This window comes from Eumetopias jubatus, unplaced genomic scaffold, assembly GCF_037043125.1.
Source record: "Eumetopias jubatus isolate StellerSeaLion01/CBP00866 unplaced genomic scaffold, mEumJub1_p1.0 scaffold_7, whole genome shotgun sequence".
NCBI classification, from domain to species: Eukaryota; Metazoa; Chordata; class Mammalia; order Carnivora; family Otariidae; genus Eumetopias; species Eumetopias jubatus.
Genome location: NW_028274813.1, coordinates 53,345,248 through 53,417,336, shown reverse-complemented (window position 1 = coordinate 53,417,336; position 72,089 = coordinate 53,345,248). Strand labels below are relative to the sequence as shown.

The 72,089-nt window shown below is 36.0% G+C and overlaps 1 pseudogene; it reads right to left on the bottom strand.

The window, feature by feature from the left end:
- Positions 1 to 21,626: 21,626 nt before the first annotated feature.
- Positions 21,627 to 67,432, bottom strand: LOC114205885 (14-3-3 protein zeta/delta-like; annotated as a pseudogene).
- Positions 67,433 to 72,089: the final 4,657 nt, after the last annotated feature.

Below are 72,089 nucleotides of genomic sequence, written 5' to 3'. Positions count from 1 at the left end.
AATTGGTGTCATATTGAGAAAATCGCTTTATAGCTCATTTGCCAGGAGAAAAACTTTGAGGTTCAAAGACACCTTCTATCATCTTCCATTGTTTTGGAATATTGTGTGTTTTCCACCTCCATGCACATAATGTTTCCCCAATTTCATTCTAAAAGTGTTCAATCTATAGTGAAGCCGTTTTGCAAGGGGAAGAGGTTAAAAAAAGATCCAAGGAACCACAGAAATTTATTTAAACCCAGTCCTAATATCCATCTTTATTTTTTTTCAAAGATTTTATTTATTTATTTGACACAGAGAGACACAGTGAGAGAGGGAACACAAGCAGGGGGAGCTGGACAGGGAGAAGCAGGCTTCCTGCTGAGCAGGGAGCCCGATGCAGGGCTCGATCCCAGGACCCTGGGATCATGACCTGAGCCGAAGGCAGACACTTAATGACTGAGCCACCCAGGCGCCCCTAATATCCATCTTTAATCTTGGAGGTCTCAGTATGATTTTTTTATGGGTTTTAAAATACACAAGGATAAAAATAAAGACTCCATATTTCCAAATCTAGAAAATATCCTCACATATGCCTTAATTATTTTTTATTAATTGGGGTACAAGATATATTACTAAAAAGAATTCATCTACAGTCACCTGGATGGCTCAGTCAGTTAAGCGTCTATCTCTTGCTTTCATCTCAGTTCATGATCTTATGGGTTGTGAGATCCAGCCCCGTGTTGGGCTCTGCACTCAGTGGGGAGTCTGCTTGAAGATTCTCTCTCTTCCTTCTCCCAACTATCGTACTTTCTCGCTCTCTCCCAAATAAATAAATCTTCAAAAAAAAAAAAAAAAGAATTCATCTAAAGAGCTCATTTTAGCTATTAGCTATAATTGTGTCTACCATTAGCTCTTTTGTTAAAACTACTTGGCAACAGGATTCATCTTTCTCATTTTGGTACTTCATCTTAAGACAGGAATAAGTAGGAAAAGAAAGCACTGATGTAGAAGTTTCCTGGTCCATAAAATGATACTCTCTACAAAAATAAGGGTATTAATCTTTTATCTAAGGGTTTCAAGATGCCATCAGTAGAAGGTTTGCAAGACCTTCAGATGTCTGTAGTTATAAGGTCACTAAAAGGTTATAGGCATATAGATGATAGGTGGAACGGTAGGTAGGTAGGTAGATGGGTGGTAGGTGGGTGGGTGTATGGATGGACAGAGAATAGACAAATGGACAGACAGACAGGTAAGTAGGTAGATAAGTAGGTAGGTAGGTTTTAGAATTTTAAAATCCTTTTCAACCTCTCATCTTCTTTTAGATTTATGTACTCCCTGCCTCCTTGGTTTCACCTGGCTCTTTATTGTTGCTCTTGGCTCCTTTGCTGCCATCCTTTTTCTACAACTTTTCATCACACAAGAGACACTATCCAAAGAATGTTTTCCCTATCAGACTTCAAGACCATGGAAGTTATCTCCTATTATGTCCTCCCAGCCTTGCTAGCTATATATTTTTCTCTTTTCTCCATCACTGTTTCTCATCATCACCATCTCTCTCTAAGAAGAAACTCAAATTTTTCTTAGTTGATTATGCAAATCAATTTAGTCAACCTTTGACTTATAGCCTCTTTCATCCAGAATAGGAGCTGTAGTTGAGGTAGAAAAAGATCCATTAAGGTGCTTTCTTAAACAAAAAGAGCCATTGGGGACCTGGGGGGTTCAGTCAGTTAAACATCTGCCTTCAGTTCAGGTCGTGATCCTGGGGTCCCAGGATTGAGCCTCGTGTCTGGCCCCTTGCTCAGTGGGGGGTCTGCTTCTCCCTCTACACCCCCCCTTGTGTGCTCTAATAAAGAAATAAAATCTTTAAAAAAAAAAAACAAAAGAACCATCTAACTGTAATAATTATTTTAACACACATGTAGAAGGCATTCATATTTTGTTTTCAGTGGCTATTTATCTGTACTAATACCCAAGTGTTAAAAGTTGGCAGTATGATAGGGAAGGACAACTGTGTATAAATTTTTGGCAAGGAAAGTAAATGCTGCTGTTACAATGTGACAAAACTGCCTAAAGCTAATTTCAGATACTAAATGTATATAACGATTTGTGATTAGAGGTCCACTGCGTTAAAAGCAGAATGTTTATACACACATTCTAGGTCAACAAGTGCCCAAAACATCTGGATCAAAAGCAAAAAGAGCATATATGGCAAGCAACTAACGTTTTTTTCAGCTGCTTCAGAATGGTTTCTCTGCGTTAACTTCAATAATTTTCTTTCAATCTGGTCCACTTTGTCCTAGCCCTTCCACATCGTTCAAACCAAATCAACACTTCTTAACAGCAGGCACTTGAAAAAGAAAAATAAGCCTATTTAGAGAGCACATGGACAAAAGGGAAAAGTAGAAATAATGTCAAGTATTCGGCTTTTCAATAGGTCATGCCTGGCCCCTGAGTGAAAGACTTAACACAGGGCTCCCACTCAGAGTCAGAGCACTTGTATGTTTTCCATGGCTTCTCTGGACATACAACTTCACGTATCCCTGTTTTGCTGTCTCACTTAAAGCTCAAGGAAAATGTTTCAGGATCAGCAGAGCACCTCAACAAGGTGGATATAATGGCATCTCCAGCAGCACTCACTAGTACAGGGCCTGGGCTTGGGCCTTTCTAGAGTGCCTTAGCTCTCGGTTTCTCTCCATCAACGCTTAACTTACTGTTTCTCCTTTCGAAAGTGGGAGCAAATTCTCATTTACTTATACTCTCAAAACTGTTAGAAGGATAAGGATTTGGACGTCACCAGCTCAACTTCCTTTTTCCATCATACTGATTGTCTGATCCTATAACATGATACAACTTCAGCTTCCTCTTTCACCAGGGAGAAAAACCATACCAAAAGAAGAGTCAAATACTAGATATCAAGTTTAAATCATTTAAAGAAAACTTCTATATCTGCTATATCAACAACCATATGTTTTCCAGTGCTCAGGTTTCTTTGTACTCAGAACCACCACATCACTTAAAATGCAAATGTTTAATGTCATATAAGGGGAAATCACTAAGCAATGCCTTAATGATCAATATCATCTAGTATTCTTGAAACCTTGTTATAACAGCAATAGTGTGGGGTTTTTTTCAGTGATATATATATAGTCAAATTTTCTTTTACCATGTTAGCATTTGGGGTTTTTTAGGCACTAAAAATAATGCAACTTACTTTCTTTTTTAGTGCTGTTTTCTTTATAATAATAAGTGTAGCTCTCCAAATTCAAGAACTCCTAGATGACAGGTGTTGGAAGGGAATAAGAACTACCAGTACTGAAAAGACCAAGAACTACTAAACCTTAAAAATGCATTTTGAATGGACATTGCCCAATTCAGTATGAACTGCCACTCCACCTTTGAGCTCGCTTAGTCAAGCACTAATTTCAGCAATAATGCTAAGATATCAGCATTATTCACACACATACTCCCTAATAAGCCATACCCAGACTGGAACTAGTCCTTCAGAGTCCACATTATACAAGAACATTCATTTAAATTGAGGGAGCATAAGTAGAACTCATATGATAAAACAAGCTTTTCACCCCTTGGTGAAAATAAGCCTCCAGATTCTCATTATAAAACAAAGATATAAGACTATAAATCTCATAGGAGTTTTCTGAGAATCACATGAGCTATTCCAAGTAAAACACTGAATAAAGTAAAAAGGCAAATACTTTAAAATGCATAAATGGTAGCTATTAATATTATTTCTTTTTACCTTTTTACTAAACTGGAACTGGATAGAGAACAGTATATAATTAATATAGAAAAAGCAAGTGAAATTTGTATATTTGTGAGACCATTTAACATTTTCTCATTAATATCATTCCAAGACCAATGACTTACAGGAATCAGTGATATTTTCAGGCTATCCACATTTTCTTTTTTGGTATCTCTTCATGTGAAATCCTATATTCCTACAAAAGCAACTACCCACCCATTTTTTATAAACTCTGCTCTGACATGGGAGTATTCTTCTTGGTATATCCTCAGGCCAATAATTTATTGGACTAATCATTCAAGTGAATTTAATTTTAAAAAGAGAAATGACAAAAAGCTTGGGTATTTGCATGAGCAAAGAATTCTATGCGAATGAGAGGTTCTATTAGTCTCCAATATTTAAGCTCTAAAATTCAAATCAAATGTTTTGTATGATTTTCCAGAAAAAGTCAACATATTTGTGATTAATTCTCATAGGCATATTAAAGAAATAAAAAACAGAAAGAGTAAAAGCCTTTCATAACAACCAATCCCAAAGTTACAGATAATATGAACATGGTAGGAGGTGCCTGGGTAGCTCAATCAGTTGGACATTTGAGTCTTGATTCTGGCTCAGGTCATGATCTCAGGGTTGTGGGATTGAGCCTCATGTTGGCTCCCTGTTCAGCATGAAGTCACCTTGTCCCTCTCCCTCCATCTCTGCCTGCATGCATGCTCCTGCTCTAGAGCCTGCACTCTCTCTCTCAATCAAATAAATTAATTAATTAAATATTTTAAAAAAGTCCTTGAAGAGTAGAATGAACACCAAAGTGATGTGACTGCATAATTAACTCTTGGCAAGGGGCAAACAGATATTAATAAATTTCAAAAATTAAAAACATAATCACAGAAGAAATAATGTGAATGGCAAAGACATAAAGAAATGCTTAAACTCATTTTTAAAAGAGAATACCAAATTAAAACAATGTGATATAATTTCATGCCCATATTAGCAAAAATTAAAATGCTAGATAACATAAGTTCTTGGAGAGAACACCAGAATATAGACAGGTTCATGAAGTACAGATGGTAGTGTAAAATGTGCAGCTATTCTAGAGAGCAATGTGACTGTACTCAGGTTAAATATACAAATACTCTGAGAACCAGCAATCCTCTCCTCAACATATATCCTAGAGAAATTGCCCACAAGTCTGGCCATTACTGGAGAATGGGCATAAAAATATGGTGGACACAAACCATGGAATATTAGAAGGCCATGAGAAACAACAGACTAGATGTAAATGTAATTTAAATAGTTCACAGAAACATTGCCATGTTAAAATTATAAGATTAAAATGAGACCTATAACACAACAGCTTATAAAATAAAAATACACATATATAAGATAACATGAATTTTCCAAGAATATACACACATAATAAAGGGATAGAGAATAAATGGAATGATTACCTTTTCAGGATGGTGGTTGGGTAGGCAATATGATAAGAAATGGGGATATACGAGACTTCATAAATATATAAAAAAGGATGTTTTATATCTCCATTGCTACATAACAAATTACCAAAAAGTTAGCACTTTAAAACAATGCAAATTCATTGTCTCACAGTGTCTGTACATCAGAAGTCCCAACAGGGCTCAGCTAGACTCTCTGCTTAGGGTCTCACTGACATCCAGGAGACAAATGGGGCCTAGGTTTCATCTGAGGCTTGAGGTACTCTTCCAAGCTAATGTGGTTATTGGCAGAATTCATATCCTTGCAGTTTAAGAAGTCATGAACTGAACCTTCAAGACCATCAAAAGAGGTTCTCTCTAATGCTTCATTTTCATTTAAAGGACTCACCTGATTAGATCAGGCCCACATGGAACAATATCTTCTTTGAGTAATTAAAAATGAAGTAATAAGTAACCTAATCATAATAGTACTAGTCCATAACACTACTGGTCCTGTCCACATCAAGGGAATTGGATTAAAGAAGGAATGTATGTTCAAACTGGATAGTATAAAATTTTATAACTTTTCAAATAGATACTTTACTATATAAAGCAGATAAAAATGTTTAAAGATATAGAATAAACATTATCATTAATAGTTTGATTTAATGAACATACATAGAATTTTGCACTCCCCCCCCCAAAAAATGGAGTAGGAGAAAGGATTTTTAAAGACATGCAACGTAAACTGGAAACAAAAGAAAGAAAATAAAACTTGTATAGCTTTATTGATATTAGAAAAAATTGACATGTTAGATATCTACTAATACTATTTCACTTAAATCTAACTGAAGTATTACTTAGTACAAGGAAGTAAAAAAATTACACGGTTTTGAAAAGTACTTTAAGACACTGTCATTATTATGTATATATCTACATAAATATGAAGGAAATTATTAGAATAATATGTAATTTATTTTAACATTATTTAAAATAAATTATTTTGTGGGCGCCTGGGTGGCTCAGTCGGGTAAACATCTGCATTCGGCTCAGATCATGATCCCAGGGTCCTGGAATCAAGTCCCGCATCGGGGTCCCTGCTCAGCAGGGAGTCTGCTTCTCCCTCTCCCTCTACCTCTCCCTCTCCCCACTGCTCGTGCTCTCTCTCACTCAATTGCTTGCTCTCTCAAATAAATAAAATCTTTTAAAAAATAAAACAATTTATTTTGATATAAAAGTATAAATTATTTCTATTTTTATATGGCAACAACAAGAAGGTAGAAAAGAAAGTAATTTCAAAAAGTTGCCATTTGTAGGGCGCCTGGGTAGCTTAGTCAGCTGAGCATCCAACTTGTCACTTCGGCTCTGGTCATGATCTCAGGGTCGTGAGATCGAGCCCTGGGTAGGGCCCTCACTGAGCATAGAGTCGGCTTGAGATTCTCTCTCTCCCTCTCCCTCTGCCTTTTGCCCCACTCATACTCTCCCTCTCTCTAAAATAAATAAATAAATCTTTTCTAAAAAGTTGCCATTTGCAATAACAACTATAAAATATGAGGCACCAAAAAATAAGTTTTGAAAAGACATATATGAAAACCATTTGTATTGATATACATTAAAAAAATCTAAATAAACGGAGGGATATGCCAAGTAAGACATATTACTGGTTTAAATTGACTTTAGACATGAAGAAAATTCTAACAAAACATCCAAGCAAGGTTTCTTGTGTTTCCCTTCCTTCCTACCATCCTTATCTTCCTTCCTGCTTTCCTTTCCTTCCCTTTCCTTCCCTTCTTTGGTAGAACATGATAAGCTCATTCTTAGATACATGTGAAAGAGCGAAGGATAAAGAGAGGCCATGATACACATGAAGAGAAAGGATTACATGGTGGGGGAGACTGAAAATCATATGCTATCAGATATTGAGTCATTTTTATATTACTATGAATACTGTATTGGTACTGGCATATGAATAAACCAGACAGAGCAATAAAATAGAGCAGGTGCCCAATAGCAGATGAACACACACACACACACACAACCCCCAAAGCCCTTTGAATACTAGATCACAGGCCCAAAGTGGCAGGGGAATTTAGACCACAGGTGGTCTTGTTCTAATCCTCACTCTAGGCTAGGAGCTGTATGGTTTATCTATACAGATGGTCAGAGCAGCTCACCACAAGTTGTTATGTTTGGCCTCCCAAATCTTATGAGGCCTACCAAATATTGTGTCTTCTGTCTTTATGGTAGGCAGTGTAAAATGCAATTTTTTTTTCTCACTTTGGACAGGATATCTCAACATGTCCCAAATTAATGAACACTAGAAATATCACCCATGGGACAGACCCTTGAACTTTTACAAGATATATAATCTACTCCCTAGAATTCATATTTCTTATTAAGGCAAATAGGGTCCTTAGTTTTTTATACTCACTGGGTGTGTAATGGGATAAAGACAACTACAAATATTCTGACATTTTTTCCCACTGAGATGTGGTATCTAATTCCCTTCCCCTTGAATCTGGTTGGCCTTAGTAACTGACTGCAGAAGTAATGCTGTATGACTTCCAAGGCCAAGTCAGAAGACTTGGATCATCCTTCTTGAGCCCTTGGATTATTCATTCTTTGTCACCTCCTCTTAGGACATGTCTCAAAATCCAATCCCCATGCTCCAAGAAGTCCAAGTCACATGAAATAGCAATGTGAAGCTGTTTGGTCAGTAATTCCAGCTGAGTTCCCAGCATATAGCACATATCAACTGCCTGCCATTTTGGTTTCCAAAAGACTAAATCCACAACCAACATACAAATGTGACCACCTGAGAAATCTCAAGCCAAAATTATGCATTCTGAGCCATTCTCAAATTTGATTTTCAAAACTGTATACAAGGGGCGCCTGGGTGGCTCAGTCGTTAAGCATCTGCTTTCGGCTCAGGTCATGATCCCAGGGTCCTGGGATCGAGCCCCACATCAGGATCCCTGCTCGGCAGGAAGCCTGCTTCTCCCTTTCCCATTCCCCCTGCTTGTGTTCCTGCTCTTGCTGTGTCTCTCTCTGTCAAATAAATAAATAAAATCTTTAAAAAAGAAACAAAAAACAAACAAACAAAAAAACTGTGAACAAAATAAAAATGGTTGTTTCAAGCTGCTAAGTAATGGGTAATTTGTTACACAGTAAAAGATAACCAAAGAAAGGTCTGATTCACAAAACATCATCAGGGGTACCTGGGTGGCTCAGTCAGTTAAGCATCTGCCTTCGGCTCAGGTCATGATCCCAGGGCACTGGGACTGAGCCCCATGTTGGGTTCCCTGCTCAGCAGGGAGCCTGCTTCTCCCTCTTGCCCCTGCTTGTACTCTCTCTCTCTCTCGCTCGCTCTCTCCCTCTCTAAAATAAACAAGATATTAAAAAAAACATAACATCTTCAGATATTCTGTGATATCTTCATTATGAGACCCTGAGGCAAAAATCAATATATGCTTTTGTCACTGCCATGTGAGGGTAAAGTGATTCTGATATTCTTTAATTATATAGATGGATACAAAAGTATTGCTAGGGAAACAGCTCCATATGTGGTATTGTCAACGTCTAGTGCGTTGGGGTCCCTGGGTAAAGGGTTGCGAAAGAACCAGGACACAGGGGATGCAGAGCAAAGGCAGCACTTGCAACTGCATGCTGTCGTTTATTTTCAAACACAGCTATATACTTGCAGCAATCAGATAAACATAACAATGTGTACTTTCAGTACATAATGGGATTAAACTAACATCCTTGAAGAAAGATACATTAAAGAATTCCCTCAGCCACCCTTCCTCTGGAGACAGCATGTTCTTGTCTTAAGAAGGAACACCTCTAATCTAGGCAAGAGCCACTTCCTGCTGATCCAGGCATTCAGAACTTGCAACATGAGATAAGGGGAAGAGAACATTTTCTCTTCCTGGCCTAGGCCTGCCTGGCTGTCCTTAACCTCACTGCAGTCCTTAAATGATCCTGGCCTGCAAGGGGCCTACAAGCCTATACCATCTCATGGTATTAGTGGTTATGCTTCTTTGTACCAGTAAAGATACCACACCTGGAAATGGAGCTGTAATTATCAAAACCACCTGATTACATTTGCCATAATCTATAGCACTGGCTCTAAAAATGCGGCCCCTAGATGGCTTTGGATGTTAAAAGACTTCTTAAGTAATATACAAAAGCACAAATCATAAAAATATATATATCAGACATTATTAAAGTATAAAATCCAACATAAAATTATATCACTAAAAAACACAAAAAGAAGTCACCCAGGAGAAGATATAAGCACATTTCAAACTAGAATATAAAAATCTTTCAAAATAATAAGAAAAAGAGACAATCCAAATCACTCAACCACCCTCTGAAAATGGGCACAAAACATAAACAAGCATTTCACAGATTAAGATGTGTGAAGGACCAATAAACACTTCAAAAGATGCTCAATCTCATTAACAATTTAGGAAAATGAACATTAAAACCACAGATACCATTTTACATCCTCTAGAACAGCAAAAATTAAGTGTGGCAATACTAAGTATCAACAAAAATGCAGAGGTAAAAGTTAATAAACTGTCAGTAAAAGTAAAAGTTAATACAACTACTAATCTCATAAACTGTAATTACCTTGTAAAGTTAAATATGTGACCCCCATAACCCACTAATTCTACACTGACAAAGCAGAAAAGCACAAACACATGGACACCAAAGTCATGTATTAGAATCTAATGGCAACATTGCCTGAAAGAACAAAAAACTGAAAACAACTCAATGTCCATAGTCTTGAGACTAAATAAATAAATCCTCATATATTCATACAAAAGAATATCCTGTAGCCTTAAAAATGAGCAATTATAGCTACATACACAATGTGAATAAATTGTTAGGTATACAGTGTTGGTAAAAAAAGCAAATCTCATAAAAATATATACCATATCACATATTTTACATAAATTTTAAACATGAAAATCCAAACAGCATATAAAATTTAGGGACATAAAATGTTGAATCATTTGAAAATGCCCATTCTTATAGGTGAGTATTGGAAATTTCTTATGGTTTGACCTAATATAAATACATACAGCAAAATTATAAAGAAATGCAATGAAGTGCTTAATATAAAATTCAGGATTTTTTTATTCACATACTTGGTATGGTTGAGACAATGGAGCAGCCAACAAAATAGTTCTTTAAAAAAACTGTTCTAATGCAGCATTTTAGTGCAGAGAGAAACAATAAACAGTCACGTGGTAAATATGAAAAAAACAAACAAACAAACCCAGAAACAAAGCAGATAAGGCAGATCTGGTGGATTTAGAAGAAGTCTGCTGGCTATTTTAGACAGGAGACAGAAGATTAGGCATAATTTGAGAAGAAATTTGAAGGAAAAAAGAAGGGATCCAATGGCTCTCTGGAGGAATGCTATTATTGGCAGAGGCAAATGCCCTGAAAGAAAGTGTGCTTGGATCATTCCAAGAACAGCAAGGATACTTATGTATCTGGGGTGGAATAGATTAGTAGTGGGGTAGGGAGAGTGATAAAAATGAAGTCAAAGAAGAAGCTGGAAGCCGAATCATGTAAGGACCTAATCCCCCTTATAAAGACTTTGTCTTTTACTCTGAGTCAGATGTCAAGTTGCTGGAAAATTTTCAGCAGATAAATCATGCGATCATCTTTCTGTCTTACAAGGATCACTCTGGATACAACATGGAGAAGAGATTCTAAGGAAGGGAAAGATGGAAAATCAACTAGGAAGCAACTGTAATAATTCAGGCAAGAGGAAATGGTGGCATGGAACTAGGCTGGTAGCCGTGAAGGTCGTGAGAATTAATTCTGAATCCAATTTTGAAGGCAAAAATCAATTTCCTGATGCACTTAATGTGGGTTACAAGAAAAAGAGAAGTGTCAAAGAGGCTCCAAGATGTTTGGAGTAAGCATCTGGAAAGTGGAAATTGGGCAATTGTGGCTAAAAAATGAGGTTTGGATTTTGGATACATCAGATTTGAGATGGCTATTAATCATCTAAATGAAGAAGTTGAGTAGGGAATTAGATATAGACGTCTAGCGTTCAAAGGAAATTTCTTGACGGGCAATTAAAATATGGGAACCTTCAAGGTAATTATGACTTTATAAAACTAAGTCAGGATTAGATCTCTTAGAAACTAACTATAGAAAGAGGAGAACTAGACCTGGAACATTTCAGTGTTTAGTGGTCTGGAAGAGAAGAAGGAGCCAGCAAAGATTTAGAAGGAGTAGCACTTAGGTAAGAAAAGAATCAAGCAAAAGTGGTGTCCCTGAAACCAAGTGACAGAATATCTCAAGAAAGAGCGACTTTTCGCTGGTAGGAAAAGGAGTAATGAGATCACAGGATGGTGGGGAGTAGCTTTAGTAATATTGGTGACACTTGGTTTAATAATCTGGATGGTGTACAGTGGTAATATCTCACATGAAAAAATGAAAATAAGTTAAAAAATCATGCCAAGGAAAAATATCATGGCACAGGGGAAAATAATTATTTTGATAATCTGGTATGGAAGACAGTTAAACTGTGCAATGAAGGAGAGATATACATTAGCCATTCAACTCGCCCCCAGTTCTGGAAACTATGTAACAGATACACTACCCAAAAGGTATTACTTCTGCTTAACCCAGACAAATAGATAATTTGTGAACCATGTACATTTGGCACAAAATTAATGTATTCTTATCTGTTTGAAAAGGATGTTATGTTAAACCATATATAAACAACCAAATTTTCCAATTTTTTTATGAAATCTTTATAACAAAAGCAGCAATGTTAATAGAAAAACAATAAAAATGAAGCCTTTTGGGTTTATCCATTTATCTTATAAATACACTAAAGGACAAAAAAAAAAAAAACCCACATAATATCCCCTTAACAATGTAAGACTCATTTTGAAAATTTTTCTCCCTTAAGAAATAATAATTCATTAGAAATACATTTCTAAAGTTGTGGGGGTTTTTTTTAACATAAAAAACTCCATAATATTTTATCTTGTGTTTTGAAAACTGCTTCCCCAATGAGAAAATAGGATTCTAGACAGAATTTCTATACCTGAGTTCACATTAAAAAATGATAAAAGTAGGGATGCCTGGGTGGCTCAGTTGGTTAAGCATCTGCCTTCAGCTCAGGTCATGATCTCAGGGTCCTGGGATCGAGGGTCCTGGGATCAAGCCCCGTGTCAGGCTCGCTGCTCAGCAAGGAGTCTGCTTCTCCCTCTCCCTCTGCTACTCTTCCACTCATTTTCTCTCTCTCTCTCTCTCTCAAATAAATAAATAAATAAAATCTTTAAAAAATGATAAAAGCAGTTCTTATTCCTAACCCATAACTGGAGAAGGCTTGTGGCAAGGAGTGAGAGGAGGAGCACTAAAAGTAGACACCACCTGGCAAGCAGCTCGACAGTAAGACGGCTTACACATTTATTACCAAATATCAACAGCATAATACCAACCAGCAGCAAAATCAATCTTTCTCATTCACCCTCTCTCTCTCCCTCTCCCTCTCCCCCCACAGCTTCCTTCCCCCTTTCTGCTCCCTCTCTCCCTCTCCAACTCCCTCTCTCACACACACATACACACACTTATTTCAACTGCAGCTTCCTGTACCTTTCTTGAAGAATATGATGAAGCTGCCTTATTAGTGATTATATAGTTGACCTCCACTAATGTTAGAGATTATTTTCTCAAGTCCCATTTGAATGTATGTCAAAGGAATCATTTCAGAAGAAAAAATGAAGGTTTCCTGAAGTTCCTGAAGGAGGCATTGCTAGCCTCCAGGCACATGCTAAGGTAGAATTAGCCTCACTATGTGGAATAATTTTCTATATTAAAACTGCTAGAATGGAAGCTAATCCTGGAGATATATGGTTTGTATATACCTGAATCTGTAAGTGCAACTGATTGGATCCATTCAGTTAATTATCAAGTTGATAATTTGACATCATTCTGGGGGGAAAAAAGCATTAGTTGGGGTTTTGTGGGTTTTTGTAATTTTGGAGCCATATAAACAGCCCACGAATGGTGGTGACATTATGGAAATAAAATAATAAATTTAATGAATCAACTCTTTTTGCCCTTTGACCTACATGCTTACGAGTGGAAAACATTTTCTACTTACATTTCTCCAACACTTCTATTTTAAATTACTCATTTCCCATAGGTATTTAAAAGTATATGAGGCAAAACTATTTTTTTCTTAAAAATTAAAATTTTTCTATTTATACCTCCACTATGACTAATGATTCTTATCTCTTTTTAGTAATTTATTTGTACCATGTAGTCATCAATTTTCCAGCTAAAAAATCATCTTCTAAATTGATTATTTTCATTTTCAATCAGTGTTTTAAGATTTTACCTCTGATGAGGATGTGGAGAAGGGGAACCAAAGCCCTTGCATTGTTGGTGGGAAAGCAAATCTGGAAAACAATATGGAGGTTCCTCAAAAAGTTAAAAATAGAAATATCCTATGATCCAGCAATTGAACTAGTAGGTATTTACCCAAAGAATACACAAATACTAATTCAAAGGGATCCATGCACCCCAATGTTTATAGCAACATTATCTACAATAGCCAAAATATAGAAACCGCCTAAATGTCCATCAATTGATGAATGGATAAAGAAGAAGTGCTTTATATATATGCAATGGAATATTATTCAGCCATAAAAAATGAAGCAATCTTGCCATTTGCAACAGCATGCATGGAGGCAGAGAGTATTCCGCTAAGCAAAATAAATCAGAGGGTGATAAATAGCATATGATTTCACTCACATGTGGGTTTTAAGAAACAAAATAAATGAGCAAACAGAAAAAGAGAGAGAGAGGCAAGCAAAGAAACAGACTTGTAACTATAGAGAACAGATGGTTACCAGAGGGAAAGTTAAATAGATGATGGGGCTTAAGGTGTGCATTTGTTGGGATAAGCACCAGGTGTTCTATGGAAGTGTTGAATCACTATATAGTATACCTGAAACTAATATTACACTGTATGTTATCTAACTGGAATTTAAATAAAAACTTTAAAAGAATAGAATTAGCAGAAAATTTTTTAAAAGGCAAATAAAATTAAATTCAAGTAGAAAATGTGAAAAATAATTTTCCTCAGCACTGACAATTACTTGGAAAAATAAAACATTACTATTACCACTTTCATCTATGGTCATGCATTACACTAATTACTAAATACAGTTGTGAAGCATCACACACACCTAAACAGATAACCAGCTCGGAAGTTTAGTACAATTGTAAAAGTTTAGTACAAAGCTTATACTCAGCTGAGCAAAACTAAATGAGGAAATGGTTTTATCATTTAAGACACAGTATTAATACCCCAGAAGGAAATACTGATAAATGTATTAATTCAGGTTCTATTTACAATTCTATAATGAACAATTTATCATGTAATTGTCTTCTGAAGTATTAATATCTGTTAGTGAATTTCAACAAGCTTGAATTTCTATAAATATGCTAGGACAGATGTAATTAAATATGAAATTATCATTTGTTTAACGTCTGCCCACTTGACAATAAAACAAATGCTTGCCTTTATTACTCCTGAGCACTTAATGAATAGTATGGAACAAATGAGTAAATGATTGATTGGATTAATGTATATTACAATGCCTGATTTAAGTCAAATTTTCTACCTACTGATAATATAGCATTCTTTATCAAAAGTTTATTCTTCAGAACAGAATGATACACAGCTTCATCACAAATTTGTTCTACTGATTTTTTTTCCTGCTTCAGTCAGGTGATCCAGAATATGTTTATATAATTTGTAAGATTATCATAAAAATTAAAACACAAATATAAAATCACTTGGGAACACTTGAAATCCCCAAGAATAAACACCTAAGATTCAGCCAACTCCAGCATGGAGAATACAATAAAAGAAAGTTCAATGCTATAATAATTGAAATTGAAGACAATGACAAGCCAGGAAGAGAAATACTTAAAAGTCACTGTCCCCAAATCACACTGAATAGTAATCAACTGTTCAGCCATTTACAGTATCAGTTCTGCTCTACAAACTTCAAATACATGCTAGTGTACAAGGTATATAAATATACATAGTAAATACATATATTTAAAAGAAATGGTTTTGGATATTTAGTCTAGTCCTATTTCCTTAACCTCACCTACATGTAGGTGAGAGTAGAAGACACTCCTTTCTTTATAGTCTAGCAAGAGGTTGGATTAGGAAAAACACAGGGAGGAGGAGGAGAGGGTAGAAAATGTCTATTGAACGTCTACCGAACACAAAGTTCCATAATAGTTACTTTTAAGTAACTACAAGAGAAGCAAGTTCTCATTCAAGCTCCCTCCATAAGTAGGCTATTAGTAGCTTTTTCTATTCAAGTTCTTTGTAGCACTTTGCCTAGTCTAAAAATAGTTTTGTAGGTAGCAGCACAAAGCCTATAATCACAGGGTTGATACAGAAGCCCATCGCAATGCAAGGTTAGGGTCCTCCCTACTGGTCACCGAAGCAGCAAGAATCAGGATGTCACCCTGGAATTACAATGAAAAGCTCAGGGTGGTTCCTGATGGCTTAGTTTATGTACACAACTAGAGAGGTGAAAATGCTTGTCAAGTTAGGGCTGATACTAAAGATATGTGTATTGAAAAAACAAAACAGGGGCAACTGGATGTCTCAGTCAGTTCAGCGTCCTGCTCAGGTCTCCTGAACTCAAGGCCTGCAGTGGGCTCCACTGTGGGTGTGGAAACTACTTAAAAAAACAAACAAAGAAACAAAACTCCATGGCACAGCAAAAAAAAAAGTATTTATAATGGCTCATCACATGCCAAAGAAAGACTTCATGTTTTTCTTTTTTTAACAGTGAATGTAGCTGTATGTAGCTCCACTGAATGTGTACACTAATAAAATTAAAATTTCTTCATGGAACCTAAAAAAATCGTACTTATACAAATAAGTTTGGAGGTGGTTTGTCACACTTCAATAGCTAAATGGAACAGGAAACTGTAACCGAAAGATACAGTCTATATCAATACTAAAGAGATTTAAAAAAAATGAGGAAAAAAATATGCAATAAGAAATAATACAATCAGGGGCTCCTGGGTGGCTCAGTGGGTTAAGCGACCAACTCTAGGTTTCAGCTCAGGTCATGATCTCAGGGTCATGAGATCAAGACCCACATTGCCCTCCACAGTCAGCACGCAGTCTGCTTGAGATTCTCTACCCCTCCCCTCACTCGCCCTCTCTCACTCTCACTCACTCAGGCACTCTCTTAAATAAATAAATAAAATCTTAAAAAAAAAAGAAAAATAATTAAATTCTAATGAGCTGAATAATTTTTCAGATGAAAAACATTGCCTTGTAGCAAACATAATTAATGAAAAGGGAGCATGCTAAACATATCTTTTTTTTTCTTTTCTAATTTCAAAAATAAAGAAAAATCCTAAATTTGAGTTTCAAAGGGAAAATACTTCAATTTAAAAATCAACCCATCTCAGAAGATATGAATAGACATTTTTCCAAAAAAGACATCCAAATGGCCAACAGACACATGAAAAAGTGCTCAACATAACTCGGCATCAGGGAAATACAAATCAAAACCTAAATGAGATACCACCTCACACCAGTCAGAATGGTGTGTATAATATATATATATATTAGAATATTATGCAGCCATCAAAAACGAAAACCGAAATCTTGCCATTTGCAACAACATGGATGGAACTAGAGGGTATTATGCTAAGCGAAATAAGTCAATCAGAGAAAGACAAGTATCATATGATCTCACTGATATGAGGAATTCTTAACCTCAGGAAACAAACTGAGGGTTGCTGGACTGGTGGGGGGTGGGAGGGATGGGGTGGCTGGGTGATGGACACTGGGGAGGGTATGTGCTATGGTGAGCGCTATGAATTGTGTAAGACTGATGAATCACAGACCTGTACCTCTGAAACAAATAATACATTATATGTTGAAAAAAAAAAGATAGTAGGAAGGGAAAAATGAAGGGAGGGAAATCAGAGGGAGAGACGAACCCCTGGAAACTATGGACACTGAGAAACAAACTGAGGGTTTTAGAGGGGAGGGGGGTGGGGGGATGGGTTAGCCCGGTAATGGGTATTAAGGAGGGCAGGATTGAATGGAGCACTGGGTGTTATAAGCAAACAATGAATCATGGAACACTACATCAAATAAATAAACAAACAAATAATAAATAAATAAAATCAACCCATCCAAGCTAATATTCTCATTTGAAAGTAAGTGAATGAAATTCTCAGGCATGCAAGTACTCATGGAAGTATAGAAAATACACTCTTCACATATAGTTTCTGGAAAAAAATATATTCAGTCATATCTAAACCAAAAAACTAATCAAAATAATTATAAGTAGAGAAAATAAATGATAAAATAAACAGTATTGAGAAATGAAACCTATTCAATGAAATAGGAAATCACATGCACAAGACAACAGGTAGTCAAAGAGAAAATCCAAAAGTATAATGCTTTTGTTCCTAGGTATTAAATTCTCTAATAAGACAGACCAAACTGAACCTGCTAAATATTTTCCCTAGGAGAGGATATCTAACCTCCTCTTCCAGGAAAAAGCTACCACCTTTTTCTACTCCCCTTCCCAATGCACTGGGATGTTAGAATTCTGAGAATCAAATTATCTCCAGTTTCAGTACTTAACTGAATGAAAATTCAGATGTGAACAACAAATATCAATTAGCTCAGTGAAAAATCAAACATGTGCTTCCTTGTTTAGAGTAAGTTGAAAAGCTTCACAAGGCACTGGAAGAAAAAGAATGATCGCCAAGAAGTGAAGACACTCAGTAAAGCTTATCTCCTGTACAAAGGAAGGATTTTTCATTGATATTGTATTTGCAAATCAAAATCAGAGATCTTTGGTAAGGAAAGATAGTCTAATAAAGTTCTTAAATATAGGATCTTGATATTTTATTGCTGTGAATTTATTATACCTGGGTTAATTCAGAACTGCTATAAAAAGATAATTTGATTATGATTAATCTATGGTTTGGGAAGGTAGTTTATCTCATAATTTAATACTCATCTAGCTTCTGGGGGGAAAATAAAGTTCAATGTACTTATCTAACAATCAAATCTAGTGTTTCACAAGATGCTTTCCAATAGCATGTAAATAAATATTCAACAGAAAAATAAAATAAATATGTTTTTTGGAAATTTTACACAGCTATTATTATGCTAATAGAAGCACACATTATCTTCAAGCCCTTTGCATTTGCAATTCTTTTTTTTCTTTAAATTCCAATATAGTTAACATAGAATATTATATTAGTTTCAGGTGTAAATATAGTGACTCAACACTTCCATACCTGTGCTCATCACAAGTGCCCTCATTAATCCCCATCATCTATGTCATCCATCCTCCCACCCACCTCCCTGGTAATCATAGTTTGTTTTCTATAGTATCTTGGCTTGTCTTTCTCTCTCTCTTTTTTTTCCTTCCTTTGCTCATTTGTTTTGCTTCTTAAATACCACATACGAGTGAAATCATATGGTATTTTTCTTTCTCTGACTGACTTATATAATCCTTTATTGGGAAAACTCTTTGTAGAAGGGAATGATTTGTAGCATTTCCAAAATCTATTTGACAAAGAAAATATTTTCTTCGAAAGATGTTAAAATTTCTCAAACAGCATTCCGTGGAACCCATGCTTGGAAAGGCTGCCATAAAGATCCTAAGTATTATACAAACTCATGTAATGGCTTCCACCATCATTTTAACATAACAATAGCATACAATAATAATCAAAATGTGTAAAAGTTGTATCTGTTTGTTCACTGATACACTGGAGTGTTTACAAAATTGCCTAGCTCAAAAATAGTGGTTGAGCAATTAACTAAAGAGAATAGAGACTAGTAACTTTAAGTCTCACCATTTTAGTACTTCAATGAGTAGTCATCCTTTATTACTAAATTCATAGAGTATGTAGACTCTGAAAAGGAAATATTAGCAATAATATACAATTTTTAAGAACTGACATCATACAAGAACATATTGGCTTCAAGCGCTTTGCATTTGCATCTCCCACTCCTTGGAAAGCTTTTCCTCCAGACAGTTGCGTGGCCCACTCTCAAATTTTCCCCAGATCTAAAAGTCACTTTGTCAGAGGCCTTTCTGACACATCTATGTAAAACAGCAACCACCCCACCCACTCTTCACCCTTCTTTTACCCTTTACTTTGTTATAAGTTCTTTACACCATCTGACACACTGCTTGCTTTCTGTTGCTTCTTTGTGAGAATATAAATTTCAGAAGATAAAGACAGTATTTTGTTCAGTGATCTAATACTAGGACACAGGGTATTGCCAGGCACATAGAAGGCATTCAATAAATATTCATCAAAGGACAGGTTGATAAATGAATATTTTAAATGTCTAATGGAAATACAACTTAGGTACAGTTGTTTTTTTTTTTAAACCCTAAGTTATGTTGAGAAGTAAAAAGAGAAGAAATTTCTTAGAGTGTGACTTCACAGATTTTATTGTTAGTATTGAAAAGTATACACAACCAGAAAAATGGGGCAAGGAACATGAAAGACAATTCAGTATAGGAGAAATAAGGAATAATCCATAAATATGTAAAGATCATCAAATTCAAACATAATCAAAGAAACATGAATTTGGATGAGAAAAAAAGTTTTTTACTCTTCAGAAATAAATTTTTTGTCAAAAAAATGTAGTTTTTGGCAAGCCTGTGATGAAAGAGTTGCTCTTATGCAACTTATGGCAGTATAAACTTAAATAAAACATTTCTGGACAAAAAAATTCTAGACAAAAATTTCTCTTGGCTTTGGTTCAGTATTTCCACATACTGATTTGACTAGAAAAAAAATAGAGATGCCTGTACACAAAGATTTTTGGACAAGAATTCCAGTTATATCAATACAATAGTAAAACATATAAAATAGTAAAATAGTAATAGCAAAACATATAAAATAAATTAAATGTTCATAACAGGAAGTCTTAATCTGCTTGGGCTATCATAACACAGTACCATAGATTGGGCATTTTGTTTAGACAAACAGAGAAATTTATTTCTTACAGTTCTGGAGACTGGAAGTTTATGATCAAGGTGATACCAGGGTTGGCTTCTCGTGAGACTCTCTCCTTAGCTTCCATGTTGCTTTCTCACCATGTCCTTACATGGCCTTTCCCCTGTGGAAAGAGAATGGTCTCTGGTGTCTCTTCCTCATCTTATAAGAACACAAGTCCTATTGAATTACTTCCTCACTCTTAGGACCTCAAGTTAATCTTAATTACTTCCTTAAAGGCCCAATCTCAAAATACAGCCACACTGGGGGTTAGACCTTCAACATAGTGGGGCAGGATGGGACACAGTTCAGTCCATAAGGAGAATGGCTAAATAACTCACTATATAATCACAAGATGAACTATTATGCAGCTATAAACAAGGACTTACATCTTCCAAGAAGATTTAATGACCTATTAAACATTAACTGTTATGACTAGTGAAAAAATTAGTTTAAAAAAATATAAACATAATAATCTCAAGTTAGTTTAAAATAGCTCATGTTTTTAAAAACCTAATGTGATACATATTTAGGAAGGCTCTATTAAATTGTTTCTTAATCAATTGGAAAGGATTTTGCTTACTTTTATCTCATGTTGTCCTTAATGTGTGTGCAAATAGCTGCTAAATAGTAAAGTGCTATTTAAATTGTTTTGTCTATCTAGGGGCCCCTGGGTGGCTCAGTCATTAAGCGTCTGCCTTCGGCTCAGGTCATGACCCCAGGTTCCTGGGATGGAGCCCTGCGTTGGGCTCCCTGCTCAGCGGGGAGCCTGCTTCTCCCTCTCCCACTCCCCCTGCTTGTGTTCCCTCTCTCGCTGTGTCTCTCTGCCAAATAAATAAATAAAATCTTTAAAAAAATAAATAAAAAATAAATTATTTTGTCTATCTAAAATACATGAAAACTACTTTCACATTTTAAAATAAACAGTGGAAAAGATTTAAGTTGGCATGCTGTCAAAAAATAACAAGTGAAAGAAATTTACATAGCTAAGCCTCTCAGACTTTCCTGCATTGGTGTGATATATAATCAAGAGCTATGCACTTAACATATCAATATATTAAAAAATATTTACACTGGAAAATTGACACCATAATAAATCATACTCTCCCTCACAGCTTTTTATCAAAGCATTTACTCCATGAGCAACAATTAGATCAAAAAAGAGAAAAGCACTTAGACTTCCTTCGCTTAGAAAATGTATGAAGTTAGTAATTGTCTTCCAAAGATTAACAGACAGCAACTGAGATGAGAGAGGCAATTCATCTGTCCCTAAAGTTTTCCAATTTATTTTATTTATTTTATTATCTTTGCAGTTTTCAGCATTGTCTTGGATAATGAGAGTGTGAATAAACTGTAAACTTGTAATCCTTCGTTTGTTAAATCAGAAGCCTGTCAAAGGTACCAGATGAAGTACTTTCGTTCTTAAAGCCAGCACTCAGAGGCACAACACCAAGGCCAGGTAGCTCCACGTGCCCAGCCCTTAAAAGGAAAGAGGTACAGAGAATACAGAAGAGTTTAGAGTAAGAGTGGTACCACGAAGCAATCTGTTTACAAAGTGAAAAGAGGAGAAAAAAAAGTGTCCTTCAGCATTTTGGATGAAATAAAGAACTACTCATTTGCAGAGCCACAGCTAAATTCTTAAAAATAGAAACACAATTCTAAGTAACAATATGAAATATATGACAGATTCTTGCCTTCATTCACCAAATTAAATTTATAGATGTATTTTTTAAACCAATCACTTAAAGTCACAAAGGATCATACAGTTAATTTTTAATAACTTTATTACTTTTACTGGCATTAGTCCAAATCACGTAATTAGCAGTATATGTTCAAATAAAACCAAGTACGTCCTTTTTTTATTATGTTGAGCACAAGTTGCCATAAATGTATGTTCCCACACATACACAAAGCAATTTATCTTTTCCTGCCTAATTGAGATTTTTCTGTACTTAAGGAGAAAACGCTTTAATGATGGAAGATGTTTTTGCCTCAGTGGGTCTTGTGCTACCTAATGGCATTGTATGTTTATTGCAATGAATAGTATATAAGTTATAAAGAAAGATTACACACATATTTATTCACATATAAAATATGTTACTGCATGCCTACACTATGTTAGGCAATGGGGATAAAATCATGAACCAAACAGACATGATCGCTACCCTCAGAAAACTGATAATATTAAATTGACCTGAGAATGAAAATTAAGTCTCTCACAATTACCCAGAAATTCAAAATATTCTCAAATAAAATCTCAACAGAATTTTTACGGAACACGAAAATCTAATTGTACAGCTCATATGAAAAGAATTAGCAAGTACAGAAGAAAATATTGCCCCATCCGCTACTAAAATACATAGTTACCATAAATGAAAATTTCATGAAAATGAAATTGACAAAGATGTAAAGGGAGCAGAGTATAAATTCCTTAAGAAGCACAAACACAGATACAGAACTATGGTCTAAATAAAGCTGGCAGGCATTGATGCCAGTGGGGAGAGAAAGATCACTTAATGGACAATCTGCTATCCATTTGAAAATCATGTCAGACACTTGGCCATCCTACATCCTACACACACACACACACACACACACACACACACACACACACACACACACAATCAAATTGATTAAAAGGTTAAATATTAAGGAGGGCACGAGTTGTGATGAGCACTGGGTGTTATATGCAACTAATGAATCTTTCAACACTACATCAAAAACTAATGCTGTGCTCTGTGTTGGCTAACTGAACATAATAAAATAAATAATTATAATAATTGTTATTATTATTACAGTATGATAAGCCAAATATTTTAATTATAAACAAGGTGGAAATAAACTTCCTAAGCAAACACAAAAATTTAAATGATTTGTATGAAAAGAGTGATAGATTTTAAACCTCAAAAATTTTAAACTTATCTACTACAAAAGATATAAACAAACAACTGACTGAAATTCCCACTAATCATGGCATGTTGGAGCCTCACCTGAAACCTTATTACAATTACAGAAAAAGGATTTGTTTCAGTGGGGGGAGGGAAAAAAACTACAAGGATAAATAAAACTAAAACAGGAAAGAAGAAAATAATTGACAAGAAATACAAACTTTTGAAGCTTTGAACTCATGTGGAACAGTAAAAACAGACTTGGTTTACTTGAGAAAACACACACTTAAGCACCTGAACTGGTGAAAGAAGAAAGCTAATCTGAGTCTTAGCAAATCAGAAAGAAACAAGAATCAGGAGTAGGGATATCAAATATAATTTATCCTTTTCCAAAACTCAAAAGTAAAGAATTCAATATTCTATCATTAACTTGATGTTAGCTGTAAGTTTTGGATATATAAACTTGTGGAATCTCCTCTGTTTTCCTGGCTTGCTGAGAGATTTTTACCATGCACAAATATTGAAATTATCAAATGCTTTTTTTTTAAGATTTTTTATTTATTTATTTGACAGAGAGAGACACAGTGAGAGAGGGAACACAAGTAGGTGGAGTGGGAGAGGGAGAAGCAAGCTTCCCACCGAGCAGGGAGCCCAGTGTGGGGCTCAATCCCAGGACCCTGGGATTATGACCTGAGCTGAAGGCAGACACTTAATGACTGAGCCACCCAGGTGCCCCCAAATACTTTTCCTGTATCTACTAGATCATCTTATCACTTTCCTCTTTTATTATTAATGTGGCAAACAAATTGATTTTCACATTTATCCCAACCTGCCTTCCTACAATAAACCCCATGTGGTCATGATATATTTGTTTAATATGTTATTGGACTTAACTTGCTAATATATTGATTGATACAGCAACTTCCACATTAAAGTAACAGGTTTTCTCAGAAGAAAATATCAAGTATATTTAAAATTTCTCTGAAACTAAAGGATAGATTTTTCAAAATAAAAATACCACAGAATTCCTAACTTGAGGAATGAGAAATAGAGTCACACTAAAATTCATCATTGTGAAATTTAAGAATAGGAAGACAAAGTAAATATCCAAAACTGTTTCAGAGAAGAGGTTAAAAGGCTCAAAAACAAATAAATAAGAATCAGAATGGCTTTTGGCTTTTCAATCGTCACACGGAAAAGTAAAGGACAATGGAGCAATGCCCTCAAAATATCAAAAGGTAATTATTGCTAACCGAAGATTCTTTATCCAAACTTTTATTCAGATATGATAGCAAAAAAATGGGATGATGTTGTAAAGGGAAAATCCAAGGCAACAGTTGTCTCCCCTCTATGCCATTTTTTTGTTACAGTTTGTAGGATGAAGAACCTGGGCCATTTGACCTGTAGTTTTTCTAGTCTGCTTTGTGCTAATTGTATATTCATGGTGCAGTTCAACATGTTTCTGAATTTCCTACAAACTGACATCTGGATTAAGATTCTAACCAAATTTGGATCCAATCCCTTTGAGGGGAAAAAAAAGGCTTCCACTGTATTCTATCATCAGGAAGTAAATAATATCTAGTTGCTTCCTTTTTTGATGCTGGAAGAGGGATGCTCAGGCCTGGATCCATTCATTCAATTCAGTGGTGTTATAAAAAGGTGATGTTCTAATTCTATCATTTTTTCCTGTAGTAGCTGTAATGATTTTTTAATGAAGCACTTCTCTTTTTCTTTGTGGCTACAGAGTGGAATGGTTCTTATGGAAAAAGCAAGATCAGTGCTCAGTTCTTTCTCTTATTTAACCTGTTTTCGAGAAAATGAATTTGTCCTCTCATTTTCAAAATGTTACCAATTGGTGTGTTTTAAAATATCATTTTAAACTCAGAGAAAAAAAAAAGCTTTATGAGTTTAAATTCAATCTAATTTTTATCCCTTTTTCACCTCAAATGGCTCAATCTTCAGCTAGTGGAAGGCTCTTTAAGTTAGCTCCTAAATCTTTTTGATATAGCCAGAATATTTTTGATAGTTTCCTTGATACCTAATATGTCAAGATGTTTTAAATTCATCTGTTACATTACCTGATCTAAAATCAGCCATCTATCCAAGAAGCCGTGGCCCCTTATAATGGCAAGCAATATTTCAAGTTGGCAATTGGTGTGCAAGGCATGCTCATTGCTATTGGTTTGATCATTGTTTCCTTTTCAGTGGACAGAATGGGATACAGATAAATATAGACAGATAGATATTGACAGATACAATAACTCATGAGTAAATAATATTTCCAATTCAAATGCAGGACTATAGGGTTCTTGTCTAAATGTATCTTCATTACCCTGTATCTCCTTTCTTCCATACTGAGGATCATGATTGTTAAGAACACAGATGATGGGAGGCGGAGCAAGATGGCGGAGGAGTAGGAGACCTAGATTTCGTCTGGTCTCAGGAATTCAGCTGAATAGGGATCAAACCATTCTGAACACCTACGAACTCAACAGGAGATCGAACAGGAGAGTAGCAACAACTCTCTGAACAGAGAAGCGACCACTTACTGGAAGGTAGGGCGTGTGGAGAAGTGAATCCGAGGCGATATTCGGGAGGATAGACGGCGGGGGAGGGGCCTCCGCCGGCCGCTTCTGGCAAGTGCTAGAGCCGCAGAGCACAAAATCGGAACTTTGAGAAGTTGGCTCGGTGGAGGGACGTCGCTGCAGTGGCTAAGCGGGGGGTGGAATCCTCCCGGGACAGTGTGGTCTCAGGACCCTTGGGGTCACAGAGAGACCGGGGGTGCCTGAGTGCGCCAGAGCTCCCAGGTATCAGAGCAGGGAAGCCGGCTGCAGAGACGGAGCCGAGGCGCGGGCTCTCAGCTCGGGGTTGCCATAAACTGTGATCCGCGGCCCAGTCGGGGCACGGCTCCCCCAGCAGGGACCCAACAAGCAGCAGATCCGGGGAGACTCCCCTTCCTTCCCGGGGAGGAGCGGTGCGGGAACGCACTGCAGGGATCTGCTGGGTTTGGAGACTCCGCGCAGGGTCAGGTGCCAGAGATAGCAACGCTCGATCACAGGCCGGGTGAGCACGGAGTGCGGCCGGAGACCGGGGACACGGAAGTGACTGCTTTTCTCTGGGGGCACACTGAGGAGCAGGGCCCTGAGTTCTCAGCTCCTCCGAGTGGAGATTGGGAGGCCACCATTTCTGCCCTGGTCCTCCAAAGCTGTACCGAGAGCTTGCAGGGAACAAAAGCTCTTGAGAGCAAACCGGAGCAGCTTCCTTAGCCCGGACCGACAAGGGCGGGGCAATTCCGCCTCCGGCAAAGACATTTGGAAACCACAGCAACAGGCCCCTCCCCCAGATGATCAGCACAAACAGCCAGCAAGCCAAGACCAAGTTGATCGATCAAGGAGAATAGGAGAACTCCAGCGCTAGGGGAATACTGCACATAGATTCATGGCTTTTTTTTTTTTTTTACCATGATTCATTATTTCATCAAAGTTAATTTTTGTTGACTGTTTTTTTTTTATTTTTCTATTTCCCTTTTTCAACCAACATCTTATAAATCCCTTTTTTAAAAAAAAAAAATTTTTATTTTTCATTTTTAGAGTCATATTTTATCCCTTCATAGTAGTTACCCTTATTTTTGGCATATATATATATAAGTTGTTCTCTCTTTAAAATTTTGAGGTACAGTTTCTTCTAACAGATCGAAATATACCCTAAATCACTAGTGTATGGCTTTGTTCTAGTCTCCTGCCTGATCACATTCTCTCCCTTTTTCCTCTTTTTTTTTTTTCTTAAATCTTCTTTCTTTTTTCAAACAACTTATCTTACCAAGTCCTTTTATAAAATCTTTTATAATTTTCATCTTTACAGTCATCTTCCATCCCTTCATTGTATCAACCCTTATTTTGTACATATATGTCTTTCTTCCTTTAAAATTTTAGGAGGCACTTTTTTCTAACAGACCAAAATACGCCCAAAATCTAGTGTGTGGCACTGATCTATGCACTAGCCTGATCATATTTGATCATATTCTGCCTTTTTTGTATTGTTTTGTTTTTGTTTTTATCTTTTTTTTTTCCTTTTCTCTTTCTTTTTTCTTTCTTTCCCTTTCTTTTCCCCTGGTTTCAGGTCTGATTTGTATACACTATATTTGCTGGGGACGTTGTAAACCTGTTAGCATTTTGTTCTCTCATTCATCTATTCTCCTCTGGACAAAATGACAAGACGAAAGAAATCACCTCAGCAAAAAGAACAAGAGGTAGTACCGTCAGCCAGGGACCTACTCAATACGGACATTAGTACAATGTCGGACCTAGAGTTCAGAATCATGACTTTAAAGATACTAGCTGGGCTTGAAAAAAGCGTGGAAGTTATTAGAGAAACCCTTTCTGGAGAAATAAAAGAACTAAAATCTAACCAAATCAAAATCAAAAAGGCTATTGATGAGGTGCAATCAAAAATGGGGGCACTAAATGCTAGGATAAATGAGGCAGAAGAGAGAATCAGCGATATAGAAGACCAAATGATGGAAAATAAAGAGGCTGAGAAAAAGAGAGATAAACAACTAGAGGATCACGAGGGCAGAATTCGAGAGATAAGTGATATGATAAGACGAAACAACATTAGAATAATTGGGATCCCAGAAGAAGAAGAGAGAGAGAGAGGGGCAGAAGGTATATTGGAGCAAATTATAGCAGAGAACTTCCCTAATGTGAGGAAGGAAACAGGCATTAAAATCCAGGAGGCACAGAGAACCCCTCTCAAAAGCAATAAAAATAGGTCAACACCCCGACATCTAATAGTAAAACTTACGAGTCTCAGAGACAAAGAGAAAATCCTGAAAGCAGCTCGGGAGAAGAGATATGTAACCTACAATGGTAGAAACATTAGATTGGCAACAGACCTATCCACAGAGACCTGGCAGGCCAGAAAGGACTGGCAAGATATCTTCAGAGCACTAAACGAGAAAAATATGCAGCCAAGAATACTATATCCAGCTAGGCTATCATTGAAAATAGAAGGAGAGATAAAAAGCTTCCAGGACAAACAAAAACTAAAGGAATTTGCAAACACGAAACCAGCCCTCCAAGAAATATTGAGAGGGGTCCTCTAAGCAAAGAGAGAACCTAAAAGCAGCAAAGAGCAGAAACGAACACAGACAACAGACAGTTAACAGTCACCTTACAGGTAATACAATGGCACTAAATTCATACCTTTCAATAGTTACCCTGAATGTAAATGGGCTAAATGCCCCAATCAAAAGACACAGGCTATCAGACTGGATTAAAAAACAAGACCCATCAATATGCTGTCTGCAAGAGACTCATTTTAGACCCAAAGACACCCCCAGATTGAAAGTGAGGGGGTGGAAAACCATTTACCATGCTAATGGACACCAAAAGAAAGCTGGGGTGGCAATCCTTATATCAGACAAACTAGATTTTAAAACAAAGACTGTAATAAGAGATGAGGAAGGACACTATATCCTACTTAAAGGGTCTATCCAACAAGAAGATCTAACAATTGTAAATATCTATGCCCCGAACATGGGAGCAGCCAATTATATAAGGCAATTAATAACAAAAGCAAAGAAACACATTGACAACAATACAATAATAGTGGGGGACTTTAACACCCCTCTGACTGAAATGGACAGATCATCTAAGCAAAAGATCAACAAGGAAATAAAGACTTTAAATGACACACTGGACGAAATGGACTTCACAGACATATTCAGAACATTCCATCCCAAAGCAAAGGAATACACATTCTTCTCTAGTGCCCATGGAACATTCTCCAGAATTGATCACATCCTAGGTCACAAATCAGGTCTCAATCGGTACCAAAAGATTGGGATCATTCCCTGCATATTTTCAGACCACAATGCTTTGAAACTAGAACTCAACCACAAGAGGAAAGTCAGAAAGAACTCAAATACATGGAGGCTAAAGAGCATCCTACTAAAGAATGAATGGGTCAACCAAGAAATTAAAGAAGAATTAAAAAAATTCATGGAAACCAATGAAAATGAAAACACAACTGTTCAAAATCTTTGGGATACAGCAAAGGCAGTCCTGAGAGGAAAGTATATAGCAATACAAGCCTTTCTCAAGAAACAAGAAAGGTCTCAAATACACAACCTAACCCTACACCTAAAGGAGCTGGAGAAAGAACAGCAAAGAAAGCCTAAACCTAGCAGGAGAAGAGAAATCATAAAGATCAGAGCAGAAATCAATGAACTAGAAACCAAAAGAACAGTAGAACAGATCAACGAAACTAGGAGCTGGTTCTTTGAAAGAATTAACAAGATTGATAAACCCCTGGCCAGACTTATCAAAAAGAGAAATGACCCAAATCAACAAAATCATGAATGAAAGAGGAGAGATCACCACCAACACCAAAGAAATACAAACAATTATAAGAACATATTATGAGCAACTCTATGCCAGCAAATTAGATAACCTGGAAGAAATGGGTGCATTCCTAGAGATGTATCAACTACCAAAATTGAACCAGGAAGAAATAGAAAACCTGAACAGACCTATAACCGCTAAGGAAATTGAAACAGTCATCAAAAATCTCCCAACAAACAAAAGCCCAGGGCCAGATGGCTTCCCAGGGGAATTCTATCAGACATTTCAAGAAGAATTAATACCTATTCTCCTGAAACTGTTTCAAAAAATAGAAATGGAAGGGAAACTTCCAAACTCACTTTATGAGGCCACCATTACCTTGATCCCAAAACCAGACAAAGACCCCATCAAAAAAGAGAATTACAGACCAATATCCTTGATGAACATGGATGCAAATATTCTCACCAAAATACTAGCCAATAGGATCCAACAGTACATTAAAAGGATTATTCACCACGACCAAGTGGGATTTATCCCCGGGCTGCAAGGTTGGTTCAACATCCGCAAATCAATCAACGTGATACAATACATTAACAAAAGAAAGAACAAGAATCATATGATCCTCTCAATAGATGCAGAAAAAGCATTTGACAAAGTACAGCATCCTTTCTTGATCAAAACTCTTCAGAGTATAGGGATAGAGGGTACATACCTCAATATCATAAAAGCCATCTATGAAAAACCTACAGCCAATATCATTCTCAATGGGGAAAGGCTGAGAGCTTTTCCCCTAAGGTCAGGAACGCGGCAGGGATGTCCACTCTCACCACTGCTATTCAACATAGTATTAGAAGTCCTAGCCACAGCAATCAGACAACAAAAAGAAATCAAAGGCATCCAAATCGGCAAAGAGGAAGTCAAACTCTCACTCTTTGCAGATGATATGATACTGTATGTGGAAAACCCAAAAGACTCCACCCCAAAACTGCTAGAACTCATACAGGAATTCAGTAAAGTAGCAGGATATAAAATCAATGCACAGAAATCAGTGGCATTCCTATACACCAACAACAAGACAGAAGAGAGACAAATCAAGGAGTCGATCCCATTTACAATTGCACCCAAAACCATTAGATACCTAGGAATAAATCTAACCAAAGAGGCAAAGGATCTGTATTCAGAAAACTATAAAATACTCATGAAAGAAATTGAAGAAGACACAAAGAAATGGAAAAACGTTCCATGCTCATGGATTGGGAGAATCAACATTGTGAAGATGTCAATGCTACCTAGAGCAATCTACACATTCAATGCAATCCCCATCAAAATACCATCCACTTTTTTCAAAGAAATGGAACAAATAATCCTAAAATTTGTATGGAACCAGAAGAGACCCAGAATAGCCAGAGGAATACTGAAAAAGAAAAGCAAAGCTGGTGGCATCACAATTCCGGACTTCCAGCTCTATTACAAAGCTGTCATCATCAAGACAGTATGGTACTGGCACAAAAACAGACACATAGATCAATGGAACAGAATCGAGAGCCCAGAAATGGACCCTCAACTCTATGGTCAACTTATTTTTGACAAAGCAGGAAAGAATGTCCAATGGCAAAAAGACAGTCTCTTCAACAAATGGTGTTGGGAAAATTGGACAGCCACATGCAGAAGAATGAAACTGGACCATTTCCTTACACCACACACAAAAATAGACTCCAAATGGTTGAAAGACCTAAATGTGAGACAGGAGTCCATCAAAATCCTAAAGGAGAACACAGGTAGCAACCTTTTCGACCTTAGCCGCAGCAACTTCTTCCTAGAAACATCGCCAAAGGCACGGGAAGCCAGGGCAAAAATGAACTATTGGGATTTCATCAAGATAAAAAGCTTTTGCACAGCGAAAGAAACAGTCCACAAAACCAAAAGACAACCGACAGAATGGGAGAAAATATTTGCAAATGACATATCAGATAAAGGGCTAGTATCCAAAATCTATAAAGAACTTATCAAACTCAACACCCAAAGAACAAATAATCCAATCAAGAAATGGGCAGAAGACATGAACAGACATTTCTCCAAAGAAGACATCCAAATGGCCAACAGGCACATGAAAAAGTGCTCAACATCACTCGCCATCAGGGAAATCCAAATCAAAACCTCAATGAGATACCACCTCACACCCGTCAGAATGGCTAAAATTAACAAGTCAGGGAACGACAGATGTTGGCGGGGATGTGGAGAAAGGGGAACCCTCCTACACTGTTGGTGGGAATGCAAGCTGGTGCAACCCCTCTGGAAAACAGTATGGAGGTTCCTGAAACAGTTGAAATTAGAGCTACCGTTCGATCCAGCAATTGCACTACTGGGTATTTACCACAAAGATACAAATGTAGGGACCCGAAGGGGTACGTGTACCCCAATGTTTATAGCAGCAATGTCCACCATAGCCAAACTGTGGAAAGAGCCAAGATGTCCATCGACAGATGAATGGATAAAGAAGAAGTGGTATATATACACAATGGAATATTATGCAGCCATCAAAAGGAATGAGATCTTGCCATTTGCAACGACGTGGATGGAACTGGAGGGTGTTATGCTGAGTGAAATAAGTCAATCAGAGAAAGACATGTATCATATGACCTCAATGATATGAGGAATTCTTAATCTCAGGAAAGAAACTGAGTGTTACTGGAGTGGTTGGGGGTGGGAGGGATGGGGTGGCTGGGTGATAGACATTGGGGAGGGTATGTGCTATGGTGAGCACTGTGAATTGTGCAAGACTGTTGAATCACAGTTCTGTACTTCTGAAACAAATAACGCAACATATTTTAAGAAAAAAGAAAAAGAAGATAACAGGAGAGGAAGAAAAGGGGAGTATGTCAGAGGGGGAGACGAACCATGAGAGATGATGGACTCTGAAAAACAAACTGAGGGTTCTAGAGGGGAGGGGCGTAGGGGGATGGGTTAGCCTGGTGATGGGTATTGAGGAGGGCACGTTCTGCATGGAGCACTGGGTGTTATGCACAAACAATGAATCATGGAACACTGCACCAAAAACTAATGATGTAATATATGGTGATTAACATAACAATAAAAAATAAAAAAAAAGAACACAGATGATGGGATTAGGATAGCTCATAAATACTTTTCTGTTTCACCCCATATTAAAAATACAAATGCTTCAGATATAATAACAGTACCAACACTATTATAAATAATTAAAGCAGTTATAATTTTTTGCCTATGCCACTCTTATTTATTCCCCATCTTTATAATTACATTTATATTGTCAAACACATATCCACCAGATATTACATATTATTATATCCTTCTTTTTACATGTTCATTTAACCTTAGTTTTACTAAGAACCATACATTGTATGGTCATCTCCAGTCTTACATTACTCTCTCAATTCATTTTGATACTCTGAAATTCATTTTGTAGTAGATTCCTTAGAAATAACTCGGAGGGAGAAATCAAGATGGCAGAGGAGTAGGAGACCTTAGTTTCATCTGGTCCCAAAAACTCAGCTAGATATTTATCAAATCATTCTGAACACCTGTGAACTCAACCAGAGATCTAAGAAAGGAATAGCTGCAACTCTACAAATAAAAATGCGACCACTTTCTGCAAGGTAGGAGGTGCAGAGAAGTGAATCCAAGGAGATATATGGGAAGATTAACCACAGGGGGAAGGAGCCTCTGTAAGCTGTCTACCAGAAAGTGATATAGCAGCAGAGCAAAAAATCAGAAAGTTTAGAAGTCTGCTCCGGTGAGGGATGTCCCACGTGAAAGGCACTCAGGTGGTGAAGGCGGACAGAATCCTAGGTAGGACAGTGTGGTCTCAGGATTCCCGGGTCACAGGAAGACTAGGGATGCCTGAGTGCAGCAGAGTTCTCAGGCATCAGATTGGGAAGCTGGCCACAAACAGTGAGCCCAGGAGTGGGCTCTCAGATCAGGGTTGCCCTTAACCGAAAACCATAGCACAGTCAGGTGGCTGCTTTCCAAGCAAGGGCCCAACAAGTGGCAGAACCAGTGAGACCCCCTCTTCCTCCCTGGGGAGGAGCAGCACGGGAGCCCACCACAGGAATCTGCAGGGTTTAGAGACTCGAAACAGGGTCATGTGCCTAAGATAGAAATAGTCACAGTCTGGATGAGCACAGAGTGCGTCTGGAGACCAGGGAGACAGGAGTGATTAAGTGCTATTCCTTAAGGGTGCATTGAAAAGTGGGGACCCAAGCTTAGGGCTTGGGTTGGGGGCCAGAGATTGAGAAGCTGCCATTTTCATTCTCATCCTCTAAAGCTGCATGGAAAGCCTTCAGGGAACAAAAGCCACATAGAGCACACTGGGGCAGATTACTTAGCCTGGCCCCTGGCAAGAGCAGTGCAGTTCCACCCGGGGCAAAGACAATTGAGAATCAAAGCAACAGGCCCCCTCCTAGAAACTCAGCAAGAACATCCAGCCAAGACCAAGTTTACCAATCAATGAGAACTGCAAACTCCAGCACTAGGGGAATGTAGCATATAGAATTCATGGTTTGTTTTTTTTCCCATGATTCTTTAGTCTTTCAATTTTAATTTTTTTCTCTTTCCTTTTTCAACAAATTTATCAACTTTTTAAAAATCTTTTTCATTTTTACAGTTACATTCTATCCCCTCATTTATTTAATTTTATTTTTGAATATATATGTAAGTGTTTCTTTCTTTACAATTTTAGGATGCAGTTTCTTCTAACAGACCAAACTACACCCAGAATCTCGTGTATGGCTCTGTTCTCTTCATCTGCCTGATCATATTCTCTTTTTTATTTTTCTTTTCTTCTTCCTTTTTTGTTGTTGTTTGTTTTGTTGTTTAGTTTTGTTGTTTGTTTTGTTGTTTTGTTTTTGTTGTTTTTTTTATTTTCATCTTTACATTTACATTCTATCCTTTCAATGTATTTCATTTTATTTTTGTATATATATAAGTTTTTCTTTCTTTACAATTTTGAGATGTAGTTTCTTCTAACTGACCAAAATACACTCAGGGTATACAGTATCTTTCTGTTGTGTTCACCTGTCTGTTTATATCCCTTCCTTTTTGTTATTGTTTTTTCTTGTCTTTTAAGTTTTCTTTTTTACAGTTACATTCAATCATTTCATTGTATTTAATTTTATTTTTGTATATATATGTCTTTTTTTCTTTACAGTTTTGGGATCTGATTTTCTAACAAACAAACCAAAATACACACAGGATCCAGTGTATTGCTCTATTCCGTCCACCTGATTATATTCTCTTTTTTTTTTCTTTATTTTTCTTTCTTTTTTTTTTTTTTTTTGGCTTTGGGTCTCTTCTGATGTTTAGTGTATATTTCTCTGGAGTCGTTGTTGCCATTTTACTATTTTGTTCTCTCATTCATCTATTCCTCTCTAGACAGAATGACAAGATGGAAAAACTCACCTAAAAAAGAACAAGAGGCAGACTGACTGCCAGGGACCTAAGCAGTTTGGACATAAGTAAGATGTCGGAACTAGAGTTCAAAATGATTACTGTAAAGGTACTAGCTGGGTTTGAAAAAAGCATAGAAGACACTAAAGAATCCCTTTCTGGGGAAATAAAGGAACTAAAATCTAACCAAGTCGAAATCAAAAAGGCTATTAATGATAGGGAATCAAAACTGGAAGCTCTGTTAGGATAAATAAGACAGAAGAGAGAATTAGTGATATAGGAGACCAAATAATGGAGAATAAAGAAACTGAGACAAAGAGAGATAAACAACTACTGGATCATGAGGGGAAAATGTGAGAGATAAATGATATCATAAAGCAAAACAATATGAGAAAAATTTGGATCCCAGAAGAAGAGGAAAGAGAGGGGCAGGAGGTATATTGGAGCAAATTATAGCAGAGAACTTCCCTAATATGGGGAAGGAAACAGGCTTCAAAATCCAGGAGGCACAGAGAACCCCCTCAAAATCAATAAAAAAGGTGAATACCCCGACATATAATAGTGAAACTTGCAAATCTCAAAGACAATGAGAAAATCCTGAAAGCAGCTCAGGACAAGAGGTCTGTAACCTACAAGGGTAGAAAAATTAGAATGGCAGAAGAACTATCCACAGAGACCTGGCAGGCCAGAAAGGACTGGCATGATATATTCAGGGTGATAAATGAGAAAGATATGCAGCCAAGAATACTTTATCCAGAGACATTTTTAACTCTGCATTGCTCTTTCATTGCTATCTCTGCCAAATCCTGCTCTCACCCTTTTTCTTTCAAACGTTTCTCCCCCTAAACCTTAGCATCTCTAATTCCTTCTCTGCAAGGATCCAACTGATACAAAGACCATGGTAATTGGTTTATATTTTAATCGAAATGCAATGGGAAGCCATTGATGGTGAAATCTCTTTTGTGGGGAATGGATTTTAAGAGGGAAAGAGTACAAGTAGGAAGACCACTTAGGGGGACTATTGAAGTTGCTTAGTAAAGTCACAGCACAGACTTAGGTTGTGACAGAGGAGATGGAGAGAAGTATTCATATTAAATACACAATTTTTTAAAAGATTTATTTACTTGAGAGAGAGAGAGAACGAGAGAGCAGGGGGAGGGGCAGAGGGAGAGGGAGAGAAGCAGACTCCCCACTGAGCATGGAGCCTGAAGCAGGGCTTGATGCTAGGACCCTGAGATCATGACCTGAGCAGAAATCAAGAGTCAGACCCCTTGGGGCACCTGGGGGCTCAGTTGGTTAAGCGACTGCCTTCAGCTCAGGCCATGATCCTGGAGTCTCAGGATTGAGTCCCACATCGGTCTCCCTGCTCAGCGTGGAATCTGCTTCTCCCTCTGACCCTCCCCCCTCTCATGTTCTCTCTCTCATTCTCTCTCTCAAATAGATAAAATCTTTAAAAAAAAAAAGAGTCAGACCCCTTAATTGACTGAGCCACCCAGGCACCCCACATAATAAATATACATTTTGAAGCTAAAATCAACAGGACTTGCTATGTGAAGATCAAAGAAAAATGGTAAGGCTGACTTCCAGGTTTTTGTCTTGAGAACACTTTTGTCTTGAGTGAACTGTGACAAAAAAAAAAAAAAGACAGAGTTAGGAACCAACTTCGAAATGCAGAGGAAATCAGAGTTCTATTTAGAGATTAAATTTGGAATGCTTATTAGACATTGAAGTAACAATGTCAGATGGGGTACTTGGATAAACGTATATGTAGAAATATCAATATAAAAGAGAGCTGTATTGTATATTTGTTTGCTGGGTTTTATTTTTTATTTAGTGTAAAACAAGCACTTGAGCATTTTTTACTAGCATTTGATATTATATGTGAAAATGATTTCTCCAATTATGTTCAACTCTCCACTGAGATGGCTTATCAAGGCAAGGGTGATTTTGAAAATTTATTTTACAGTAAGTTATGAGAAGGATAAATCCATTTAAGTTTCATTGATTAAGACTCAGGAAACAAAAGGCTTATAGTTTTTTCACCTCAGCGGGAATTAATGTTAATTTCTTTTAAATTGCTAAAAGGAGCTTCTATTTAATTTTAGACAATTCAACTTGAAAATATGTAAATATATACTGTATTAGCATATAGCCTCAGTCATCATGTGAAATGAACAAAAGATGAGAGGAGAAATAACCTTTAAAAATTAATTCTGAAAGAATTGCTTTTTATCCCAAAAGCAATGGTGGCATTTATTTTAAGAACTCTAAAACAGATGCTAAATTTTTTAGTTTAATTATGGGTGATTTTTCATTATTAAATACACCTAATGACTATTGACTTTAAGAATAAGAAAACTTAATATTTTATTAATTCCACAATATTTATTGAGTGCCTATCATGTTCCAGGTACTTCTAAGTGGACATAAAACACAATTCTTGCCTGCTTTAATAAATTTCAGTCTAGTGGGGGAGGTATACGTTGAGGAATAACCCCACAAGTAATTATTTTTCATTGTAATTAAAATCTTGCTATGAGGGAAAAACATTGAGTGCTAATCTAGTCTCAGTGAATGTGTGTGTATGTCTGTGTGGAGATTTCTCTTCCAATTTCCTTCCATTTAGCTAGGATTTTAAAGATGAGTAAGGTGTAGAGGTGATGCTGAATAAGTCCACAGTAACCTATTCAAAGTTTTGTGGGATATATGTATCTGTGCCTGTTACTTTCTCTGAAAAAAAAAAAAAAGAAAGAAAGAAAGAAAGAGATTTTATCTCAGGCCTCATCCCTCCCCCCATCCAAAAGAAAACAATTCAGAGAATATCAGATAACAGAATAGAAGGAAAAACTGAAGAACTTATCCTCAGAAAGTACTAGAACTATATTGGTCTGTGAGAGCTGCTGTAACAAAAGTACCAGGAACTGAGCAGGAATTTATTGTCTCAGGGTCCTAGAGGTTAGAAGTTCAAGATCAAGATGTCAGCAGGGTTGGCTCCCTCCAGGCACTATGAAGGAGAATCTGTTCCATGTCTGTCTTCTAGCTTCCGGTGGTTTGCTGGCAATCCTTGGAATTCTTTGGCTTCTGCTGCATCGCCCTGATCTCGGCCTTCATCTTTACCTGGTATTCTCTGTGTATGTATTTGTGTCCAAATTTCTCCTTTTTATAAAACGCCAGTCTCACTGGAGTAGGGTCCATCCTATTCCAGTATGACCTCATCTTAACTAATTACATTTGCAATGACCCCATTTCCAAATAAAGTTACATTATAAAGTATATTCTCTGCTATCTTCCATTAGTACCATACCCTGGGCTCTGCACTCTAGGACTCTCCCTCTTGTGAAAATCTAAGGCCCTTTCATTTGTGAGCCCTTTCACCAGTATCCAAAGGCCTGGAGGGTCACTAAAAGTATTTTTTTACAGGTTCTTCTGCTTCCTCAATTCATTGCTCAAGGCAACTCTGAGTAGGTACATGAGATAAAGGGTAGACTTAATCCAGAGTTCAATTATTTAGAGTTTTTTATTCCTTAGCAAAAGGGATCATGAAATCAAATATAAATTAGTGCAATGGACTGGAATAGGGTTGCCATACAAATGGATGGGCCTAGAGCAAACTGAAGCACACCTGCCCCATCTTAAGCAGACAGCAGCAAATTGTTGCCACATAGGAATATGAACTCAGTGTTGCCAGATTTTTTAAAAAGAGGGTAGGAATAAAAGTTTTTATGAAGGTTTTTTGGCATAGGAGGGTAAATCAACAGTTTTAAAAACACTATGTGGACCAAAATTATGAGGGCCAAACAAAGCATGTCAACAGGTCAGATTCAAGCTGCAGGCTGCCAGAGAGCAACGTCTGTTCTGCACGACACTAGGGATTCCTGGCCAACTCACGCCTTTAAGAATGGGCCAACTTTGAAGGTGGATTTTTGTTATTTAACCCAGAAACCATTAGAATCACAGCTCTAGCTCTGGCTAATCCATTAAATTCAGAATCTCAAAAAAAGTCTAGCCATTGCGATAAAGAAAGCATAATTACAATGCTGTTACACCTGCCTTCATTATTATACCCTCCAAGGCAACTCCCTAAATTTTTTTTAGTTTTTTGATTAATCAAATTGGCAAATTCTTCAAATTCATCTGTCTGTGTGTAACCTTTCATTCCCTCTTCTAACTGTGCACTTCAATGCCCTGGCATTTTGGAGTCTGGATTCTGGTTACTAACAAGCCATAGCATGGGCATGAAGGGAAGTGCTAGCTTCCCCCTGTTAGCAGAAGAGGAATTTCTCTAACAAACAACATGCCACTAGTGAGTTTCAGATGACTTCCAATTTGGCACACTCCATGTCCAGATTCTCTAAACCTTTGTAGATAGGTTTTTTTCCTTACAGTCAGATCTTCATCAGTTATTGATTAGTTCCCTAACATTCAAACAAGAGACCCAATGAGGTTCTGATTTCAATTGATATAACCCAGCAATCTTCAGAATCAATAATTAGTGACTTCGGTGTTTCCGTTATTTTTTTAAAGATTTTATTTATTTATTTTTGTTATTAAAAAAATAAATGTCTTTTTTTTTTTTAAAGATTTTATTTATTTATTTGAGAGAGAGAGAATGAGAGATAGAGAGCACAAGAGGGAAGACGGTCAGAGGGAGAAGCAGACTCCCCGCTGAGCAGGGAGCCCGATGTGGGACTCGATCTCGGGACTCCAGGATCATGACCTGAGCCGAAGGCAGTCGCTTAACCGACTAAGCCACCCAGGCGCCCAAAATAAATGTCTTTTAAGAGAGTAAGAAAGCCCCTGGGTTTCATTCTATGATATGTGGTGACAGTTTAGGGACTTGAATTTTTAATCCTCTTACTTTAAGTGATCCAATGTTATCAGAAGTCCTGGAATTCAGACTCTTAAATCATTAAATTATTCTAGGGCACCAGTGGCTTCAATCTCAGAACTTCAATGTCATAGTTTGATTGTGCCTCATGGGCCATTATTTCCTCTTCCCAGAATATGAACTGAAATCTTACTGTCTCGAATACTAAGTCCCATTTCCAAGAGAATAGCATAGTCAGCTAATTCATTCTCTGAAAACAATTGATTTAGTTAGGCTTCTTGGTTGCAAGCAACAGTGGCCAGGTTAGCTTCATGAGGATGGAGACAAAAGAATTTTAGTGAATTCTAGATTCTAGTTCTGAAAGCATAATTCAAGTGATCAAAATTTAAAGACCTTTATTTCTCCATTATAGGGTTTAACTTATTCATAAGCTCCTATTTCTCCTAATTCTTTTTTTCTTTTAGAGGTGGTAAATAAATTTTGGAGGTATTAAATGAATGCCTTTTAGAATCATCTTTCTGATCAAGTATACAGTGAAATTCTGAATCCTCACCCTGTGCCCTTTCTTCCTTTCTCCATGCTTAGGGCAGTCTAATGTTAGAGGAGAGTATCTAGTCATTGTATAGTCCTCAGACCTTTAATAGCCTCCAATTATTATGTAGCTTGTCCTGCTTAGTTTTTGTTGCATGGGTGGCATTCATTTGCTGAATGTTCTTATGCCTAATTTTTGATATTTGTATAAGATGGCCATTCTACTTCAAATCCCAGTTTCTCCTAGTCCAAAATCTGGAAGGGAAGAAAGCATGTCGCTTACTAATTCTAAATGTCTGTCATGTCACTTCAGAATCTCTTTATATGAGATATTTCTGGTATCTTGGTGTCCAGTCATATCCTTAAGGCCTCACCTCACTTCAGTCAAAATTGGAGTGAACAGTTCCATAAGGGCTTTAAGTAAGTTCATGCCTCTCGCATCCCACTACAAAGACATACTGCCTCATTTTACACTTTGTCCCCCAGGACTTTCTCCAATGCTGTGATAGACTGAATGGCATACAGAGCTCAGGAATACAAGGAAGTTAACTCTCAGGAGTAACTCAACCAATTTGGTATTAGAGTCAATGAATAAGTGCTTCCATCTCCCCCTTCTTGAAAGTAAAGTTCTACAAGGCTGACTGCATTTCTCAGGAAAATAAAATCTTTATTTTTCCTAACAGAAGTTTCAATAATACACTTATATTGGCTTTCTTCAGATTTATCTCACTCTCTCTAATTTCTCCTCCTGTTTCTAAAGATCACCTCCCTATATAAAAAGTTACATGGTTACGTGTAAGCCCTTATCATAGCATCTACTTTTGGAAAACCCGAGTTGAAATGCTCCCCACTCTAGACTACTCTTCCACTGCCACATAGGGATGATTTTTTTACCTTCTTCCGTAATTAAATGAAACTATCCCCATAATACTGTGTCTACTCTTAGACTAAAATGCCAAAAACAACATTTTCAAGTATGCTTTCTTGCTATTAAAAACATCTTTGGGGGACACCTGGGTGGCTCAGTTAAGTGGCTGCCTTCAGCTCAGGTCATGATCTCAGGGTCCTGGGATCGAGCCCCACATCAGGCTATCCTCTCAGTCAGTGGTGAGTCTGCTTCTCCATCTCCCTCTGTGATCTCTCTCACTTTCTCTCTCTCAAAGAAATAAATAAAATCTTTAAAAGAAAAAAAAAACTTTGGAAGTTCAGAGAAAAATGAAAAACTTTTCTCACTCTCAAGTGCCTAGCTCTTGCAACTGAAAATCGGTTTTCATATCTTTGGCACTCCTGTGAGATTTTAAAATTGTCTGTGGAACATTAAACCTGAACGTTGACTTCACATTCAGCTGTGTTCTGTCCTCTCCCTCAGGTAACAGTTGCTTTCATTTCAAGGGAGAGAGCACCACAAGGTAAAAAAAAAAAAAGAGAGAGAGAGAGAGAGAGATAATCATAGGAATTTTAAAAAATGGCAAAAATATTATCCTGCCACATTTTCTAGTGAATTTATTTACAAGGAGGAAGTTCATGTTCAGTGGAATGCCGACTGGAGTGACTAGGAAATTAGAGTGAAACAGGAAGTCTGGGCTACCATTTTGATAAGCTTGAAAAGGAAAAGATAGTAGCTGGACAGGGTTATAGGCCAATAAGTGGTTTGTTGTATTTGTTTGTATTTCACTTATTCATTTAGCTATTGTAAGTGAAATAGTCAAAATTCACTGCACTTTTAGAATGTGGCATAGACAGCTAGGCATTCACCAAAAATTTAGTTTCTTTGTAGCCACTGGAGGGTAGCTGCCCAATCTGGGGCTACATTCCCCACATGTTTTCCTCCAAATGTTGTTATCTTACTGGGTACCTTCATTGGAAATCAAATGGAAATAAAGTAGATCATTTCTGTGCTATGACCTTTAAGAACCAGGAATTGCCTCCAGAATGGCCTTAGATGATGAAATTAGACGATGGTAGGGTTTTTGTCAGTCTGGGTCACTAAATGACTATTTGGGAGCAGAATGCCCTCTTGAACCCACTCATCATAAAAATAAATGAACATCTATATAAGCCAAAAATAAAATATTATGTTAACCTAGTGAAATTTGGGGACTTATTTGTTGCAACAGGGTGGAATGACAGGAGAGATATAAGAATTTGTATCCTGGATATATTTTAAAGGTAGAGCCTAAGATGTGAAGAATGAGGGAGAAAAAGATATTAAGGAGGATTCTAAGCTTCAGTCCTGAGAAATTTCTGGAGTGAATTTGCCATCTACTGCATTAGAGAACACTGTGAGAGGTACAAGCCTGAGTGGTGGGCATATAAAGAGCTCAGTTTTAGACATGTTAAGTTTATAATGCATATTATATATTTAAGTTGAGGGAATAAGTAAGGCAGATGGCTATGTGAAGCTGGAGGTCAGGGAAGAGATCTCTGTTGAAAGTATTAATCTGGGAGTCAGCAGCTCATATTTAAAATTCTGAGTCTTGAGAATCCCAAGGAAGTGAGCTTAAATAGAAAAGAGAAGAAGTCCAGGTAGTAAGCCCCAAATAATCTCACGATTAGAGGTCAAGGAGATGAGAAGGAATCAGCAAAGGGCAGTGAGAAGGAAAAGCCAGAGAATTAATGGGAAAACCACATATCTTGGAAGCCAAGTGAAGAAAGAGACTCGAGGAAAAGCATAATCAACTATGGCGAATGTTGCTGAAATTTCAAGAAATATCACAGCAAAGAAGTGACTGCTGAATTTAATAATGTTTATTGATAATCCTGATACAAGAAGCTTGATGAGAGAAAAGAGAAAAAAATTAGGAGTATACAACAGTCTTTTTGTTTTGCTATGAAAGAAAGACAGAAATAGGGCAATAGTTAGAAGCATAAGGGAGCTAAGGAGGGTGATTTTAAGATGAAAAAAATAACAGTGTGCTTATACGAGGAGGGGAATAATTATTTTCCTCAGTAGAGGAAATAATAATTATTAATGTCCTGTGGATTTGTAATTAATAAAACATGTAAAATAATGTATAAATACATTTATAACATATTGAAATGATATATTTAAAATATATTGAAGAGATACTTGCATGTAGCATATTTAATTGCTAATAAGAAGGGTTCCGTTCAGAGAAATAAGCTGAAAATAAAGGAGAGAAAGGGTGTATTTGATAGCTTAGTTTCTGAAAAGGCAAGAGAGTATGTAATTCACATGATGGAAAGAGATATAATTTACCCAGGTTAACAGGAGAGAGGGAGGAAAGGATAGATGACATCAAATTAATGGGTGGGGAGGATTGGGAAATGAAGTAGGCAATGTCTAGTGGCTTCCATTTTCCCCCTGAAGCAAGACACAAAATCATCAACCAAGAGTAATGTGGGAAGGAAAGAGTGAGAGACTTAAAGCACAGAAAGTTTGAAATCCTATTTGGGTCAGAAGGAAAGTAAGCTAACTCACAGTTGGTTAAGGCCTTGGTTGAGGCTGAAGTTAGAGAAAGACCATTTGTGTTATACTTCAGCTCTGGCTCTGTTGTAAGAAGACAGAATTGGATCTACTCAGGGATAGTGAAATGTACCTTTTAAGATTGTAATGTGATCAAAAGCATAGTATCCAGCATATCATGAGTACTCTATAAATATTATTTCACTTTCTCTCCTATCTTGTCTTGTCTTTTCCCTCTATAAAGTGAGTTCTTAAATTCCCCACTCACTAGACGACTGTTAGGACTTTAGTCTACTGAAAATATTTAAAAAGACTTTTAGGTCTATGTTTATTTGTCTTCTCCTTTTCCCAACTTGCTTTGCCTCTCCTGCTCTCCCACCAAACACCTTGCCCTAACACACAGGACTGTGTGTGTTAAATTTATTGACTGGAATTTTTAGTTAATTACTCTAGATTTCAAAAGTAGTTAATAATATTAGACACGAGGTGACTATAAACTTTAATTGCCTTACTTCACTGGCAGCTGAATATTTTGGTTTTTGAGGATATAATCATCAATAGAAATCATTTGTTAAAATGAAGGTATGTGGGATTAGTTATGTATCCCTTAGCAAGCTTCTGACGTGATGAGCAAAGATATATAACAATACATTTGATACTTACTTTTGATACAACTCTAGACTGCAAACATCAATACTTTTTGAACTCTGAACCTATTGTTTATAACTTTTTAACTACTGTAATTTTAAACCCTAAGAGGTTTTACAATAAACGAAAGAAAAAGAGAAGAGCTTTATGTTATGAGCTTCTACATCAGTGACAATTGCAAAACTGCTCAGAAGCCTGGATGAAATGAAGCCAAGACCAGATACGGTCCAAAAGCCAGAATTTCCCTACCTTTTATGAAATCGGCAGTAGTTTAGGGAAACCAAATAAGAGAAACAAAGAGAGAGAGACAGAGAGAGAGGAGATATTTCTTATTTTCACTTTGAGAATTTCTCTAAAGAAGCTAACACCTTTCACAATGAAACAACATAGAAAATAAAACAATTATAATACCACAGATATGTTGCTCTATCAAAATACCAGTGAACACAAGCTCAGAATCCAGAGAAAAGCAAATGTGAAAATGTACTGTATGTCAAAGAATCAGGTTTTGTTTTGTTTTGTTTTGACCTAATTTTATGCAAAATGAAAATGAAGACTTTTGGACATGGAGAAGTTAATAGTAAAACAGTTGTTAGAAGGGAGTTTAGCAGCAGGTTAAAATTTTTTTGAGAAATAATCCTTGAGTAGGTAAAGATAGAGAGAAAAGGCCAATGCTCTTGCCCTAAGCCGTTTGTCTATTTTAGAGAGACACAGTAACAAGGACCTAAAGAGAAAACTCTAAGCAAAATGTGTCCATTCACTCATTCAACCAATAATTTTACTGAGTACCAGTAACTATATGCCAAGTGCTCTTCTAGACTAGGGGAACTAAAGATGAACAAAAAAGGCCCCAATTCTTATAAGATTTACATTTTAATTGAAGAAAGGTGTAATAAATGGCAAACACATTAAGATTGTTTCAGATAATAAGCTTTCATTAAAATAAGATGATGTGACACAGAATATCTAGGAGGGTAACAAATTACCAGAAAATTTAGCTACTTAAAAAAAAACACGTATGTATTTTCTCACAAATACTGTAGGTCAGGAATCTGGACCCAGATTAGCTAGGTTCTCCAGCTCAAGGTCTCTCACTAGGCTGCCATCACAGTGTCCACCAACTCAGCTGATTTGGCTTTATCCAAGCCTGCCAAAGAGGGAGGCGTGAGCAAGAGAGGGAAAGACAGAAGTCAGTCTTTTATAGCCTTATCTCAGAAATGGCATCTGACACTTTTGTCATACTCTATTTCATTTGAAGCAAGTTACTAGGGGCAGGCCCCACACAAGTGGAGAGAATTCCAGAAATCGGGAATCTGTCCCTGGGAACCCTTTTAGAACCAGCCTACCCCACAGGGAATCAGAAGGCAGGAAAGGACATGAAGTTGTGATATCAGAAAGAGAAATGAAGCCCCTGAATAACACCAGGATGAATCCAGATTTAGCTAATCTCCTTTACCTAAGAAAGAAACTTCTGCATGGGAAACAAAGATAATCCAAAGAGAGAATATACTGCTCAACTTTCACAAACCTTACACAGGTTTGTTATAGTACTGACACCCATTTTTGCTCAATATTTATTCAACATTAATTATTTGTAGAATGAAAACATATTTATCTTTTCCATCCCTTTCAATTCCAATTCCTATTCTCTTATCTGACCTATGTGCTCTCCTATAAAAACACAAAAACAGCAAAAACATTTTTTATTAAATTTAGTTCTAGTTGGGACAAAGTAGTTTAACTCCAAGGCTACACTTGGTCTAGCCATATTTTAGTCAGAAGGCAAGTAAATCATTTAGGATTCTATTACATCAAAAGACTTGAATATACTAAATTCTAGATCAGCTTTGGGCAGATGATTTAACCTCACTGAGCCTCAGTTTCCTAATATACAAAATAGGAACATAAAAATAGTAACAATATTATTTCTTACTTCAAAGGACAGATGAGGATTAATGATGTATGTGTTAGCATTTTGTAACCTATAAAATACTGTGCATCTTTAGAAAGTTTAATTTAAAAAGTAGTTAATACAAAGAAATTGGAAAGTGATAAGCTTAGGAAATTATACAAGATTTTTAACATCACCACTCATTTCTCTCCTACGCAGAAAAATGAGAACATGCTGACCCGGTTTTCTTCGATTTGCAAAACTCTTAAATTTTAAGTAAATGCTTTATATCTTTAAATCATTGTTTATACCATGCAGTGCCCCAATATCAAAACTCTGAAAATTCTTAGAAGGTGTCTTTGTTTACTAAACAACAGTAAAGAGTCACAAAAGAGTTAACATGGGAATGAAAGCAAAGGAGAATATCATATGTATTGGAAAAAAGAACTATATTAAAATGAGCTCATTTTTATCAGAAGAAAATGGTTCTTATTTTAAAACAGATGCCTGTCCTTTTACAATTACAGAAGCTGAAATATAACTGTAATCTACAACCATAAGGTAAGATTTCCATCTTTATGTGACATGAAAAATGTGCCAAGCCAAGACTTTTCCATAAACAAAATTGCTTTCTTCAACTCATACTTTAATGCAAGATATCAATCATATGGTGGATTTTATTACTCAGAATTTAGCTTTGTTTTTTGACAGATTGCTTGCAGTCAGCTTGAAGTACAATTGTATATCATCCTTATTATATACACATCTAAATTTGTGGACCCTTTTTTATTTTAAAAAGAGTATTATAAATGGGAAGAAATACCTGGTGAGGTAGAATTAGTTTGACATCAACCATTTTAACTCAATGGTGTAGTTTTGATAACGTGTCATTATTTTATCAACAGTAGGTCTGAGGTGGCAGGCTTTCTATAAGACACCAGGGGATAACAATGTCTCACAGCTATATGAACCACCCCTCTATTTTGACTTTTTTTTTCTACTTTTCCACATGCCTCTATTTATCAAACCATTCTCATTTTGAATAAAAAGGCAACATTGATATCAATAAATGCACTGATTAGACAATACATACAGAGGATACATATTCATACATGGCAGCAAGACCATGAAAAGTATAATTTCTTTTTGGTAAAAACCAATCTGCTGTGGCCCAAATGGAGAAATAAAAGTAGTAGGAATAAAAACTACACTTGTGCTCCCTGTGGTCAGGAGTAGAAAAAGTAGTCTCAATGTGAAGCGAGCTACAATGACCTGTGTCATTCACAGCCTACCATGAATTTAGTATTCCTTGGGCACACACATAAAGAACAGCAATGCATATTAAAATGAAGATGTAGAGCCTTGAAATGAAGAGTTCACAGCTAAAGTTGCCATAAAATTTGCAGTCTATTTCCAGATAGAAAAAGTGTAGAGAATTTCTAGTGCTGTCCTTTACAGGGCCAAATTGGTGATGATATTTGCTAAAGTCTTGGCAGATATGCAAGCCTACTGAATTCCAGCTGCCTATGAATAAGTAGAATACTTTAAAAACCCTTTAACCTATCTGTGATGAAAAATGCATGCTGATTTAAACTTCCTTAGAACTTTAAATTAACCACTGCAGCACATTCGGCTCCACAGCCCACTAGTCTTCAAACCACCAAATGCTAAGAAGAAAATAAGCTATGTGGTTCTTAAAAAAAAAAAAAAAAAAAAAAAAATTTAAAAAAAGAAAAACCTTAACCTGGCCCACTTATGAGGCTTTCCTTCTTCTCAGCAAAATACTTAATTTTCAGGGCTGCTTTAGCTGTCATACTGCTGGGTGTGATTTTTGTTATTGAAAATAAAGGATAAAAGCCTGATCCCAGTGCAATCAAATTTAACTTGGGATCAGTGACTAAGAACCACATTTGAATGCTTAGAAGTGCAGATACTTTCAGATAACTCATCTCTATGTAATCCCTACTTAAACATGCTTATACAGATGAGTCTCATTTCCATGGTTTTACTTTAATATTCTTTTAACAACTCTAAAATGAAATAAAAGAGCTGCTAAACACACTTCATTATTGTTTTGAAAAGCCTGGTTTAAACACTTGTTTTGTGAGATATCACGGGCTCAGTGTCTGCATGATCAAGTACTCAGCTTTTCTTGAGGCTGAAACCTATCAAGCTTAGTTTTCAGGCATGTAGAAATTTGGCTCTAAAGGATAGGTCCAGACTCCCTAAGATGCCTTTCCCTGTTCTAAGAAAGAGCCGAAAATGTGGGTAAGAAATACATTCCTTCTGGTAATTTCACACTCCTTTAAAATCCTGATCTTTGTGAGAAATTAGTACATAGTGTATTAGTATAGTGGCCACAAGAGAAGTTTTCCACAAAGATGAGCTTCTATCCCCAAGTTCCTTCTTAGAAAATCATTCACATTAACTCTTCTTAGTAACGTGTCATCATATTCAATTTAACCAGGGCATTGTGTTCATTTGCCAATGTTTGGAAGTATCACATGATCTCATAAGGGTTACCTGAGGTAACAGATGCTCTAGGAATTACTGAAGTTAGAATCAGTATCTGTCACATACAAAGTGCTTAATAAACATGAGGCATTGACTATGCCTTTGCTAACCATAGTGACTAGATTAACATATATAATATATAAATCCATTTTCTCAAACTAGTTTTTGGGAAAATTATAAATAATGCTGTTAGTAGCATATCTATATGTCAATGTGTTAAACACTGTATTAAGATTTTTACACATATTATTTTAGCAGATGTATAAAGGATCTAAACCATACCCAGCATGCAGAAGGAACTCAATAGTGATACTTATCATCATCTGCCTACATCACGCATTGCACGATGTAAACTGATCTGCTTAGAACTACTCAGCTCCACTGTGAGTCAGTTGCATCCTGCATTACATAAAGGCAAGCTATGGTGAAGTCCCACACTATGTAAGCTAAGTATACCTACTAATAGTACATGTAATTTGATTTAACCTATAACGCTGTGTTGGGTTTAAGTCTATCAATAGGACATGCTTGTAGAGATACAACAGAATTATAATAGCAGGTATTAGTGCTATTACTCCCATTTTCTGGATGAGGAAACTGAAGCCAGGAGAGTTCAAGTTACTTGCCCAAGATCAAGCAAATAATAAGAGGTAAAATAAAGTATTGAACTAACACTGACTAACACCTCAACCCTAGAACTTAACTACCCTACTATACTGCTTCCTATTGTTTGAAGCAGTGGTATAATTTGAAGGACAAAGGCAAGTTTCCAGCCCTTGGAATAAGTCTCAAAGATTTCATTATTTTTTAATTAACTTTAGGGAACATTAACATCTTCTTAATCTTTGGGCGCCTGGGTGGCTCAGTTGGTTAAGCGACTGCCTTCGGCTCAGGTCATGACCCAGGAGTCCCGGGATCGAGTCCCGCATCGGGCTCCCTGCTCGGCAGGGAGTCTGCTTCTCCCTCTGACCCTTCCTCCTCTCATGTGCTCTCTGTCCATTCTCACTCTCTCCAATAAATAAATAAAATCTTTAAAAAAAAAAAAAAACATCTTCTTAATCTTTGACAATTTCCTATCTGAAGGCAAATCTTAACGAAAAATATTGTTGGAAGAGTATGAAGGTAGGAAAATGCTATTTCTCCCTATTTCCTACCAGGCCCATAATAAACATCAATAATAAATTCCACCATATTTCCACTGAGCCTAAATGTTGCCTTAGAATTCATGTTAAGATCATGCTCCAGGTAACTCCTCAAACAGTGAGATCTAGCACATAAACAAAATATTTTCTCATCTTGGCCTTCAGCTCTCTTATTTCTGTTAATAGACTGGGAGGCGTTATTGACATTTATCCAGCTAAGTTTTGTTGTAGGTCCACTGTTACCCATGCACTGTGCTAAATATTGGGACTACAACAATAGCAAGTGTAACATTTGCCCTGAAGAAACTCACAGGCCATCAGGAAAATAGAAAGGAAAAAAGTAAGAATCAACCGTTACTTTACTGCCAAAATCATACAGAAGAAACAAGATGTACATATGTAAAGATGAGGGAACCTAATCAGAGTGTAGGTAGCTATAGGGAACAGTTCCAAGGGAAGGCAATATATTTGAACAAATCTTCAAAAAATTAAGAGTCAGTCAAATACAGGCCATGAGGGATAGGTCATCCTAGGCAGAGAATATAGCATATATTTGCTTAAGAATGTATGACAATATGTAAGGCTGGAAAAATTAACAAAGCCAAATTATGAAGGCTTTGTTTGATTTGCTGTAGTCTGGTTTTTATCCTGAAAGAGTTAGGGAGATATTTAAGCATTCCAAACAGGCATATGACAGAATTACTTTTACATTTTATAAAGTTCCCTGGCTGTGCTATGGTAGATCCATTGGAAGGGAGCAACATTTGAGAAGAGGACTTTCCTGGGGCTAGAACTGTAATAGCCCAAGTGAAAAATTATGAAAACATGAACTAAAGTAATAACAGTAAAAATGGAGAGCAAATGGCTCTGTAGAAAAATACTGAAGAAGTAGAATTTATAGGACTTTAAGATTAATTAGAGGTGGTAGAACATGGGAATAGGAAAAATCTATGAGGAAGCCTAATCTCTAGTTTGGGCAAATTGATGTAAAATGATTGCATTTAATGAAAGAAGGAACATAAGACCAGGCAGGGTTTTGAGTGGAAAATAATTAACTTGTTTTGGGATAATTTAAGTTTGACATTGTAATAGTGCTTCTATATCAAGTCACACACTCTGCAGTTCAAAATAAAGATATGAATGAAGTGTAGGAGATATACATGGTATCTAAGTGACACTTAAAAATGGGCACAGATTAACACATCCAAGGACAGTATGTAAGAGCCAATTAAAGTTCCTGTTTTAGATTTGGGGAGACAAAGTAACATAGTGGTTATAAGAGTAAGCAGTGGAGCCAGACTGCCCAGGTTCAAACAGTGGTTCCAGTACTTATGTGTGTAATCTTGAAAAAACTGTTTAATCTCTAAATGCCTACGTGTCCTTATAAGTAAGATGTGGACATAATACTACCTATTTCATGAGGTTACTTTGAAATGTTAATTCCTGTAAAGGCTTAGAACATTGTCATATGGTAAGAACATAATAAATGTTAGCTATTATAAAATTGAAAATGATCATTAATGATGAGACCAAGAAAATACAGCTTTTCCCTACTCTTAAGACCTTTAAGTACAGAATAAAAACACAAAAACACCTATAAAATAAATAATAATAATAATGGTAGGAGAGCTAGTATCAAAAGAATGTTATGGCTTCAGCTGACCAGTGAGTGCTGGGATGGATGGAGTTGTTGGTAACTAGGTGGCAACAAGACTGTACCTTAAGTGGGACATGGCAATCAGTGGCACCAAGAAGATGTACCTGTGTGGATGCCCTAGACAGTTGTTAGTAAAGACAAATACTCCCTGATGAACAATTTTGTTTAAGGCCAGCCCTGCCCATAAGCTTCATTTCCCATGTGGTACAAAAGACAACCCAAGATAAAAATAATCTCAAAAAGCATGATGACTTAAATATAGAGAGGTTATCCTGTGGAAGGGGGAATTGACATTTTTTTTATTATGGTTCACGTAGATCAAACCAAGGATACTGGGTAGAAGTCCTATGGAGACACACAAGAGAGAAAAATCTAAAATCAAACCTTTCCCTAAATAAGAGTGAGCAGTCTTAAAAGGTAATAAATAAATGCCCTTTCACAGTAGGTATTCTAGAAAAGCTCAGGCTGTGCTTGTCATGAAGTTTATAGAAATGATCCCAACACCAACTTCCTGCTATTCTGTGATAAGGACAATACCTGAAACACTCTATGTTTCTAATATGCATGGAAGAGATGGAGTTACTAAGGAATACCATTATCTCCTAGTATCATAACTAACTAGTATCAACACTAACTAGTATCATTACTAATTAGTGTCATTATTAATTTTTCCTCTTTTTTTGCAACTTCAATGTTAAATAGAGTCTCTCCCTGGTTCTCATAAGAAACCCTGTGAAAAGGGCCTATCCTTTCTCAGAACAGATGAAATCCCTTCTGACATTTTTAGCAAGTCCAGCAGGTTGGAGTGACTTGCTCTACTCTGATTTTTACTACATTCTGGAAAAGTTCTCTACTCAGGCCAGTGGCCAGTTTTATGCTCATTCTTGCTCATCTTATACCAGCTACAGGGAGGAGTAGGATTTGCTCTTGCTGTTTTGAATCTTGTAGCTTCGATTCCTTCTGTGTCACACAACATTAAGAGTACTCCAGTTAAAGACAAGTCTAAGCCACGGCTAAGATTTTTACATGATTACCACTATTCAAAGAAACTGCTCCTCTCCCCCTAAAAAGTACCTAATTAATCAACTACAGAAATGATCTCCATATAATATCATGCTAAAGATTTAATTAAAAGAATATCTATGCAAGGGTTTTGCAGTAAGATGATGAAGTGTTTCTTCCACTTGTTTAGTGCACACTGTTCTCTGCCATGTATATCAATTAGGTAACTAAGAAGGTATATAGCTACCTCCACTATAAAGCCCTTTCTTTAAGCAAGGCAGTTCCCACTACCTGTCCAATGAGATACTATTTTATTATTGTCCCCTACTGAAATTAGATGCTTCTGCACAAAACTCAATCTTCATCACCCTTTGATTACCACGGGGGTTGGCAGTGGTCCAAGTCATTCAAAATCCTGTAAGTTTAGAAAGATGCTCAAGTATGAAAATATTACATCAAATGTACTTGATAAATTCCACTTTGATAAGTAAGAAAGAATAGCTTAGATCATACATCATAGTGATAATATGGCAACATGGTATTAGCAGTGCATTCTAAAGTTTTACTAACTGATCCACAGTTGACACCATCATTCGCAGTAAGACTAGATATGGCTTATAATTATAGAATATATAATGCTGGGCTTTTTCAGAACAGCCAACTTCTGTTTTATGAACCGAATTCATAAAGCTTACATATGGGATACACATTCTCTATTATGTCTTAAATGTGTCCTATGTCAACGAGAGAATATGTCTTTCTTACCATTCTACGGCCTTTCATTCCTCAACTAACTAGCTTATGATATGTTCTTTTCATCTCTCCCTCTTCTCCCCCAACCCCTCTTTCTCATCTGGTTTGGTTAATACACACCAAAGATCTCACCAGCTTGCCCATCTTCAAACAACATAACTACTGACACAAAGGGCCCATAGTAATTGCTTAAATTAGAAGTCCTGCCTATAGGCTAATGTTGGAGCTCTAACCTCAGCCACAGATATTTTTATTCGCAAACAACCTGACACCCTATTTACAACATACACCCAAATCAGTCCTTTTGATTTAAATTTATTTGTGACAGAATTCCTGTCAGCATCCGTTGGGACAAAATCTTAGACTCTTAGAAACTTAGATTTGGCCACCCTCAATTGGAGATTTGGTTGGGCAAGTTGGGTGCTGCCTTCCATCCCTCTGACTTCCAGGTTGCTTTTCCCAATGGGAGATATCAGCAGAAAATCCAGAGATTAGGAAGGAAGTGATGTTAGATATTTGTCCCCCTGTCCCACTGGCATTCTCTTTGCCGGTTGCTGTGGGTTGTTGTGTCGCTCTGCCAGAGGCTACAGCTCCAGTCAGGAGGCCTTCTTAATTTTTTTGTGTTCTGGTAACTTCTCTCTTCCTTTACTCCATTTTTCTTTCTTCTTCTGCTGGCCCTACAGAACTGGTCTGTCCCTAGTTGATTTCCTAAATCCTGCCCTTGCCTTTGTAAATAGTCCACGTCTTGAACTCTCTCCAAATCCCCCTTTGCTCCTACTGAACCCTGACTGATACAATATTCTTAGCCAATTTTCCATTCTGTGTTTTCTCTTTCCAATTTGTAGAAATTATTTTCATACTCTGGTTATCAACTTTTTGTCAGTTGTATATATTACTAATGTTTAATCTGCAGCTTGCTTTGAACCCTATTTATGGTATTTTGTGGTACAGATATATATAAATATAAAACTTAAGGTTGTAAAATATATTATTTCTCCTTTGTCCTTTCTGTAAGAAATTCTTCTCTACCTCAACTTTATGAAGATTTTCCTATAATTCTTTTTAGAGATATAGACTTGCTTTTATAAGTAGATCTTCAATTTATTTTTACTTTTTTGATCTTCAATTTATTTTTATGAAAAAATAAAATATAAATTAAATTCAGTAGTTTATGGGTACCTGGGTGGCTCAGTCAGTTAAGCAACCAACTCTTGATTTTGGCTCATGTCATGATCTCAGCATCGTGAGATCGAGCCCCGTGTAGGCCTCCGTGCTGGGCATAGAGCTTATTTAAGATTCTCTCTCTCCCTCTCCCTCTGCCCCTTCTCTCCCACAGGCATGCATCCACATGCACACATTCTCACTCTCTCTCTCTCTAAAAAAAAATAAATTAAATATTTTAGTTTGTTTTCCCACCGTTTGATCAATTGTTTTAGTGCCATCTATCGAATAAACCATCCATTTCCAGGTTGCTAAAACCTGCCTTTTCTATAGTTATTATTTATCCCCCCCTTTTTGGGGGGTCCTTAATCAGTCTTACCTGTTTTTCCTATTGATTGCAATAGAAACAGTGTGGCTCATATTGATCGTACGATATGTTTTAAAAATGAGAAGAAAGTAAAGATAGGAAAGGCCCAATAAATTAGTAAAAATAATAAATGAAAAACAGGAAAGAGAGAGTGAGGGACAGAAGAGAGAGAGAGAGAAAGAAAGAAAGAAAGAGAGATCAAGGCCTTAGAAGTCTCCATGAGATCAGATTCAGTGAACACAGCAGGCAAAGAAAACTCTGCTTCTAACAATTTCAAAAGACAGCAATTCTAAAAGACAAAATCCATTGTATGTTTGTGGGGCTGGGTTGTTAAAATAGTATGAAGGTGAAGTTTGGTGGAGATGAAGAAAGCAGGAAAGTTAAGGCAAAAGTATAAATATCCACATCCTGATGTTGACATCACTTAAGAAAATATCAGAAATGAGCCAGCTCTTTATCCTATCATAGAGAACACATATGAACTCTAATCCATGCCAATTTTCTAATTAATAAATGTGAAAAAGATATATATTTTCAATAACAGATTCATTAAAATCCACTAATATCTTCAAATATTTTTCCAGATTTTAAAATGAGAGAATGGGTACCCCCCAAAGTTTTTAAAACATCTAGTAACAATGAATTAAAAAATAAAATTTCATATGTAAAATTAAATAGCATTCATCAAGTACCTATCTGTTTCATTTATTATGTGATATGCTTTACATTGGTTAGCTCATTCAATACTGTAGGCCAAGGAATCAAATCCAAAACTGATCTAACACTAAAACATGTCTAATAGTTTCCTGACATACCTACTTTCATCTGTAATAAAAATTTTACAGAATAAAGTTTAATACAATGTTTTGATAAAGAGAAACTTGAGTTACTAAAACATATTTCCATATTGCCTTACAAACTTATTTTACTCAGTAGCACATCAAAATGAGTTGTAGCATTACCAAACATATTTACAGTGAAGTTTTTTCATACTAAACCTCTGCTGAACTTTTCTGTAATTAGTTAAAAATCTCATCAGGAGATAACCTTTACTTTGACACAGCATCTTTCAAAATATATTCTTGAAACTCTGTTTGTTATATATTTTAATATCAAGTAAGAAAAACTAAAACATGTCTAATAGTTTCCTGACACACCTACTTTCATCTGTAATAAAAATTTTACAGAATAAAGTTTAATACAATGTTTTGATAAAGAGAAACTTGAGTTACTAAAACATATTTCCATATTGCCTTACAAACTTATTTTACTCAGTAGCACATCAAAATGAGTTGTAGCATTACCAAACATATTTACAGTGAAGTTTTTTCATACTAAACCTCTGCTGAACTTTTCTGTAATTAGTTAAAAATCTCATCAGGAGATAACCTTTACTTTGACACAGCATCTTTCAAAATATATTCTTGAAACTCTGTTTGTTATATATTTTAATATCAAGTAAGAAAAGCTTATAATAGAAATAAAAGTGTTGAATTAATTAGTCAACAGTGACTTTTTAATCTAATTATTTAATAGATTAAATAATTCTATTTAATTAGACATTTATCCAAAGTGAGATTTTAATTCTTTTCATCCCCTTGGCTTGATGCCACACTTTATTTGTTTAAGGAGAACTCTATCCTCTGCGAAGTTTATGAATAAGTAAAAATTCTGGGATTTAGATATATTCATTCTGAGAATAGTTGGCAGTGACAGTAACTATCCAGATTCTGTATAATTTGGGTAGAATTTTTTTAAATACTACTTAATCGTTTTCTAAAATACATTTTAAGAGGATAAAGTATCAGACCTAAATTATATCAGTTAGTTGCTCTTTTAAATAGATGTTTGGTAAGTTTAAATAGATAAATTTGGAGCATTTTTCTATGAGTCAGCCTAATTTAGGGCATAAATTCATCTCCAAAAAATATGATGGAATTCTATTGACTTGATTTTAAATAACTAAATAACTGTCACATACATGATGAAATTGTAACTAATTATGCAAACAATAATTGACTGAAAATTAGAAAGACTTTGTTCATAAATATTGTTGTTTGCTGTTAGCTATTTAATCTCACAGCAATTAATACCATTTGGTTAATAACTTGCATATTTTACTTAAGCATTTAAGGGTTTCCCAAGTGACTTTCCCCCTGAATATTTATGTTTCAGGAAGTATTTCCCCAAGATATTTTAGATGGTTGGATTCCAAATTAATTTTCATTTTTAATCAGTTTCTGCTTATAAATTTTGACTTTACTATATGCATTTATATTATTTCCCTATCTTCAATGGTTTGGGAACATAACATAAAATCAAGAGCTGTTGCAAATTCAATTAATTCTTTTAAGCTTGTTATAGATACGAAATAAAAGTAGGGATGACTCATTATTTAGAGTTAATCCTCTACTTAATTCCTGTCAAATCAATATGCTGTAACTACTTTTCTGTTTTAGTTTTACAATCTGACATTTTAGTCTGTGCAGAAGTGTGTTAGTTTACTAGAGATGTTCTAACTAATTTTCACAACTTGATGACCTAAAAAAAAAAAAAAAAAAGCCAGAAGTCCAAAATCAATGCTGGCAGGATTGACTGCTTCCTGAAGTTCTGAGCAAGAATCTGTTCATAATTCTTTCTTAGCTTCCAGCTAGTGGACACATCACTCCAGTCTCTGCCTCCATCTTCACATGGTTTTATCCCATGTCTCACATAAAGATGTTTCTTTGGACTTAGGGGCCACCTGGGTGATTCAGGATGCCTTCATCTTAGGACATTTCATTCATTCATTCATCCATTCATTCATTCATATAAATTTCCAAACCATAGTTTATTGTTTCAAAATTATACAGAATTAGCCTACCTTACCCATCTTTCCTTATGTTAGTGTCTCTTCACAGTATTCTATTTAATGGACTTGTCCAATACATAGTTCTTACTTCTTTTTTACTCTCTTTTAAGAACCTTTAATTTAATTATACCTGCAAAGACGCTTTCTCTAAATTCACAGTCATAGGTACTGAGGGTTAGGATTAGGGCATATCTTTGGGGAGACCACAAATCAACCCACTATAATATGCAACATGTTTCATTACAGATTGTTCTAACCTGATTATTTGAATGAAATATCTGAGACTAAACACATTACTATGCAGTATATAACTGTTTTTACTAGGGTTCATTCCTCTATTAACTATATATGAATCACTAACCAAATCAACTTGCCCTACGTGATCTTTCCACAGTCACACTCAAAATTTTCAGATATTTTTGAGTAACATTTTAACTAGTTGATCACCACAAAATCATTTTCTGATTACTTTAAAGTATTAATTGTGATCAAAATAGCCACGCCAGAAGTAATATCCTCTTGAAAAGCAGAGATCATGACCACATTCCTGTTCTTTTTCACAAATCAATAAAATATTAATCTAACACTTCCACTGTTCTCAGTGATCACATTTATCCCTATGCAGAGTTGAATTATCATCCAACTTTCTATTCAATAAATACATTTTGACATTGATTCATTTCATTAGCTATTTCCTGATTTCTGGATATAGAATTAGGAACTTTTTTTGCTTCAATCACTCATTCACAGGAATAATCAATATATCCCTATTATAGAACAATCAAAGAGCTGAAGAAATAACTAATGAAAAAAAATCTGTAAATGACATTAAATAACAAATGAACATAGCTTGAAAGTTAAATGCTTGGGAAAAACTGAGTTATGTTTTATATGCTCTCTAAAAACAACAAATCCCTTAAGCTTAAAATGTAATTCTTAGTATTCCCAAGGATATAGTGATATTAAAGTCAAAGTAGAGGACTTTGGAGAAGTGCTAACTCATAGATCTAAGAAACCATACAACTAAAAGAAGGCATGAGGAAAATAAACTTACTGCTCTACATGTAAAACATACTTATTTGGCAATTTTACAGGCAGATGGACATGGATGTGAATCCATCTTTCCTGCTTAATTTTTTTTCTAATTATTGTTCATATTCTATTCACTGCTTTCCATCTTTAGAATAACAACAACAAAAAAAGAATTTAAAAGTAAAGCATTCAACAAGCCAATTAATTTACCCACATAAAACTAGGAAAATCACCTCCCAGAATTGGTACAAGGATTACATGAGTTCACACCTCTTATGTTCTTAGAACACCAACTGGCACATAATAAACACTATGTGTGTTTGTATTGATATGATGATGATTAAAAAGACTAGAAAATGTTGAGAACCATTAGGAAGTCCTTGGATTCCCTTACTGAAATGTACATTAACAGGTATTTTTTTCACTTTGCCTTTTTTTTTTCTTTTTTAGAGAAAGAGAGAGCATGCGAGAGGAGAAGTGGGTGCAGGGGAAAGGCAAAAGGAGAGAGAGAGAGAGAACCTTAAGCAGGCTCAACCCCCAGCTCAGAGCCAGACACAGAGCTCTATCTCACAACCCTGAAATCATGACCTGAGCAGAAATCAAGAGTTGGACGCTTAACCAACTGAGCCACCCAGGTGCCCATTTCGTCTCCTAAAGTCCCTAGAGAAGTTCTTTTTGCATTGTCTATTACAGTTTGTGTTTGAACATAACTAAATAATAGTCCAGGAGAAAACTCCAGGGAGATTTTTATAAAGTTAAGTGCTTCTGTTATTTAACAGAACAGACTTAATGCAATTAGTTTAAAATGATAAATATGAACACAGTCGTGTGTTTATGGCTCTTAAGGCAGATCTAATTTCTTGAAATGAAATATATACTTAAAAATAGAATTGGTTCAGCTATACATTAAAATGAAACAGCATAGTGCCTCTGGCTCTCTGAACTCTAATCATCTTGGCTTCTATGAAAGGAAAATTGAATTTCTTATCTAAATATTAGATATTCCTTGCCAACTAACTGAAAGTCAAAATTCTTTTCTAGATAAAACTTTAAATTATCAGGTATGATCCTGGGTTAATGACTCAAAGGACCACTATAAATTATATATTAAAATAACTTTCAGATGATCTCAGTTATTTTTAAAAGTGTGATTGTGAAAATCTATATTTTTTAAAATCAATAAATGGTTTGAAAGCTTTGTCTAATTTAGAATGGACTGCTTTTCAGTGTCTAGCTGAGATTCACCAATTTTTTACAGTGATGAGATTATTTAATATTGAGTAATTATTAAATCTTAGATAATTGTTAGGATTTTATAATTTTCAATATCCCATACATGTATATTTCCAGATGTGGAAATAAATGAAGACTACCCAAATGAGAACAAGCAAAGACTATTTATTCAGACATTACTACCGCAATGGAGTCAGCCACCATCACTTGAATTTGGCAGAGATTCAAAGGCCATCAGGGAAATGTAAAAGTTTTCAAGCAGAAAAAAGGGAAGGTTTCAGGTATGCCCTGATTAAAAGATGTTGGTGTGAGGAATCTAAAGAAGGGTTAACTAGAAGTGGGGAACTTTATGGGATTGGTTAGGGAAGCATATTTGGTTTTCTCTAGCAGTCCTATTTTTAAAGCAAGAAAAAAATTAGGAAGCCCTGCACTTATTGATCAAGTTCTGCCATTTGGAGCTGATTACTACAAAAGGTTGTGGGTCAGAGTTCTATTTTCATTTATGGCCTGGAAATTGTCAATTTGTATATTCAGTTCCTTACAGATTTATATGTATTTCATTACAAAATTATTTCTACTGTAAGATCCAATGTTAATCTGTAGTAAAAGCTGTTATTTGATTTATTAAAACCCTGATATTTATTTATATCTCATCTATAAATTAAAATGCAAAATAAGGTATGAATTTTCTCTTAAAGTAGAATAAAATCTTCAAATATAACTCAGAGATCTTTCTCTAATATTTCATAAAATAAAAAGCCAAAGTTGCTAATTAATCAACAACTATTTAAATATTTAAAACATGGTTTAGAAAGTCATCATCCAAAATGTCATGACACCAGCTTTATTGCCCAAAGTCATTCCGCATTTCACTCACCTCCTGTTGCTCACTCGCATGCTTGGGAAAGACTCTTCATATTCCACTCTGATTCCAGATTAGTGTAATGCCCCTGATAAAATCACTGTCCCACTGGATCCTGGACATCTCCAACTGCTGCTGCTACTATCAACATTTTGGTTTCAGCAGAAAAGTCATGTGTATCTTAAGCTCTAAACATTCTACTGGCTTAATCTTTCAATATTTATTTCTTAAAGATATTCTAGCATATTCACATGTTCATCTCCTCACCAATGAATAAGACAATTTTTAGATCATCTATGAACAGTACTTATTTTTGTTAAAATAACTAAAATTTCAAAGCATTATAAATCAATAAATACAGCCAAAGCAAAGGATGGTGAAAAATATATATTAAAACCATAGGTTTTAATATATATTAAAACCATAGCACTATGTGCTATGGTGAGGGCTGTGAATTGTGTAAAACTGATGAATCACAGACCTGTACCTCTGAAACAAATAATACATTATATGTTAAAAAAAAAAGAAGAGGAAGATAGCAAGAAGGGAAAAATGAAGAGGGGGAAATCAAAGCAAAGGATGGTGAAAAATATATATTAAAACCATAGGTTTTAATATATATTAAAACCATAGCACTATGTGCTATGGTGAGGGCTGTGAATTGTGTAAAACTGATGAATCACAGACCTGTACCTCTGAAACAAATAATACATTATATGTTAAAAAAAAAAAAGAAGAAGAAGATAGCAAGAAGGGAAAAATGAAGAGGGGGAAATCAAAGGGGCAGACGAACCATGAGAGACTATGGACTCTGAGAAACAAACTGCGGGTTCTAGAGGGGAGGGGTTTGGGGGGATGGGTTAGCCTGGTGATGGGTATTAAAGAGGGTACGTATTGAATGGAGCACTGGGTGTTATACGCAAACAATGAATCATGGAACAAAAAACTAATGATGTAATGTATGGTGATTAACATAACATAATAAGATTAAAAAAAAAGCATACCCCCAAAGCGGGGGGAAAACTTGATGAAAGTACCTTCTAAGTACCTTCTAAACTAATGTGGACATCCAAAAACATAAAATGTATTTCTTAACATTAAAATTAAACTGAAAAATAAAGTAAAAGAAAAACTGAGAGTTAATGTTTCTATTTTTTCTCCATGTATAAAACTTCTGTTCCACTTACATCAACTTGATACACATTATTATTTATGCTTGGATGTTCATAAAAATTTCATAAGATATTAAACAAAACTAGCCACTATCTTGTTATTTCCCTGTTAACTATTTTTATAGTACGTGCATGTTTAATAAGTTTTTTAAATATCACAAAAGCAAAAAACCTTAAAAAAGTTAAGTACTTTTTTATTGTCTTTTACTTTTTTACTTCTCTATTTGATATATATGAAAAAATGAATATCAAGATTTCACTTTAACTGCATCTTATAAGTCTATGCTTACTTTGCTTAAAATATTTAAACAAAAATAAAATGAGTATTACAAAAATAATGAACAAAAACAATGGGTAATTTTACAAATAATGGAATGTGAAAAATTTCTGCCCTCCTCTAGACTAAATGGTTTACAACTTTGTCCAAAGGAACACTTCTACAACTATAGTCAAAGATTTGCATATTGAGATTGTGTATTCCACAGGTAGCTCATGGTTCAAAATGTAATATCCACGGGGTATCTACTTCTACTATAGTCTTAGAAGTACTCCAAACCTTAGAGTACCCACAATAACTATAACTGTGATAGAAACCAGTTATCTCCGCTATCCCATACCAGGACAAATCAATCTGTAATCAGTTTTCTTTGCTTAGACATAGAAGGAGTTTTAACACAGACCACTGTAAAGCCACCATGTAGCAAAAACATTAATAAAATTTCCACATCCCCACATGGACCACTTGAAGATGACAACTCTCAACAAAGTGGGTATAGAAGGAACATACCTCAAAATAATAAAGGCCATATATGACATGGCCACAGCTAACATCATACTTAACTGTGAGAAGCTGAAAGCTTGCTCTTTAAGATCAGGAATAAGACAAGGATGTCCATTCTGATTCAACACAGTATTGGAAGTCCTAGCCAGAGCAATTAGGAAAAGAAAAAAGAAAAAAAAAAGGCATCCAAATTGGAAAGGAAGAAATAAAACTGTCACTATTTGCAGATAACATATTACATATAGAAAACCGTAATGACCCCACAAAAACACTTTTAGAATAAATTTAGTAAAGTTGCAAGATACAAAATCAATACACAAAAATCTGTCATATTTCTGCACTTAATAACAAAGCATCAGAAAAGGAAATTAAGAAAACAATCCCATTTACAATTGTGTTCAAAAGAATAAAATACCTAGGAATAAACTTAACCAAGGAAGTGAAAAACTTATACACTGAAAACTATGACGCTCTGATAAAAATTGAAGACACAAAAAAATGCAAAAGTATTCTGTACTCATGAATTGGAAGAATTAATATTGTTAAAATGTCCACATTACCTAAAATAATCAATGCAATTTTAAGAAAATTCCAATGGCATTTTTCATAGAAACAGAATAAACAGCCCTAAAATTTGTATGGAACCACAAAAGATCCCAAATGGCCAAAGCAGTCTTGAGAAAGAACAAAACAGGAGGGATTATAATCTCTGATTTCAAACTATATTACAAAACTATGGTAATCAAAACAGTAATATATTGATATAAACACACACACAGATCAATGGAAGTGAATACAGAGCTCAGAAATAAACCCACACATACGTGGCAACTGATTTATGACAAAGGAGCCAAGAACATACAATGAGAAAAGGACAGTCTCTTCAACAAACAGTGCTGGGAAACTGGACAGCAATAGGCAAAAGAATGAAACTGGACCACTTTCTTACACCATACACAAAAATTAATTCAAAATGGATTAAAGACTTGAACATAGGCCTGCCTGACACCATGAAACTAGAAGAAAACATAGGTAGTACCCTCCTTGATATCAATCCTGGTGATGATTTTTGTATATGACGCCAAAAGTAAAGGCAACAAAAGCAAAAATAAACAAGTGGAACTAAATAAAGCCTAACAGCCTCTCCACAGCAAAGCAAACCATCAATAAAATGAAAAAACAATCTATCAAATGGGAGAAAATACTTGCAAATCATATATATGATAAAGGTTAATATCCAAAATATACAGAGAATTCATACAACTCAATAGCAAACAAAATTGGCAGAGGATCTGAATAGACATTTTTCTAAAGATGATATAGAGATAGCGAAAAGATGCTCAACATCACTAACCATCAGAGAAATGTAAATAAAAACCAAAATGAGATATCACCTTACATTTGTTAGAATGACCATTATCAAAAAGACAAAAAGTAACAAGTGTTGGTGAGCATATGGAGAAACGGGAACCCATGTGTATTGTTGGTGGGAATATAAACTGGTGCAGCCACTATGGAAAAAAGTATGGAGGTTTTTCAAAAAATAAAAAACAGAACCATATGATGCAGAAATTCAACTTTTGGGTATTTATCTGAAGGAAATGAAAACACTAAAGTGAAAAGTATATGCACCTCTGTGTTTGTTGTAGCATTATTTACAATAGCCAAAACATATAAGCAACCTAAGTGTCCACTGATGGATAAATGGATAAAGAAAATATGATACATATACATGAATGGAATATTATTCAGCCATAAAAAAGAATAAAATCTTGCCATTTGTGACAACATGGATGAACTTTAAAGGCATTATGTTAGGCGAAGTAAGTCCAACAAAGAAAGACAAATACCATATGATCTCACTTATATGTACAATCTAAAAGCAAAAAAACAAACTCAAAGATAGAACAGATTGCTGGCTGTCAGAGGCAGGGGGTGAGGGATGGGTGAAATGGGTAAAGGGGGTCAAAATTTATAAACTTCCATTTATAAAATAAATAAGTAATGGAATGGAATGTACAGCATGGTGACTATCATTGTTAATACTGTATTGTATATTTGGGACACCTGGGTGGCTCAGTCAGTTAAGTGTCTGCTTTTAGCTCAGGTCATGATCCCAGGGTCCTGGGATCAAGCCCTGCATTGGACTCCCTGCTCAGTGGGGAGCCTGCTTCCTCCTCTCCTTCTCCCTCTGCCCCTCCCCTCACTCATGGTTGCACACTCTCTCTCACACTCTCAAATAAATATTTAAAAAATACTGTGTTGTATGTTTGAAAGTTGCTAAAAGTAAATCTTTAAAGTTCTCATCACAAGAAAAAAAATTATAACTATATGTGGTAATGAATGATAGACCTATTATAATCATTTCATTGTATTAAATTATACACCTAATATAATAAAACTAAACAATCTAGTTAACAATAGCCAAACAAAATGATAAAATATCTAGGAAAAGTAATAAAAGTTAAGCAACCCTATATGAAAAAACAGCAAAACCTTATTAAAGCAAGATGAAATATCTTGATAAAACAAAAGCAGAATCAATGGAGAAACAAATCAAGTCTAAATGTGAAAAAAAGAAATGAAAATAGGTAATCTCTAAATGTTAACTGGTTCTATTTTCCTAATATTAAACACAAAAACCATACAGGGAAAAATAGAAATTCAAATAGAAGTAACATATACATGTCATAGTTTGTGCATAACACCCAGTGCTCCATGCGGAACATGCCCTCTTTAACACCCATCACCAGGCTAACCCATCCCCCCACCCTCCTCCCCTCTAGAACCCTGTTTGTTTTTCAGAGTCCATCATCTCTCATGGTTCGTCTCCCCCTCCGATTTCCCCCCCTTCATTCTTCTCCTCTTGCTATCTTCTCCTTTTTTTTTTCTTAACATATGTTGCATTATTTGTTTCAGAGGTACAGATCTGTGATTCAACAGTCTTGCACAATTCACAGCACTCACCATAGCACATACCCTCCCCAACGTTTATCACCCAGCCGCCCCATCCCTCCCACCACCCCCCACTCCAGCAACCCTCAGTTTGTTTCCTGAGATTAAGAATTCCTCATATCAGTGAGGTCATGGAACATTACATCAAAAACTAATGATGTAATGTATGGTGATTAGCACAATAAATTTTTTTTAAAAAGTTCTAAAAAAACATACACGTCATAAATTGTAAACAAAAAACTACTTATAGGGCATTATGGATAACAAATGATCCACTGTGTGAATTTCAGAATAAAATAGACTAAAGTTGGGAGTCTGGTTAATTTTCCCCTCCTTTTTTTTTTAATTTTGTTATGTTAGTCACCATACAGTACATCATTAGTTTTTGATGTAGTGTTCCCTGATAATTTTCCCCTCCTTCTCCTGCATTGTCTTCTTGTGGATCCTATGTCCACATGCCAAGCTGCTTCTCAGCCAGTGCATTATTACCAAGTTGCCCTTGTATGACTCTCTACTTAATATATTAAGTTCAACAATGGCTTCATCAAAAGCTGCCTCAGTAGTTTAAGCATCCATCTATAGATAAATGGATAAAGAAAATGTGGCGTATACACACACACACACACACACACACACACACACACACACACACACACACGGAATACTATTCAGCCATAAAAAAGTAGAGAAATCCTGCCATTTGTGACACCATGTATAGATCTTTAGGGCATCATACTAAATAAAATAAGTCAGACATAAAAAGAAAAATACTGTATGATCTCATGTATATGTGAAATCTAAATCAACCAAACTTATAGAAATAGAATCAGATTTGTGGTTGCCAGAGGTAGGGGTGGGGGGGCATGGGAGAATTGGGTAAAGCTGATCAAAATCTACAGACTTCCAGTTATAAGATAAATAAGTTTTGTGGGTATAATGTATAATATAATGACTATAATTAATATCATACACTTGAACGTTACTAAGAGAATAAATCTTAAATGTTCTCATCACAAGGGAAAAATATTCTAACTATGTGAGATGTTAATTAAACTTCTTATGATAATCATTTTGCAATATATACATAAATTAAATCATTCTGTACACCTTAAACTTACACAATATTATATGTTAGTTATATTTCAATTAAACTGGAAAAGAAAGCTATCTTTGCAAAAGAACAGTCTTTGTCCCGGAAGTTGAGAATTGCACAATAAAACACAGAGAAATGAGAGCCCAGACCCAATACCGTAGGATGTTTTGGTTGTATTTCCTTTTTCTGATTTAAACAGCTTCTTGGTGTGCTTGTTGTGATAGATCCATAGTCTCTTTCTGGTCACCACAACAGCAACCTGAGCCAAATATCATTAGTAATCTTCTTACATTTTCAAGCAGAAGACTTTGCTCTGTGCTTGTGAAGCAACTTTTCCAAAGAGACAGTACACCATCGCAGACACCTCTGAGATCGCTTTCTGTATTCTCAAGCCATCTGCTGTTTTTCTTAGCACCTCACATCATTAGCTCAATACTTGAGATGAACCTCCAAGATGACCTATGGGCTCCTATGACATTTTTATAAGCAACTGAGAGAAGATTCCTCTCCTTATTGGATAATACAGCTCCTTGTTCCATTACAGACTTCGTGCAGGCTGCAATGTCAATGTATTACTCAATTTACTTGGCCAGTTTGGCATTCTGCACCAGCATATTTTTATCCATGGCTGGATGTTCTGTGTCAGAAGTGGCTGGCAGTGGATGGAAAAGGATTTTGCAGTTTCTGAGCCATGGTAGTGGCAAGGCTGAAACCTGGATGTCATGGCTCAGAGGTTCTGTGTTTATATTTTCAATTTGTGACAATGTGTATAAGAAAGTACTATGAAAGAAATATTACTTGTATTATTTCCTCATCCCTAAATTCATTACAGCAGCTTCTTTTACCTTGTGAAAGAAAGTTCTAAACTGAGTCTATGAGCTCCTGCAGAAATTTTAGCTCAGGAAATAATGAATGGTTATTCTTTCACCAACACCTTTTCTCCCGTCTTTTACAGAGTGAGAGCAAGTCTTTGGGAGCAAGTCTTACTTATTCGGGTGCTTGGGGGGTTTTCACCACCTTGGGTCTCTCTACATTCTTCTAAATCATTATTAGCACAAATACTGTATTTGAATAGAAAACATCTTCTTCTCCAACTCTATTTTCTTTTTAAAACATCCTTGATATTTTCATAGTTACAATCAAGTTGGATATAATAAAACAAAAGTTGTATATAATCAGCATTGCATATAATTAATTATATCTCTTAATTATTAAATTGACCTTATTAATAAAACCTTTCAAAAAATGCATTTTTCCTTCAAAAGTAGCATGCAATATAGTTTTATTTGCACAAATACTACCTTATTTTATTTATTTTTTTGAAATTTTATTTTATTATGTTATGTTAGTCACCATACAATACATCATTAGTTTTTGATGTAGTGATCCACGATTCATTGTTCTCGTATAACACCCAGTGCTCCATGCAGTACGTGCCCTCTTTAATACCCATCACCAGGCTAACCCATCCCCCCAACCCCTCCCCTCTAGAACCCTCAGTTTGTTTCTCAGAGTCCATAGTCTCTCATGGTTCATCTCTCCCTCTGATTTCCCTCCCTTCATTTTTCCCTTCCTTCTCCTGATGTCCTCCATGCTATTCCTTATGTTACACAAATAAGTGAAACCATATGATAATTGACATTCTCTCCTTGACTTATTTCACTTAGCATAATCTCCTCCAGTCCCATCCATACTGATGTGAAAATTGGGTATTCATCCTTTCTGATGGCTGAGTAATATTCCATGGTATGTATGGACAACATCTTCTTTATCCATTCATCTGTTGAAGGGCATCTTGGCTCTTTCCACAGTTTGGCTATTGCGGACATTGCTGCTATAAACATTAGAGTGCATTATGGCCCTTCTTTTCACTACATCTGTGTCTTTGGGGTAAATACCCAGTAGTGCAATTGCTGGGTCATAGGATAGCTCTATTTTGAATTTTTTGAGGCACCTCCACACTGTTTTCCAAAGTGGCTATACCAACTTGCATTCCCACCAACAGTGTAAGAGGGTTCCCCTTTCTCCACAACTTCTCCAAAATTTGTTGTTTCTTCCTTGTCAATTTTTGCCATTTTTGCCATTCTAACTGATGTAAGGTGGTATCTCAATGTGGTTTTATTTTGAATTTGCCTGATGGCTAATGATGATAAACATTTTTTCATGTGTCTGATAGCCATTTATATGTCTTCTTTGGAGAAGTGGTCTGTTTGTGTCTTCTGCCCATTTTTTACTTGATTATTTGTTTTTTGGGTATTGAGTTTGAGAAGTTCTTTATAGATCTTGAATACCAACCCTTTATCTGTAGCGTCATTTGGAAATATCTTCTCCCATTCTATGGGTTGCCTCTTGTTTTGTTGACTGTTTCCTTTGCTGTGCAGAAGCTTTTTATCTTGATGAAGTCCCAAAAGTTCATTTTTGCTTTTGTTTCACTAGACTTATTCATCTCCAAGAGATGAATCTTGAAAGAAGTTACTGTGGCCGATGACAAAGAGGTTACTGCCTATGTTCTCCTCTAGGATTTCGATGGATTCCTGTCTCACATTGAGGTCTTTCATCCATTTTGAGTTTATCTTTGTGTATGGTATTAGAGAATGGTCGAGTTTCATTCTTCTGCATGTGGCTGTCCAATTTTCCCAGCACCATTTATTGAAGAGACTGTCTTTTTTCTACTGTATATTTCTTCCTGCTTTGTCAAAGATTATTTGGCCATAGAATTGAGGGTCCATATCTGGGCTCTCTATTCTGTTCCATCGGTCTATATGTCTGTTTTTGCACCAGTACCATGCTGTCTTGGTGATCACTGCTTTGTAAGAGAGCTTGAAATCGGGCAACGTGATGCCCCCAGCTTTATTTTTCTTTTTCAACATTTCCTTGGTGATTCAGGGTATTTTCTGATTCCATACAAATTTTAGGATTGTTTGTTCCAGAACTTTGAAAGCGTCATTGGAATTTTGATTGGGATGGCATTGAAGGTATAGATTGCTCTGGGGAGCATAGACATTTTAACAATGCTTATTCTTCCAAACCATGAGCATGGAATGTTTTTCCATCTCTTTGTGTCTTCTTCAATTTCTTTCAGGAGTGTTCTGTAGTTCCTATAGTATAGATCCTTTACCTCCTTAGTTAGGTTTATTCTGAGGTATCTTATGGTTTTTGGTGCTATTGTAAATGGAATCATTTCTCTAATTTCTCTTTCTACAGTTGCGTTGTTAGTGTATAAGAAAGCAACCGGTTTCTGTGCATTGATTTGGTATCCTGCCACATTACTGAATTGCTGTATGAGTTCTGGTAATTTGGGAGTAGAGTCTTTTGGATTTTCCACAAAAAGTATCATGTCATCTGTGAAGAGAATTTGACTTCTTTGCCAATTTGAATACATCTTTTTGTTGTCTGATTGCTGTTTCTAGGACTTCCAGTACTATGCTGAACAATAGTGGCGAGCGTGGGCTTCCTTGTCGTGTTCCCGATCTTAAAGGAAAGGCCCTCAGCTTTTCCCCATTGAGTATGATGTTCACTGTGGGTTTTTCATAGATGGATTTTATGAACTTAAGGAATGTTCCCTCTATCCCTATACTCTGAAGAGTTTTAATCAGGAGAGGATGTTGGATTTTGTCAGGTGCTTTTTCTGCATCAATTGAGAGGACCATATTGTTCTACTCTCTCCTCTTATTATGTGTTCTATCATATTGATTGCTTTGTGAATGTTGAACCATTCTTGCATCCCGGAGATAAATACCACTTGGTCGAGGTGGATGACCTTTTTAATGTATTCTTGGATCCTATTAGCTAGGATTTTGTTGAGGATTTTGAAATCCATCTTCATCAGGGATACTGGTCTAAAATTCTCCTTTTTGATGGGGTCTTCGCCTGGTTTGGGGATTAAGGTAATGCTGACCTCATAGAATGAGTTTGGAAGCTTTCCTTCTGTTTCTATTTTTTGAAACAGCTTCAGTTGAATAGGTATTATTTCTTCTCTGAATGTTTGGTAGAATTCCCCAGGGAATCCATCAGGCCCTGGATTCTTGTTTTTTGGGAGGTTTTTGATCACTGCTTCAATCTTGTTACTGGTAATTTGTCTATTCAGGTTGTCAATTTCTGCCTGTTTTAGTCTTGGGAGTATCTAAGTTTTCAGGAAGGCATCCATTTCATCCAGGTTGCTCAGTTTATTGGCATATAGCTGTTGATAATAATTTCTAATAATTGTTTCTATTTCCTTGGTTGTTAGTCATGATCTCTCCCCTTTCATTCATAATTTTATTAATTTGGGTCCTTTCTCTTTTCTTTTGGATAAGTCTAGCCAGTGGTTTATCGATATTATTAATTCTTTCAAAGAACTACCTTCTAGTTTCGTTGATGTGATCTACTGTGTTTCTGGTTTCTAATTCATTGATTTCTGCTATAATTTTAATTATTTCTCTTCTAATGCGTGGCTTAGGCATCGTTTGTTGCTTTTTCTCTAGTTCTTTAAGATGTAGAGTTAGTTGGTGAATTTGGGATTTTTCTATTTTTTTTGAGTGAGGCTTGGATGGCTATGTATTTCCCCCTTAGGACCGCCTTTGCAGTATCCCATAGGTTTTGGACCAATGTGTTTTTGTTCTCATTGGTTTCCATGAATTGTTTAAGTTCTTCTTTGATTTCCTGGTTGACCCAAACATTCTTGAGCAGAGTGGTCTTTAGCTTCCAAGTGTTTGAGTTTCTTCCAAATTTATTCTTAGGATTGAGTTCCAGTTTTAAAACATTGTGGTCTGAGAACATGCAGGGAATAATCTCAATCTTTTGGTATCAGTTGAGACCTGACTTGTGACCCAGTATGTGGTCTATTCTGGAGAAAGCTCCATGTGCACTCGAGAAGAATGAGTATTCTATTGTTTTAGGGTGGAATGTTCTGTAAATATCTATGAGATCCATCTGGTCCAGTGTATCATTCAAAGCTCTTGTTTCTTTGTTGATTTTCTGCTTAGATGATCTGTCTATTGCTGAGAGTGGAGTGTTGAGGTCTCCTACAATTAACGTATTGTTATCAATATGGCTCTTTATTTTGGTTAACAATTGGCTTATGTAGATGGCTGCTCCCATGTTGGGGGCATAGATATTTACATTCTTGTTGAATAGACCCTCTAAGAATGATATAGTGTCCTTCTGTGTCTCTAACCACAGTCTTTAGCTTAAAATCTAATTTGTCTGATATAAGAATTGTTACCCAGCTTTCTTTTGAGGTCCGTTGGCATGGAAGATGGATCTCCATCCCTTCACTTTCAGTCTGGATGTATCTTTAGGTTC